General features: G+C 49.6%; 1 protein-coding gene across 1 annotated transcript; it reads left to right on the top strand.

Moving 5' to 3' along the window:
- Nucleotides 1–6,638: 6,638 nt before the first annotated feature.
- On the top strand, nucleotides 6,639–24,812 carry CLEC19A (C-type lectin domain containing 19A; the record flags this gene model as incomplete). Its single annotated transcript, XM_081300057.1, has 5 exons — nucleotides 6,639–6,726; nucleotides 16,997–17,162; nucleotides 21,358–21,451; nucleotides 23,861–23,993; nucleotides 24,733–24,812. 5 exons carry the CDS (start codon nucleotides 6,639–6,641, stop codon nucleotides 24,810–24,812), a joined length of 561 nt encoding a protein of 186 aa, XP_081156183.1.
- Between the last annotated feature and the right edge of the window lie 36,136 nt (nucleotides 24,813–60,948).

Here is a 60,948-nt window from a genome sequence, read left to right as displayed (position 1 = left end):
GCCCTGAGGGGGGGACCCAGGCAGCGCACAGAGACGAGAAAAGGCCAGGAGAAGAAAAGCGGCTGCGCTCATCCGCAGGGGGCCGGGCCGGGGCCCAGTCGTGCTGGCCCGTGGATACACTGGTGGGGAAGGTGGAGGACTTACCTGCTGACCCTGTCCCTCAGGCTTGAGGTTCGCCCCTGGAGGGACTCATATTTGGCACTTTGGGCCTGTGGCCTGTGGGCTGAGCAAGGTCCGACGGCAGCAGAGAACTTCCTGGAGACAGAGGTGGGCGCCCTTGATCTTCATGGCCCAGGTCCCTGCAGGCCCCACCCAGGTGAACCAAGGGACACTGGGATAGTGGCAGACGGGCACCTGCTACCCTCTAGCAATCACAAGGGGATTGACGAGGCACCGTGGGAAGTGCCACCTCATTTACCCGCCACCCTGCAGCTTCCAGGGGACCTGGTCATCTGCTTCACCCACGGGGAAGCCGGGGTTTACTGGGGTAAGTCGGGAGCAAGCCATGGTGGGGCTTGAAGACCAGCCAGAGACCTCTCTGACTAGAGCCTGGGGTGGTTTGAACCGCGTCCCCCCAAAAGACGTACTGGAACCCTCACCCCCAGGACTTCAGAACGTGGCCTTGTTACGGACAGGGTCTTACAAAGCTAAGGGAGTGGAAGTGAGGCCGCGGGGGCCATCCCTGACATTGTGGCTGGTGTCCTCATGCAAGGCGGGATTCAGACACAGACACACAGGGGAGATGGTGTAAAGACAGGGAGACAGGCCACGTGCCTGCTGAGGAGAGGAAACCAATTCTCACTGGGCCTCAGAGGAACCCACCCTTGCCCACACCTGGACCTCAGGCTTCCGGCCTCCAGAACGGAGACCGTGAGCCCGCCAGTCTGGGGCACTGTGTCCAGGCAGCCCGTGCAAACTGGGAACCTCTGATTCAACCAACCAGCGATCAAAAAAAAAAAAAATGTTTTAATTGCATCTGTATTACACCCGCACAGACTTTCCATCTGTCCTCAGTCCCTAAACAGTGCACCTAACGGCTATTCACAGAACGTTGACCTCGTACGGAGGATGGCATGTAATCCAGAGATGGCTGCAGGTATGAGGGAGGGTGGGAGCAGATTCTGTGCAGAGACCATGGCCTTCTGTGGAAGGGACTGGAGCACCTGCAGATTTGGGTATCTGCGGGGCAACCTGGAACCAGGTCCCCTCCAACACCTAGGATTCAACGACTCTGCTGGAAAACAGGGCGTCAAGCGCACGGGACTGACGGGCAGGTTTGCGTCACTGGGCACACCTCTGGCTGCGTTTGCTGGTTGGCTGGAAGGAACAGTGTTAGGACAGAGCAGAGCCGTCTCCAGGAATAGAGTTTGTCAGGAGATGGGAGAGTGTCGGCAGGGGATAGGGGACGGAGTTTCTATAGAAACCAGGGCCCGAGGTGCTCTGTTGTGGGCTACCCACCAGTTTTAATTAGCATCCTCCTCCCCCGTCAGGTAGGCGGTGGGAAGAGAGACACGCGGGTCACTCAGACACCCTCTTTGAGGTGTGGGGACCTGAGTTCAAAACAGCAGTGGTGGGCGGGAGCAGCCGTGAAGAGCTAAAGTCACCTTTTGTCCTCTGTCTCCTGGATCAAAAGGCATGGGCCTCCTCCTTCCTCCTAGTAGCAACTCTGAGCTCAGGCCCCAGCCCAGGGCGCCTCAGGAATTCCGTCCCACACCCTGGGACCTGACAGAAGTCCTGCCCAGCCCTGCTCAGAGGGTTATCCCGGAGCACCAGGAACAGCTATATTTGGGCACTGGTGTTTCTCTCCCAGCAAGCCCTCTGTTCGTGTCTGCTTTTCTTCCACTGCTAGTGGGATAGCTCCCCTTTTTCAATGTTCAAAAATACTATTTAGAAATAACGCCAGAATAATTAGAAGGTAAAAACTGACATCTAGAAAGAAGAACAAAGGGCAGGTTGCCCCCCCCCCCGCCCCTTATCGTTTGGGCACTGTGTTAGATTTCCATCATTATAACGAAATGCCTGAGGCAGGATACTTATGAAGAAAAGAGGTTTATCACAGTTTTTGAGGATCAAAGATCAAGATCAGGTAACCCTTTTGGCTTGGCCTCTGCTGAGGGCAGCGGATGGTGTCACATCATGCGAGAGTGTATGTAGGAGTGAGATGTCACATTTCAAACCAGGAAGCAGACAGAGGGGGCAGGAAGGCTTGCTGCCTCGTAACCTTAAGGGGCTGCAGGAGAGCTCTCTTAATCCCTTTTGGGATAGTCAGCTTTTTGTCACTGGAATCAAAATACCCCACCAGAGCAGTTTGGAGGAGGAAAGGTGTGTTTTGGCTCCTGGTTTCAGGGGTTCAGTTCATGAAGGACTGGCTCCATTGTTCTGAGCCCAAGAGGAAGCAGGGTGTCACGGTGGAAGGGAGTGGCCGAGGAGACACGCTCGGCTCATGGTGGCCAGGAAGCAGAGAGAGGGAGAGAGACCCCAGGGAAGATGTGCCTTCCCAGGACACAACCCCACTGACTCCCCTCTCCAGCCACCCCACCTGCCTACAGTCACCCCCAGTCAGTCCATTCAAACGAGGTTCCGGTCTCAAAATTAATCACTTCCCCTCTGAATATTTCTACATTAATGCGGAAGTTTGGGGGGACACCACATATCCAAACCGTACCTCCTTCAAAGGAAAGTCCTCACAAGGACACGAGGACCTCCCCTGGGGCCACGCCTCTTAACGGTGCCACCACCTCCTGATACTGCCACCCTGAGTGCCAAGCTCCCGACATAGGGACCCTCGGGGGCACCCCAACCACATCCAAACCACAGGAGGTAGTTATGTGACTGCCCGGCTCTCCACCTTCCTGTCCAGTATTTTCCTGAGTGACCTAATGTCCCTGACATACGGAGCATTTATCAGGTGCCAAGCGTTTTTCTGAGCACTTGTATGAGGGAAGTATTGCCTTGTTCCCATTTTGCAGATGAGAAGACAGAGGCTGAGAGGGATTAAATAATCAGTGCTTAGTCACACAGCAGCAGGTCTAGAGTCCAAGCATGGGCACATCTGAGTTGAAAGCCACGAGATGAGTCGGTGTCCATCACACCTTGTATAGTGGCGGTGAAGGGACGGGGCTGTAGATGAACAACAGTTCTTAGACATTTTTTTAAAGGCTAAGAAATTAAGATAGATACAGAGATGGATGGTGTAGATGGACATGATTGATAAAGAGATGAGAGTGGTTAAAACAGATGATAAATGATGCAAATGATTGATAATTACAGAGGTATACAGATGATAGAAAGAGGTGAGAGATGACAGAGATGATTGATAGATGTAGAGCTATATAGGTGATACTGATGATCAATCGATTGTTTGATAGATCTTCACGGAATTCCTCAGGCTGCCACAAACACAATGTGTGTGTGTGTGTGTGTGTGTGTGTGTGTGTGTATGTGTGGAGGGACATAGTACCTCTCATTAATTACAATTTTAAGAAGCCAGAGAATATAGATTGTATACAAAAGACTCTTCCCATCCCCAAATGACAGTAAAGATCATCTGGATAAAGGAAGAAATTGTCTATTTTCTGGCCAGCAAGATTGAGGCCTAGAGGAAGGCAAACCATGGCCCATGGACTGAGTCCGGCCCCCTGTCTGTTTTTGTAAATAAAGTTTTATTGGAACACAGCCAGGCCCATTCCTGTGCTTCTGGCAGAGTTAAAGTCGTGAGAGAGACTACATGGCCCCCCAAGCCTAAAATATTTACTGTCTGGCTATTAAAAAGTTTCCCTACCCCTGTCTAGAGCAATGTTTCAGAAACTATTATGCACACAACCCCCTGGGGACAAATCAAAATGCAGATTCTGACTCCCCGAGTCTGGGCGGGGCTGGATTTTCTACTGCTCAAGAGCTCTAGGACCACACTTGGGTTTGAGCAAGGAATAAATGTTTTGTGGGTTTCTATCCAGAGAGGAGACGTGAACTTGCCGAAGTCCTGCTGCAGCAAAATAACCGGGGGTTGACGAGCAACTTGTGTACATTGATACAGCAGGAGTGGGAGCCGTTTATTGTAGGACAGGAGGGGTATTTATACATCCCACACAGCTTATCTAATTGACATAAACTAGATACAGCAGTCAACCAATCAGGAATCTCCACACTTCATGGCTCGCTGGCGTGACTTCATAAACCACTCCCTCTGGCAAAATGCCAGGCGCCATCCTGACTTGTTTACAGACCCTAACATGAACTGACTCACCCAAACCTCCAGACATCACATTAGTTTTCAAATCAAAGGTTCTCCCTGTGCGGAAGGCTTTCCAGCAGCCTGTGTGGACCCCGCTCCTCCATACCCGGAATGTTCATGTGCACGGGCACATTGCTCTCATTTGAATGTCTGTACCCTCTCAACTCACACCGAAATGTGGTTGTCACTGTGATGGTATTGGGAAGGTGCTCGTCCCTCTACTCTCTCCGGCTCCTCCTGTGCCGGTGCAGCAGGCAGCTGTGAGACCTTGACATTGAACTTTCCGACCTGAGAACTGTGAGCCAGTAGCTTCTGCTTATTATAAATCAGCCAGTCTCAGGGGCTGGGGCTGGGACTCAGCGGCAGAGCACCGGCCTCGCATGGGGGAGGCACTGGCTTTGAATCTCAGCACGACATAAAAATAAATGAATAAAATTTTAAAAAGATCCATCAACATCTTAAAAAAAAATTAAAAAATAAAAAAAAAATTAGCCAGTCTCAAATATTCTGTTAGAACAGCACAAAATGTACTCAGCCAGCTGTGTGTGATTGACAGGCAGCCCCAGGAACGTGACAGCAGGGACCTGCGAACCAGCTCACAGGCTGAGAGTCCATGAGGATAAAATAGCCCAACTTTCTCCTGTCGGGTATTTATATTGTGTACCAACCTTTAATAAGTCAGCTTGGGGGTTGTGTTTATAACAGGCACAATATATTAGTATGGTCAGCAATGCTTAGATAATAGGTGTGTCCTACCTAGGAATAAACACACACACACACACACACACACACACACACACACACCACTTGGGGGTGTGCATTTGTACAACTGATTGGAGGCAACTGGTCTACCCAGGGCACACCGAGGACTGGTGTGGGGCTGAATTGAGCCATATCCTGAGTCAGACCAAGGCAGACTTTCAGCTCCGGTGCCGGCTGTGTGGGCACAAGTTAAGTTATTCCTCACAGGCACAGCAGTGGGTGTTTCAGAGAGAAAAATGAGTGACTTGGAAACCAAATTGACATATTCCAGTCCTCTCCGTGGATGCCAGCTACCTGACTGAGCATTTTTGAAGGAAAAAAAAACAGTGACTGTGGCCAGGAAAAGTCTTGCACCAGATCAAGAAAAATGATCACAAAATATGCCCTCGTTTAGGAGCACCTACTTCTCACCAGCATCTGTGCCAAATAGTATAAATAAATTATTTCATTTAATCTTTATGAGGTCTGCACTTTTTTACCCCCTATTTTATAGAGGAAGAAACTGAGGTTCAGAGAGGCCAGATGACTTGTCTAAGGATGCACAGTATAGGAGAGAGATTCTGATTTTTATTTATTTTATTTATTATTTTTGTTGGTGTTGCTGTTATTTGGTGCTAGCATTGAACCCAGAGGGACTTTACCACTGAGCTACATCCCCAGCCCTTTTTATTTTTTATTTTTTTCTGAGACGGGGTCTCACTAAATTGTTTAGGGCCTTGCTAAGCTGCTGAAGCTGGCCTTGAACTTGCAGTCCTTCCTCCTCAGCCTCCCAAGTCACTGGGATTCCAGGCGTGCACCGGAAAATCAAGCCTGGCAAGATTCTGATTTTGAGGCAATATTAATTCTCCGTAACTGCAGTGAGATCCCAGTGGATTTCAAACATTTGAGTATGAATAAATCACACAGCGGAGCTGGGTACCAAGGCCGGCATTGGCTCTTTGTTGAGCGCGCACCCCGTGTAACCCTATTGAACCTTCTACAGGTGCCTCCTTGAACCTGGAGGCCCCTGGACAGATAGATCCAAGTGCCTTCGGGGTAGACCAGTGGGTGTGACCTCAGTGTCCCCAAGCTCACGGACCCTGCCCGATGTGGCACGTTTCTCAGCCCTGTGCCATTGATTGTTCTCCCTGGGAAATGATGACTGAGTCTTTTCCAATATTCAGATTTTTAACAGGAGGCAGAAATATGCCATTCTACTGAAAATCTCCTACTTTTATGTCCTGACTTTTTTTTTTAATTTTTATTTTAAAACAGTGTATGAAGCAAACAAATCCCACCCATGACTCAGGAGACCTCCACACTCGACATTCCCCTATATTTCTACCTTCTGACACTTCTTCTCTCCAAGGGCCAGAGATGCCTTCTGTCCTGGGAGAGGCTGGATGGAGACTCCTTACCGCCCTTCCCCAGGAGGAAACTGAGAACATAGGCCCCAGGCCACACGGTGCACGGTTCTGAGGGAGGCTGGCCCTGGGCTGCGGGCTCTCTGCTGTCACTCAGAGTTCCCTCCAGCGGTGCAGAAAGGAGGGAGGAGGGAGGAGGAGGGGACTGGGGTCCACCCTGCCCGCCTGGGACAGCCAGCCGTCCTGGCTGAGGAGCTCTGCTGCTCCACTCCAGCGGAAGCCTCTTGCTGGGGCTCAGGATGCAGAGGTGGGGGCTGTGGGCCGCCGCCTCCCTGAGCCTCGTCTGTGTCCAGGCCTTTCCACAGACAGACATCAACATCAGCCCAGGTGAGCCCAGGGGCAAGGGAGGGAGCAGGGGCCGAGGGGGACACTCAGAGGGATTTCAAGGTCCACCGTGGAGGCCTGGCTGCAGGCCTGTCTGGCCAGAGGAATGGCTGGGTGGGGTGGGGGGGTGGGCCGAGCCTCGGGAGAGCTCCCCTCCCCCACCAGGGCCATTCTGCCAGCCCAGACCTCTGCATTCCTCGGTTTAAATCCACTTTTGCAGTTTACAGAGCCTGCCACCCGGGCGGGTTTCTCAATCTCTCCGGGCCTCAGTTTATTCTAGAAAATGGGGATGGCAAGGGGACATCCTAGACTGGGATCTGAGACAACAGACACTATTTCTCCTGGTCTGGAGACGGAAGGTCCAAGATCAGGGCATTTTTGTCGGGGTCCCCCACCCCCATCATGTTTGTGACAGCCATTCCCAGGGAGCTCTCAGACCTGCTGCTTTGCCACCCCCGAGGTTGGACAGGCAGATGGGACATGGTTGTCCCTCTGGTGGTCCTCTGGCAGCCTGGCCCCTTAGCACCCAGCACTATAGGTTTTGTGGGATGTCCCCGGGTATTCGGCCCACCAGCCTCAAGTATGTGGCCTCCCAGTGTCCCACGAAGGGCCTCAGTGAGCGGGATTTCTCCCACTTTACAAAAGCGAGGCCCAAGAGCCGACTCTGGGGACCCCCGTCTGCAGAAAAAGGGTCCCGTCTTCTGCAGTCTCCCCCGGCTGGGCCTTTCTTTGTCTGACACCCCTCCAGCTTCTCTCCCAACATTATTTAAAAGATATACTAATATCAGTAACAGCGATGAAGATTCACACAGCCCTTTCTCTGTGCCAGAGACAGTTCTGAGCACTTTTTACATACGAATTTGTTGTATTTATTTATTTATTTAACCCACACCCTATGGCAGAGATACCTTTCAACCTTTATTAAAGTGCATCTCGTAATGCAATCCCTACGTGGAGATCCTCAACAGGCCAATTATTGGGCTGTTTGAATATGGGTGCTAGGGTTGTTAGACAAAGCACCAGGAAATAAATACCAGTAGGTTTCTTTTTTTATTAGTTATAAGTATATCCTAAATATTGCACGGGACACACTTGTAAGAAAAATCCTTGGTTGTTGATCTGAAACCCACATCTAAGTAAGTCCCCCTTTTTTTCTGTTTTGCTTTTGTTTCAAATCTGGTGACCCTCCTGGTAAGAACGAGGGGTCCTCGTGGTTTTGCAGGCAAACCTCGGGGGGCTTCAGTTCTGCCCAAACCTGCTGGGTGTATTAGTGGGCTCCAGGTGGGCCAGGAAGACATCCTAGACTGGGATCTGAGACAACAGACACTATTTCTCCTGGTCTGGAGACGGAAGGTCCAAGATCAAGGTCCTGGTGGATTTGGCTCTTATAATGCCATCACGGAGTGCCCCACTCTTGTGACTTCAACTACCCGAACCACATCCCAAAGACCCCACCTCCCAGTGCCACCACATCATCACGCAGAGGTCAGGGAGTCCACATGAATGCGGCTGGGCACAAATATTCTGTCCACAGCAGTGTTTTTTCCAACCCTGACCGTGGGTCTCGAGGGCTCACCCGTGTGATGGGTAAGGAGGGCAGACGCTGGACAGGATATCCTGGAGGGCCCTGGTCTATCCCAGAGGGCCTGGGTTTCTTCCTCCTTGGTACACCGCCCAAGATTCAGTGCAGAACAGGTGTCCGTCACTCATCCCCGGCTTGGCTCCCCACCCTGAACATGCGCACTGATGCCCCAACGCAGCCCGGCTCCCAGGTTTTCTTTGGGGAAGAGCCTCAGGAGCCTCTTGGGCCAGACCACATGCTTCCCCCAAGCCTTTCCTCCCAACTTGCTTGGGATGACACTGTTGAAGTGGGTTAATGAATGTGAAGTGCTTTTAGGAGGGCCTGACATCCAGGGAGAGCCACACAAATATCTACTATTATGATTCTTCAAACCAGAAAAAAAAAAAAAATGTCCTTTCCCTGGCCCCTGGGCCCAAGAACTCTCCATGACACAGGAAATGAGAGCAAAGCGTTTGGGAACTCACTCGGGACCTGCTCTTGCAGGGTTTCTGGGGCGCAGACGGGAATTAGTCATGTTGGGTAGCCTCTTCCTCTCCCAGGAACCTGGCATCGCACCTGGGCTCTGGGGAGGTTCAGGGGCCCGAGCTGCTTCTGCTGTAACAATACCTAGTGTTCACTAGAATACCCACTAGGAGCCAGACACTGTTAGGGTATGGATGTGAGCTGTCCCCAAAAGCCCACATCTGAGACTATACAAGAAGGTGGAGAGGAGAAATGATGGGTCCCAGCCTTCACCTGACAGTGGATTAGTCCCTGGTGGGGCTGAGTGGTGACTGGAGGCAGGGGGCTGTGGCTGGAGGAGGTGGGCATTGGGGGCGTGGCCTTGGGGGTCTATATTCGTACCTGGTGAGTGGAATCTCTCTCTGCTCCCGGATCCCCATGTGAGCTGCTTCCCTCTGGCACACTCTTCCGCCATGATGTCCAGCCTCACCTTGAGCCCTGAGGAATGGAGTCCGCTGTCCATGGATTGAGACCTCTGAAAATGTGAGCCCCCAAAGAAAGTATTCCTTCTCTACAATTGTTCCGGCCAGGCCTTAAAGTCATCGCAGCGAAGAAGCTGACTAAAACAGACACTCTCTCCCCTGGGACGTAGGCATTACCGCCATGCCCATTTCACAGATGAAGAAATTGAGGGGCGAAAAGCCAAGTTTTCAATGAGCCTCATCTAACTCCAGAGTCTCAGCTCTTAAGGTGGAGCACAGAGTCCCAGAAGCTGGATGTACCTCTCTCCTAGAGTAGACCGGATCCTGGAGTGTACCTTGGACACTCTGGCCCATTCCACTCCTCCTCTATGGTCCCAGGTACTCTACATATTTGTAGAATACTTAGTATATGATGATTTTTTTTGCCCTGTATGTTCCTCCCTGTGAGCAACTCAGAGGCACACATTTCAAGTCATATGGGCACCCAGGAAATGTGGATTTATTTGCTTAATTAAATAACTGTTAAATTTGGTGTTTGATTCATGGTCATCTCTCAGCCACTGTAGAAAATGGATTCCAGGACCCCCATGGGTCCCCAAATCCTTGCATGCTTGGTTCCCTTACATAAAATGGCATAGTATTTTGCATTTAACCTAAGCACAGTCTTCTCTTCATTTTCAATTATCTCTAGATTATTTATAATGCCCAGTCCTGAGTAAATGCTCAGTAAAAGGTGATATTGTATCGTTTATAGAATAGCAAGAAAAATGTCTGTGCATGCAGAACCAACACAAGGTTTCTTCCCCAGATACTTTTTATCCACAATTGATTAAATCCATGCATGCAGAACCTACAAATGTGGACGGTCCGCTGTATTGATTTTCTAAATGAGAACACCGAGGCCAAGAAAAAGAACCTTCTAGAAGTGTCTGAATCTATCAGACCGAGTCTCAACCCTGGGTGTCTCACCACTTGCCAGCCCAGGGAGCAAGTGACAACCTCTCTGAGCCTCAGTATCCTCAACTGTAAAATGGGAATGACAGGGTCCCCTCCTAGGGTTGGTGTCAAGGAGCGAGCACCCTGACAATAGTTAGAGCGATGTAGGGGACTGTGCAGTCCTCGATCCCCTGTGCCTGGTCCTCCAGAGCAGCCCAGAGAGGGGAGGCGGAGCACAGGCTGGGGAGGGGTCTGCAGGGCAGCCAGCCAGCAGCAGGACAGCACAGGACTCTGGGCCCTCCGGCACCGCCTTCCTGGAGTCTGGGGGCCTCTAAGTGGATGGGGTAGGCAAATGTGGCCCCCAGAACCTCCCTGCCTCCTTTCCTGGCTGGGCCCCCAAGCCTATCTGGGCAGGAGGCAGCAGAGTGGTGTGTCTGTGGGCAGTTGGACGGGGGCCAGGGGAGCCGTCAGCCAGATTGAGTAGGAAAGTGACAATTTATTCTTTTAAAGAGAGGGGGGTGGGGGGAAGAGCCCCGGATTGCACTGGTGTGTTTTCTTTCCATCACAAGCTCAGAGTCCCCAAAGGCTTTGACGCCCACCCCAAAGGGGAGACCTTGGGGCCTCTGGTGCTCCTAATGGAAGTAAAAGACCATGCCATTCCGCCTCTTGGTTTCCAAAGCAACAAGCCTCTTGGGGCATCCCTCGCTGCCTCCTACCCCCGCACTCGCCCCCATCCTCCCCAGCCTCCTCTCTGACCTCCTTGCCTCTCATGTTCCCAGCCAGAATAAACCACTTCAATTCTCCAAGCACCCATCGCCCCCGCACCTGCAGCCCCTGGAGCATGGCATTCTCTCCTCCTGGAACATTCTTTCTCTGACTCTTACCCTCTTTCAAATCTTAGTGGAGACAACACCTCCTCCAGGAAGCCTCCCACATGGCCCAAATCCAATCTATGTGCCACCTTTAGGTGCTCCGGTGACAGTCCCCTGGATTTCCCCCACCCAGCAAGGTGGTGCTCTGTCCCTAATCACCTGTAGGCTGTTTGACAATAAGGACAAGGCAGCCACCCGTTCTGACCAGGAAAGGGACTGCTCCCTCAAGGTTTTGCCCATGTGACACACATCTGCCAGTTACTTTTGAATGACATCTTTATTTCTACATTCATTTTTCTTGATCTTGATCTCCATAGACTGTGGGACCTATGAGGTCAGAAGCCACACCAGCTTGTAGCCAGCTGCCTGAGACCAAGTAGATGCTCAAAAGCACTCGATGAATGAATGAAGGAATGAATGAAGGCCCAGATCAAAGGGAAGCAAAAGGAAATGGATTGAAATGCAGCAGACAGCCTGACTTTAAAATAGCAGCTCTGCCAATTAGAAGCTGTGTGACCGTGGGCAAGTTAGTCAGCCTCTCTGTGCTTTGGTTTCTTGGAGTGATCGTGGCACCGACCTGGTAGGATGTGTGACGATGAAATGACCTGATAGACATAAAAGCACAGTGCCTGGCACGCGGTAAATGCTCAGCAAGGGTTGGCCCTGGTCATTGTATTTCCATCACAGCCTGGAAGTCGAGAGATAAAGCTAAGGACATCCCTTCCCAAGGCAGATAGCAGAGGCTGATCTGGAAACAGGTTCAAGAAAGACCTGTCGCGGTTTCTAAATTGCCAGAAGTCAAGGGGAACAGGGACACCAGGCAGACAACGGTTAATTTTTATTCCAGCACAGCCCCGGGCTCCTTTTTGCCTCCCAATTAAAGGCCTTTGCCTGCCCAGGTGGAAAGGGGAGGATCTGAGCAGTGACCTGTCGCAGCCCCATTTTCTGGTAGGTTTCACCCCAGGAATCCAGGACACTCATTTGCTCGGTGGAGAAAAATGAAAAGGAACAGAAACGGGGAGGCGGGGCGTCGACAGCCGGGTCAAGGGTGCTCCACGCTGGGGGCGGGGCTTCCTTTTGATGCAGCATCCCCATCCCCCATTCCCCCCATCCCCCCCATTCCCATCCCCCATCCCCCATCCCCCATTGCCTCCATCCTCCTATCCCCCATCCCCCCATCCCCCTATACCCCAGGCTCTCAGACCCAGGACCCTTCCCTCTCCCTCTTCCCAACCAGCCCCCTGCCTTCCATCAGTCATTCATTCCCCTTTGCCGAGCCCTGTTCAGCGAGTGAGTGAGGGGAGGAAGGAAGGGCCAGGTGAGCAGGTCACCTGGAGCATCTTGCTCACCTGAGACCTCTGCGACCCGCGCCTGAGAGCCCGCGCTGCCAGTGAGCTCCGGGTGGTGCGGGTGGTGCTGAGGCTGCCGTGTGCCAGGAACAGGGCGTGCGCAGGTCTGGCCAAGCAAGAGGGTCGCAAGGGGCCCTTCCCACAGGTGGAGGGACGCCTGGAGGGTTTAGTTGAGGGTGAAGCTGTCCCCAGGGCTGGATCTAGAAGCTGAGCCAGGAGGGGGGAACCAGGAGGTGGTGGAGCAGGTCTTGGTGAAAGACACAGGGACAGGAGGAACGTGGAAGGAGAGAAGAAAACCGGCAGGTTAGAGGGGCGTTGGGATGGGATGCAGCAGACCCCAAGGCCAACTGGACGCCAGGGAGTAAAGAGGGGTTAAGGGTGACCCCAGCAAATACCCTGCAATGCTAGGACACTGACCCGTTCCAACCGAGTCTTGCTGTTTTTGTCTGTTCCCATTCAATCCTCGCTGTGGTGTTTAATGCCCAGTGAAACTCATAGGTAGGGTGAATGAATGAGGTGTCCTGGCTTGGATCTGGGAACAGAAAATAAACTAGTGAAATCTGAATAAAGTCTGTGGTTTAGATAATGATATGGCACCATGTTAATTTCTTAGTCTTGACAACCGTCATGTGAGAGTTTAACACGCGGACACTGTTGAAGGGCATTTGGGAATGCCCCACACCATCTTTGCAATTTTTCTGTCAATCTGTTTATTCCAAAATTTTAAAAGCTTATTTTTTAAAAAGTGAAGGAGGAAAAAAAATAAAGAGGACAAAAATGATGGAGTCTTCCAGCTCAGACAAGAGAGTGAATTGGAGAACGCTAAAGAATTCTGTGGCCTCGCAGAAATGTCCTGTGAACTTTCACAAACATCCTTTTCAAGGTAGGCTGGGCCAGGTGTAGAGGTGCACACCTGGAATCCCAGCAACTGGGGAGGCTGAGGCAGGAGGATCACAAGTTGACCCAGTCTCAATATAAAAAAATAAAAAGGGCTGGGTAGAGCACCCTGTGTTCCAAATCTGTACTGCAGAAATAAAAATAAATATAAAGACAATAAAGTTAGGTTTATTGTCTGAGTGGCACCGTCTCCATAATTCAGGGGCTCCACACACATGGGGAGGGGTCAAGACCTAAAGAAGAAACAGAGATACTCCAAAGAGAATCTCTTGGAAGTTTGGAAATGGTGCTGCCTTGGGACTATTCATTCCAGAGTCACCCAAGTATCCGAGGGGTTGAAGCAAAGAGGTCCAAAGGAATCCTGCCGAGGATTACATAAATTACTTTGAAACAAAAGTCCTTGGCTATGAGGATTAGCAACAAGGGTGGCCTAGGATTGGACAGGCAGGTGCTGGGCAGGTATTTTTACCGCAAGGTTGTGGGAACCTTGGTGCAGAGCTGTGGTCCGGCACCATCTTTAGTGATACATGCCTAAGCTACCCTCCTTGGTCACCTCCTGGCAGCTTCTCAATCTCAGTTCTATGGACCATTGGGGTCAGATTATCCCAATGTGGGGAGCTGTTCACTGTAGGTGTTTAGTAGCACCCCTGGCCTCTACCCCTTAGGGGCCAGTAGGGCCACCTCCCCCCAGCTGTGACAACCAACCATGTTTCCGGGCATTGTCTTCTGGGCGTTGAAATATCCCCTAGTTGAGAATCACTGCACAAGGGTGACCAACCTTTCCAGTTTGCTGGGGCTTGCAGGGGTACCTGGTATCAGTGACTTTTGGCTTTAAAATTGGGACAGTCCTGGGCATAGTGGAATGGATGGACCACCCTATTTCCAACTCTATTATAGAATGACACCAACTTTTTGTTGTGGTCCTGGAAATTGAACCCAGGGCCTCAGGCATGGTAGGTAAGTGCTCTGCCAGTGAGCTTCACCCCAAGCCTGATAATCTGGGTATTTAAGATTCCCAGGTACCTTCAGATGGGTGGCACTGTGGACCCGTGGTTTGATATTGTACTTAGCATTGGTCATTCCAACCAATCTGGACAAACCTGGCCAAGTTCTCACCAGTGAATGTCCTTGCCTATAAGTGACAGGTGGAAGGAGAATGGGAATGATCTTCAGCTTCTCGTCCATGCTATGGGGGAAGCCACTCCCTAAGTAGACCCCAGGGAGTGAGTCTGTTGAGTCTGTGTGGTAGGCAGTGCCCCGAAGTCCCCACAGGGAGCTCAGCCACACCCAGCATTACTAGAGTCCTTAACCCTCTCAGCATACGCCACTAGGAGGTAAAGTCCTCCTAGTCCAATGCTATCCATTGAGAGAAGAGGAGACAGAGACCCAGAGACAGGGAGGGACAGGCTGAAGACTCTGGCCATGCCAAACAGAGCTCCGGCCCCCTTAACCCTGCAGAAAAAGGACTAAGAGCAAATTCTAAAATCACCTGGCTCCATTTTTGATCCTGACACGTGCAGAAAGACTGTTGGCCAAGATTGACCAAGAGGGTGAGGTTCACCAGGATCAAGGGGCACAGCTGCTGGAGTGCAGGATGGGCCAGTTTGGGTCCCTGAGAAAGCCCAGCGGCTCTGACCAGTCCTGGGAAGGAAGGATGGCCTGGAACCCGCCTGCTTAGCTAGCTCTCTTGATTAAAGTGGCTGTCCCTTTCTGTCCCCAGAGAAAGCACCCAGAGGCACCTACTCGCCTAGACACACATGCTTTTGGTTTTGCATTTGATCTCAGCAATTTCCAAGAGCCTTGCAGCTAATCACTAACAATCATGCTATCAAGGAGCAATCTGTATATGCCAGCCAGCACCTCCACGAATTTATTTAGCCCAATAAATAGCCTCAATAAAATGAACCATTCTGGGCCCTGTTGATTTCCCACAGTGAAGCGTGATGCACACTTTTCAAACAAAGGCTTTGGAGTGGAAAGGGCAGAGTTCAAGTCCCTGCTCTGCCACTTAGTTACAGGATGACTCCACTATCGAGGCCCCCATTCCCTGTGTGATGCTCAGTGAATGTCACCCACTGCTTTAGGACTCCATCAGGTTGGTTCGTCACTGTAGTGGCTTTCAAGCAGATTCCACATGGCTGGATAGGAGGGACCCCAGGGGTCATCTAGTTAGACAGCCGAGAAGAAAAGGAATGTTCTAGAGTCTCACGGCAACTCAGGCACAGAGCTGGGGCTAGGACTCTGGTTGGGCAGCCCAGGCTAACAAATCCCCCCACTTGTCTGGGCTCCCTGCACACCCTTGAAAATGAGCCATCCATCCCAGTGAGGGGAAGATTCTCGGCCTGTCTGCCTCTCCCAGTCTGTCCCCTTGAGTGGTGATTTCCAGGAAAAAATAAAAAAAACTCTCCTAAAAGCTTCCCGAGGGGCTGAGACTTGAGAGAGCATTATTATCTCCAACATGCGTCCCTTATGTGTTGCTCTGCCATGTTACCAGCAAATTCTGAAACCCCAGTCACTTAATGGGCAGAAGATATAAATAGCCCTTAGCTGTAGCTGTCGATAAACACAGGGAGATGTGCACCCTCACCAGGGAACCCAGAACTGCAGATCGAAACAAGATACCATCTTTTTGCTTATAAAATTTGCAAAGATTGCCATGAAAATAATGACACTGGGCTCTGGTCGGGACAGAGGGAGACGAGTCCTCGCAGACGTGGCCTGTGGTAGTATGAATTGCTTTCAGGAGGCAATTTAGCAAATTGTATCAAAGCCTTCCAAATCTCTCAGAAAATCATCAGAAAGGCCGAAAAAGCTTTATGCACAAGGCTGCTCACCGTGGTGATGTTGTAATCATTTTTTTTTAAGGAAGAAATCTAATTATCCCCATATGAGAGAATCATTAAATAAACTCTAGAAGGGCCACTCGGGAGAGCATCTAAGAGCTATTTAATGTTTACAAAAAGGTATCCTGATGGGGGAAATGCTGATACTCCTTAATTTTTAGAAAACAGAATCCTGTCCTATATCCATATGATCACAATTGCATTAGAAACTATCACTGTATATGAACACAGCAGAATGGAAATGTGCCCAAGAATCCACTTTTTCCAAGTTTGAGAGTGATAAGTTACTTTAAAATTTTTTTTTGTTTTAGTTGTAGATGGACACAGTACCTTTGTTGTATTTATTTATTTTTATGTGCTGCTGAGGATTGAACTCAATGCCTCACACGTGCTAAGCAAGAGCTCTACCACTGAGCCCCAGCCCCAGCCCCATAAGTTACTCTTATTATTTTGAAAAATTTAGGCATGCATGGAAAGCCACTCAGCTCGTAGCAGCCAGGAAGCAGCAAAAGAGCAGTAAGTTCTCCAACCCCAAAGGGACACTCCCAATGACACACTTCCTCCAGCCATGCCCCACCTGCTTACAGGTACCACCCAGGAATCCCTTCCAATTAATAATCCATCAAGTGGATTAATCCACTGATGAGGTTACAGATCTCATGGTCCAGTCATTTCCCCTCTGAGCATTCCTGCATTGCCTGACACATGAACTTCTGGGGGTACCTCATATCCAAACCATCACAGGCAGACACCCACATCTATCGTGACGGGACACCTGTTATTTCCATTCTTGAAAAAATACGTAATAAATCATGGAAGCAACTTGAGCACCACCAACCTTTCTTCTGGTCCATTTTCTCTCTGTCCCCAGCCCTGCCAGAGCTGCCCCAGCCGTCCCTGTGTCCCCTGTTCTGGATGGAGTTCAAAGGTCACTGCTATCGATTCTTTCCTCTCAATAAGACCTGGGCCGAGGCTGACCTCCACTGTTCCGAGTTCTCCATCGGCAGGAAATCCGCCAAACTGGCCTCCATCCACAGGTGAGTGGACCCCCCCCCCCGCCCCCGCGGCTCGGTCCAACCAAGGTCCCCGTGGGAAAGAGAGTGGAAGATAGTGTCTCCCACCAATATTTCTCTTTGATCATTAAAGCTACTCTTTATCCAGCCCAATTTCTCATTGAATTCATCCTTGGCTGTAGAGGGCAAAGCATTTAGCTGCAGTAGCCAAGAGCACATTGGAAGACCTCTCTTTATAAATGCTCATCTTGTCCACCCTGCTCTGCTGTGGATCACGGGCCAGAGACACCCCTGACATAATACACATATAAAGAACACGATGCACGGACCACAGGGAATCAGAGCTGGCTTTCATTGGATATGGGTAGATGTACCTCATCACGTAGTGACTCCTCATTTTAAGTAGATATTCTCATCTTACAGAAAAGGAACCCAGAAAGGTAACTGACTCATGCAAAGTTGCAAAGCTGTGAAGTGTGGAACTGGGTTATGTTTTGTTTTTAGGGGGTTTGAGCGGGGGTGGGGGCGCGCTGTTGTCATTTCATTTGGTTTGGGATTTTATGGTGCTGGGGATGGAACCCAGGGCCTGGTGCATGCTAAGCCCCCATTCTACCATTGAGCCACAGCCCTGACCCCAGGGGCTGGATTTGGACCTCAGCTGCGTTGCATCCCTCACCCACCAAGTCCTCCCTCCCAGACACACTGGCCACCTGGTCCTCCAGCCTGGTCCAGCCCTCCCAGTTCTCCTCCCCTTCGAACATTCTGTTCTTCTGCTGGGTAGCCCTTCCCTCCCTACCTCCTCCTGCAGGTCAAACACCCCCTCACCCCCCCCCCGGGGTATCTCTAGCAACACCCCTTCACTAGAGCCACCTCTGACTCCCCGGCCCCTAGTCCCATTCATTACCCACCCTCCCGCCAGAGCACTTCTCTCTGCACAGTTCAACAACAGCTTTCGGAGCTGACCTCCAGCAGGTCTGTGAGTTTTTCGGAGCAGTTGCAACAGGTCCCCTTGGCTCTCAAACTACAAACTCTCCACTGGCCTCTGTTCTTCATGGATCTCAGAGACTTGAAGTTAGACAGAACGTTGGCGGGTTCCACTTAGACACTGTTGGTGGGACTGTAAATTAGTACAACCACTACGGAGAATGGAGGTTCCTCCAGAGACCGGGCCTGGGACCACCATGGGACCCGGCCACACCACTCCTTGCTCTCTATCCAAAAGGAGTCAAGTCATCATGCAATAGAGACGCACGCATGCCCGAGGTGACAGCAGCGCAATTCACAAAGCCAAGTTATGCCACCAGACGAGGCACCCACCAGCAGATCAATGGATAAAGGAAACCTAGACTGTAGACAAAAGGGAGTTTTAGGGCTGGAGATGTGGCTCAAGCGATATCGCACTTGACTGGCATGCATGCGGCCCGGGTTCGATCCTCAGCACCACATACAAACAAAGATGTTGTGTCCGCCGAAAACTGAAATATAAATATTGAAATTTTTTTTAAAAAGAGGGAGTTTTACTCGACCATAAAGAAGAATGGAACTATGTGGTTTTCAGTTCAATGAATGAAACTGGAAAACATCAGGTTAAGGGAAATAAATCAGACACATAAAGTCCAGGGTCACATATTTTCTCTCATATGTGGAAGCTAGAGAGGAAAAGGGGAAAAGGGGCCTCATGAAAATAGAAGGGAGACACAATAGAGGAAGAGGACCCAGTGGGGGGGCAGGCAGGAGGGGTGGGAAGGGGAGATGCTGAGCAATGAATCTGACTGAATTATGAGCATGTATGAATATATCACAATGAATTCCACTATTTTGTATAATAATAATGTACCAAGAAAGGGTACTGTTTCCTTATGTCTTAGGGTCACTGTGTTTTGTTAATGGAGAAGCCATCCTTAGTTTCCAAATGACTCTTGAACCACTGTCTTAGTTCATGTTGTGCTGCTATAACAAAATACCTGAGCCTGGGTCATTTATAATGAACTGTTCTCACAATTCTGGAGGCTGGGAAGTCCGAGAGCAAGGCACCAGTGTCTGGTAAATGCTCTTGTGCTAGGTTATCCCTGGGCGGATGTCAGAAGGGGAGGGAGTACAGAAGACACAAGAGATTAGGCCCATCAGCTTGGCTCGTCACTGTAGTGGCTTGCAGGCAGATTCCACACTGACCTTTAAAAGTCGTGGGTCTCTATAAAGTTGATACTCCATCTAAAGTTCTCACGCAGGGCTTGCCCAACTCACAGGCTCCATACAGGAAACTGCTGTCATTTTCGTTTATAATCGTTCTAGGACCTCAGAGAGATTTTATTTCCTTAGCATTCCCATGTCAGGCCATCTTTCCAAAGGATGCAAGTGAGTCTTACCTCCCTCTCCTCTCCAGTTCCAATAGTATCCTCTAAGCAACTCTCGTACATGTGACTTCCTGGAGGGCCGTGTTCAGGATTCTGAGAGCTGCTAACCTAGAACGGATTAGCAATGTCTTCCACAAACACAGAACTAAAAAGAGGACACATGTGCACTTTTAGGTGTCACCAACACCTCAAGCAAAAGGAAATATTTTCATGGTGGACGTTCTAGTCAAGATGGCCACCTTTAGAGAGCTGTCACTTGGAAGAAGCTAACCAGAGCCCATAGACCTTGTTGCAACAGGGGGTCCCTCAACATGATTCTGTTTCAAGTGACTTATTGGTTAGGTGTTAGCTCTAGGGATGATGATTGTTATTTTATAATGACTTATTGGATGATAATGGGAATCATTTATTCAGTCGGATCTGCCTGTCTGGGTCTATAAACACTTTGAGTGACGTGTACCGATACTCACCCACTTCTGCTCACATCCTTTACTCACCCTTATAACTTGTGCAAATGACCATTAATGGGCTCGCTGATATCCGGGGAACTGGGTGAGTTCCCAAGTTTCATGTCCACACCTGGCTTCAACCCAATGAGGAAGGGTGGAAAACCAGGCCTCTCCCATACCTCCCTCCTTTCATTGGGGTAGAAAATGTTTCCAAGATTCCCTCTACGAACTTTCCCTTCTAAGTGGCCAAACTTGGTCCTGTGGCCATTGCTGGCTGCAAAGGAGGCTGGGAAAATGAAATGTGACTTCCTAAAGGGATTAGGAGTGGCTGTGGGGTGGACAGCCAGGGATGTCTGCCCCAGTTCCTGCCTTGTGTAGGGATGTGTATAAAACCAAGAGAGACCTGGCATGAATCAGTGCTCGAGTCTCTATGTGCCTGTTAGCTGTCTGTCCTTTCTATCTGTCCAGCCATCCATCCATCCTTCCATCCTTCTACCTATCCACCCACCCATGCAGGCTTCTGCCCACCCACCCATCTCTATTTATATGTTCTTCTTGGCATCAATTTCTTTTTTTGGGGGGTCAACTATTTGGTAAGCTCTTTGAAACAGGGGCTGAGAAGGCCCCAAGGAGACACGGATGCCTTTTAAGGAAGCTGGGCTGTTTTGCTGAGTGGGCTCTGTGCAAATTCTAGCCTAGAGATGAACTGTCCAGGTAAACAGAAAAGAATCTGGAGATGATATGTGGGGGGAAAATTTTTTTTCTGAGCCTGGGTCTCCCTATGTTGCCCAGGCTGGCCTCAAACGCTGGCCTCAAGTGATCCATCCTCCTGCCTTAGCTTCTAGAATAAAAGCCCATCTTGCTGCCCCTGGTTCGTGTGGGAATAGAGTAGAAGAGAGAGGGCGCTATACACACTGCAGTGTAAGGACCGCCTTTGAGAGGGGACAAAAGTGTACAGGGGAGATTTCAATAAGGTACTTTATGTGCACATGCAACCCCCCGGGATTGAACCCAGGGGCGCTCAACCACGGAGCCCCATCCCCAGCCCTTTTTTTTATATTTTATTTAGAGACAGGGTCTCGCTGAGTTGCTGAGGGCCTCACTAAGTTGCCGAGGCTGGCTTTGAACTTGTGACCCTCCCACCTCAGCCTCCTGATTGCTGGGATGACAGGCATGCTCTACGCACCCCCCACCTTCAATGTTGCTTTTAAACCCCCCCCCCCCGCCCCCGCTGTCTGCTAGCGTTTCTCAAATGGATTTAAATTTTTAGAAGAAAAGCAGGCCACATACGGGCCACCTGATTAAGAAAGCAGGCTTCTTTGGTGCAGAGAATCTAGCGAGCGCCGCCTTCGCTTTTCACCTCCACCCCCAGAGCCCAGGTAGGACTCACGCGCCCCGCGTTTCTCACACTCACAGCTGGGAGGAGAACATCTTTGTGTATGACCTGGCCAACAGCTGTGTGCCCGGCATCCCGACGGACATCTGGACAGGCCTCCATGATCATCGACAGGTGAGAGGGGACCAGCGGGCAAACCCTCCTCCATGGGCCAGGCTCCTGCTGTGTGACCTGGTGTAGAGGGAAACCAGACACCGCGAGGCCACAGGTAGCCGAGGATCCCTGTCACAGAAGGGGATATGGCCGCACAGTCTGGTCAGAGAAGGCCTCTTGTTTGGACTTGCGTTCTTGGCACCAAGACACGAGAGGGTCCAGAGACTGTGGAGGGAAGATGGGTGAGATATAAAGCAGGTGGCATAGGGGACAACACTGTGGGCCTGAGACCCATGGATGCAGAGTGGAGGGGGAGGAGCTGCCACCACAGCCCAGTTCTGAGGTCTTGGCTAGTCCGGTGAGGAGTCCCCAGCTGGGCCAGCGTTGTCCCCCGGGCCTGCCGAGTCACTGTCTAGGAACAGCCTGGAGGAGCGTAGCCTTGGTGTGACTACAGGCCTGGGTCCCAAGGGGCAGCAGCGCACCCTCAGCTCCAGCAAGATGGTGACCACCCAGGGGCCCGGAGGCTGCAGCTGTCAATCATCTGCCTCCTGCAGCTGGGCTTTCTGCTGTGCACAGCCCAGGGCCACAGCAGCCTCTGGGCAAGAAACAATTCAGCCTGTGTTTAACAGAGCAGTCGGAGCCAGCCAGAGGCAGAGAATTCCAGGTAGAGGGGACAGCATGGGCCAAGGTCCTGAAGCAGGAGAGCTGACCACACCTTCAAGGTTGTTAAAGAAGATGAGTGTGGCTGGAGGGCGGGGTGGGGCAGGGTGGGCAGAGTGAAGGAGGGAAATAAGGCTGATGAGGTGACTCGACTGCATCCCCTTCCTGGGATGGTCACAGCAGACCCCGCCTGAGATCCATCCCAGGCTTTCCCTGGGGGTGGCAGGGGGCTGTTCTTACGCTCTTGCCCTGCCTTGGAGCTCAATAGGGAACCGGGTTCCGGGTTCAGCTCCTGACTTTTATTGTGGTGGGTAGATCTTCACCCACCTGAGCTGGAACTTACTGGTTGGTAGGAGACGCTGGATTTTTTAAAAACTTCTCTTAGCCTCAGTTTTTCTTTCTGTGAAACGGAGATAATAGTGCCTTGTTTTATAAAGTAAAGGAGTTAATGTATGTGAAAGGCTTAGCATGGTATTTGGCACAGCACAGGAGCCCATGAAGGATGGGGGGAATTGCTTCAAAATAGCCAAAGAAGCAGTGGGGCTGGAATTAGTATAAATATATATTTTGGGGGTGGGGGTGGTACTGGGGATTGAACTCAGGGGCACTCGACCACTGAGCCCCATCCCCGGCCCTATTCTGTATTTTATTTAGAGACAGGGTCTCACTGAGCTGCTTAGCACCTTGCTTTTGCTGAGGCTGGCTTTGAACTTGAGATCCTCCTGCCTCAGCCTCCAGAGCTGCTGGTAATACAGGCATGGGCCACCACATCCAACAGAATTAATCTGAATTAATCAGAATTAATCTGTCAGGAACCTATATAGAAGTTCTAACTTTAAAAAAAAACCCTAAAATTTCTATTTATAATAGCAACATTAAAGTTAGGTGATAATTACATTAAATTGGAGTTTAAGGAACTTGTATTGTAAGTCCTGATAATCATAACAAACAATACAGCATAAAGGATTGTGGGTTTTTTTTTTCTCTTTTCTTTTCATGGCTGGGTTGAGCTCTGTGTTAAGCTCTTCACATCCCTGAGTCCATTCAACCCTCACAACCACTCTCTGGAGGTAGTAGCTCCATTATAGAGGTGCGGAAATGGAGACTCAGAGAGGTTGATTAACTTGTCCAGGTCACAGAGCTAGAAAGTGGATAGAGGAAACGCCAACTGCACCTCGAGCCTCAACCCCTCTCTCTCCCCCCACCACATCCCAGGAATAACACACAATTTCCATGACCTAGAACGAGCTCCACGATCATCGGTGTTGGTGGGGGTGAGTTTTCTAAAAAGCTGAATGGATGGAGAAAGGGCTCCTGTTCCTCCACACGGCAGAGAAGTCTTTGTTTCCACGGTTTCGTTTGCACATTTATTGTAGCATCAATCAAATTCCCAACAGGACTTTTCCTACAATTGGACAGAGTAGTTCCACACCCGGAAAAAAATAATGATGCAGACTATCTGGACCCACAGAGACGCGGAGGGCCTGCCACCCGCGAGTCCGTTGGGGTCCTGGGCCCTGGAGCCGCGTGGGCAGAGCTGGGACTGAACCCCAGGGCTGCTGCCTCGTTCCCTGTGGGCAGCAGGTGACCCCCAAGTCTCATTGCGCTAGCCACGGTGGCGGCGATGGACTGCAGGAGCACCCGATGAGAAGCGAGGGCTCTTCTGCAGAGGTGGAGGGGAGGAAGGTGCTGGAAGGCTACCCCAGCTGAGCTGGACAGACCCTGACTGCCCTCTCCTTGCCTGGCTCCCACCCTCCCTGGGGGCCCCAGGAAGGGCAGTTTGAGTGGACGGACAACTCCTCTTACGACTACAGCTACTGGGACGGCAGCCAGCCAGATGATGGGGTCCACGCGCGGCCGGAGGAGGAGGACTGTGTGCAGATGTGGTACCGGCCGGCCAGCGGTGGGTGTCCCCCAGACTCACAGAGGCGCTGGGGAGGGGCCCGCAGCGGGAGGTGGGTTGGGGGGGAGCTGGCAAATTTTCAGCACCTTGGAGAGCGATCAGAGGTCCCCGGGTGCCAGGGCCAGGGCCACTCTGGGACTAATGATACTTCACCAGGTTGACATGAAGGAACAGGAAGATGCTCTATGGAAGTGGCTGTTGGGGTTGGTGTGCACTGTTAGAAATTACCATCACCATCAACAGCATTGTCACTCTCCACACCAATCTTCAGAAATGAAAACTGTTAATGTTCCCACTTTGCAGATGAGGAAACTGAGGGCCAGAGAAGGTGAGCAACTTCTTTGAGGTCACACAATAAGCAAGTCATGGAGCTAGATTTCAAGCCACGATCTCCAGATCTCCAGACCCAAGCCTTTAACTTCTCTCTCTTCTTTTCCTGACCAGAGGAGAGTAGGATGGAATAGCAACTTATTATCCTGAGAGCCACTGGGAGCCCAGTAACAGAGCTGGCCAAGGCTCTGAATGAAGTGTGTGCTGCCCGTCCATGGTGGCAAACCAAGACCAACCTTATGAGGGAATAAGATCAGACCGCAGCCTTCCTGAGCATCAGCAAGGAAGGGCCACCAGTGTAGAGGCGAGGCCTACCAGAGAGGAGGGCTCTTACTCCAGTGGGGTGGTGAGGTGACTTTTATTGTGGTGGGTAGATCTTCACCCAGATGCTCTGCTTCCTCCATCACAGCTCTGAGGTCATGGAATGATAACGCCTGCAGCCGGAAGTTCCCTTTTGTGTGCAAGATCCCACCTCTGAGCGTTAACTGATGCACCCTTGGCCCCAGCATCACCGAGTGGCTGTACCTACTATAAAGCTGAAGCTGAGTAGATGCAAAATGCCACCAGAGGTAAATCTTATAGATGAGATTTCTAACAAACAAGACTTAATTATTCAGGGTGGCCACTTGGCCAAGTGACAGAGACCCAAATGGAGCTAGCTCAAGAAACAAAAAGCGGTGATGGATGTACTGGTGCAAGCCCAGGGATTGTTCTGGATTCAGGCTTGAATCTCATTGGCTGAGTGCAGCCTCCTGCCCGCCCTGAAGCCTCACTTTGGCAAAGCTGATTGGCTGGGCCCTGCTGAGACGCACAGAACAGGGCCGAGGGGGCAGAGTTGACCGCATCCTAGGGGTTGAGTGGGGGGATAAGCAGATGCTGGGCGCAGGGCACAAGCTTTCAGTAATGAGATGGACAAGTTCTGGAAATCTAGTGGATGACACAGTGACTGCACCTCGTAATATCACATTGTCTCTTGAAATTTGCTAAGGGCAGAGATATTAAGGATTCTCTCCAAAAAACAAAAGGTCAATGTGTGCGATGATTGACAGGTTAATTAGCTTGACTGGGGCATCGTTCACAGTGTATATTTATATCAAAGCATTGAATTACACATTTCTATGGAGGGTTGGTCCCGGGATCCGGTGCAGATACCACAATCTGATGCTCCCCAATTCCCTGCGATGGAAGGGTGTGACATTTGCATAGAACCTTTGCACAGTTGCCCATGTACTTTAAATCATCTCAAGATTACTTATAGTAACTAATACAATGGAAATGTCACGTAGGTAGTTGTTCTCTGTATTATTTAGGGAATAATGACAAGAAAAATAAGTCTGCATGGTTGGTACAAACCATTTTTTTTCCTTTCATATTTACAATCTGCTGTGGGTTAAATCCACAGATGTGGCACCTACAGAGAGGGAGGGATGATTGTAAATACAAGGCTTGCCAATTTTACCTCAATAAAATAGATTAATTAACTCTGTGTGTGTGTGTGTGTGTGTGTGTGTGTGTGTGCGCGCGCGCGCGCGCGCATCTACATTTTTTTTTTTTTTTCTGAACCAGATAGATCCAAAGAGGAGATTCGTTCTGTGAAGGAAAACAAAAATATCACCAGACTCATATATTGCTGGTGAGAATGGAAAATGGTGAAGCTTCTGTGGAAACCACTTGGCGTTCCCTTAAAAACTTAAAACATAGAACTACCACCTGACCCAGCAAGTCCGCTCCTAAGTCCATACCCAGGAGAATTTAAACAGGTATTCAAACATGAGTGACCATAGGGCTGGGGCGGTAGCTCAGTGGTAGAGTGCTTGCCTAGCAAGTGTGAGGTACTGAGTTCAATCCTCAGCACCACATATTTAAAACTTAAATCAATCAATTAATTAATTAAAGGCATTTTGAAAAAAAAATTTTAAAAAAACATGAATCGCCATAGCAACATCATGTATAACAGCAAAAGAAAAATAGAAACAACCCCAATGTCCATCAACAGATGAATGAGTAAACAAAATGTGGTATGTCCATATAATGGAATATTACTTAGGCATGAAAAGGAATGGAGTACTGAGCCATACTACGATAACCAGAATGAACTTTGAAAGCATTGTGTTGCCAGTTACAAAAGATCATAAGGTGTATGATTCCATAACAGTCATGTATCACATAATGAAGTTCTAGTCAAGATGGGTGGCATGCATGAGGCAGCCCCATAAAGGTATATTGTCACCAGGCACAGTGGCATACACTGGTAATCCCAGCTACTCAGGAGGCTGAGGCAGGAGGATCACAAGTTCCAGGCCAGAGTCAGCAACTTAGGGAAACCTGTCTCAAAAGGAAACTTAGAAAGGGGCTGGGAGTGTGGCTCAGTAGCAAAAGGTCTCAGATTCAATTCCCGGCACCACACATAACACAAAAACCGTCTATTGCTTAGTGACTCGGTGGCCTCCTGGTTTGTGTAAGGACACTCTACAATGTTTGCACATTGATGAAATCACCCAGTGACACATTTCCCAGAATGTGTCGTTCAGCTCCACGCAGCTCTGTGTGAAATGTCGGGAAGCCGCCTGTCTGTGTAGGGCAGGATGAGAAGTGACTGTTGACAGACGCGGGGCTTCTTCTTGAGGTGACAGAAATGTTCTGCAAACAGCATCCTGGTGCTGGCTGTGCGACTGTGCGTGTGTCAGAAGGGACTGAATTCTCCATTTTTAAGTGCTTACAATGATGGATTTTACATGATAGAAATCTTAGTTCAGTTTTTAAAAATTTGACCAGAAGGAAGGAATCCATGCCAGGTGGAAAAACAAGAAATATTCATTAATAGGAAGAACATTAGACAGGGAAGCAGGAGGTCTGGATTCTATTTTAGATCCCCTGAGCCTTGTTTAGGCTTTAGGGTAGACCAAGGAAACTAAAAATTGGAGACCTTGGGTACCAGGGAGAACAAAGCATGCAAAAACACATCAATGAATATTTAGTAAATAGTGCTGCTTTGCAGCTTTTGCAAGAGGAGGCTTCTAAAAAAAGATATTAAGATGGGACTTTCTTATTGCTTCACAATTGACCCTGGGAATCTACCATTGAAAACAACAGGTACTGTATGAGTGGACTTTGAATCACTATAATGAAATGCCTGAGGCAGTCAACTTATAAATAAAAAAGGTTTACTTTGGCTCACGGTTCTGAAGTTACAGGCTGAAATGGATCAGCCTCTGGTGGGGGCACAGAGAGTCCGAGGTGAAAGGGACTCTATCTCTCTACCTCCAACCTCAAGTCAACAGAGCTCTGAGAAATTGCTGCAGATTAGGAGGCAAAAAAGAGAAGCTGGCCTCTTGTGCTGGATTCTGGCTCTACAGAAAACTGCTGCCCACCTCTGCTTCTCCACTAAAAAAAAAAAAAAAATGGGTCAAGGACTTCTGCCTTCATCCTTGGGAGTTTGGGGATACCGGAGAGGAAGACCCTTTCTACTATCTTCTATATTCTTTGGTGGGGACCTATGAATTAAAAGACAGATCAAAAGGAAAAAAGGCACAAGAAGTTTTATGTGAAGACAGAGTCTTGCTAAGTTGCCCAGGCTGCAGTTTTCCTGCCTGAGCCCCCCAGGTGCCTGGGATTATGGATATGTGCCCAGCTAGGCAGAAAGATGTGATTGATGCTGTGAGACTGGGGGGGCTTATATACCATCAAAACAGAGGGCGATAAATTCCGGAGAAGTGACCAGACAGAGGAGAAGGGAGTGGGTGGTTTCTAGGGCCAGTAACGTGTGGGAAGGTGAAACATAAGGTGGGTGGGGGTTGTTTGGTAAGATTGGCTGCTTCCTGGCTCAGGAGAGGGACGGACTTTCACAAATTCAGTCCTGGACTCCACCACAGCCCACTTACATGGCCTCAGGCAAATCACTGCACTTCTGAGAACCTTGGTCTCCTTCTCTGTACAGTGAGCAGGACACGACTGTGTGGTGAGATTAAATGAGATGTTACCCAGAAAGGAGCCCGGCGTGGGGGGTCATTACTACCACTAATGGACGTCACAATGGGCTCCTCTGTGGGGTTCCCCGGCTTCTCTTAGCCAGCAGCCGAGGATGTGGAGAAGCCATTTCCCATCCCAGGGCTCAGCCGCCTTCTCCCACGGGGGGCAGTCAGTCTGTGACTCAGCTTCTTGCACTACATGGTCTCGGTGGCTGCTGCTGAACTCGGCCATGGCCAGGGGGAAATGTGGCCATGTGTCCGAAGAACACTGGGTGGGACACTAGAATCTGCGTTTCACAGTCAGGTCACATGTTACAACCTGTGGAACTGATTCTTAACTCCCAGGCCTTATGAGACCAGGTGGGGGGCCAAGTGTGGTTGCAGTTTGCCCTCTGACCTCTAGGGTGCACGTTTCAGAGAGGGACACAGGACAAACTTCCCGGGCATCGTCCCACACCTAACTCGACGTGGGACCTCAGGAGCCGGGAAGCCCCCCTGCCTCTCCGTTGATCCATCTGCCCTCGAGATGGGTGTGGGAGCCAGGAGAACCCGTAGGCGGGCCGGTGCTCACTGTAGGCCCCATGAGGACGGAGTGATGGCTGGCATTTGTCAGGCGCTTCCCGGGTGCCAATGTGATGCTTGGCGTCGGACACAAGCCACCTCCTTGGGTAGGAGTAAGGACTGTCACTGAGCCCATTTTACAGGTGAGAAAACCGAGAGTCAGGAGGGCTGAGCAGGGTCCCAACAGCTAGTTGAGCAGCCAAGCCAAGAGGTGGGACTGAAACCCAAGGTCGTCTGACCCCCAAAGCCCAGGCGTGAGGTTTCTAGTCGGTCTGGGTTGGGGGACAGAGGGGATGCTCCAAAGAGCTGTGGAAACCGTTGGATTAAAGAGTGTTTTCCAAGTAGCGAGCAGAGTTACGGCAGCTGATGGAGGTTAATGAAGATTTCCGGAACCAAAAAGGCAGAAAGATTGCCCCCCCCTTGGCTGGATGGTGCAAGGGAAGAGAGTTGCCACCAAGAGCAGGGTCCCCAGGGCAGCCATGGTCCACCCGCGGCCCAGAGCGGGAGCTGGGAGGCAGACACCCATCTGTCCTCCTTCCTCTCTTCCAATCCCCTCTCCGAGGCTTCTACTGGGTGGACCCAACTGGAAGTCACCTGTAAGGGAGCTCGGGGACCAGGTCTGCAGCCTCAGAAGCTTCAGAGGGGCCTGGGGGGGTGGCATCTTTGGGGACACCACCCTGATGGCCCCATCCCGTGCGTCAGGGTCCTAACCTTGGCATAATAAGCCTCTGCTTTGGCTGGAAGCTTGACTACCTCCTGGGCACCCTGTTCTCTCTCTGGGCAGCACCAGGGCCTTTTAGCCATGGCTGTCCCATCCGGTCACCCGGATGCCACCCTTCTCTCTGTTCATCTCAGCTGCTGATACACTGCTCCCCTGGACCTCTCCCCCTGCCGGGTAGCCCTCCAGGTCACCCAGGGGAGGTCTCACCTCTGGGCCCCCACCTTGTGCCCGGGGAGGGGGGGCTGTGTCTATCCCACACATCACCAGGGCTGAGAGTCTCACTGTCAGTGGGACAGCCGGGGACCCCCCCCCCCTTGCACCTTCTCACTGGTGACTTCATGTGCTCCTGGGATCAGGGGTTACGGAGCCGGAAGCAGCTACTGAGACTGAGTTTTGAGGACAAGACGTTTATTAGGGACCAGTATCTGCGGAAGGAAGGCAGAGGAAGGTGTGGAAACGAGAAGCTGTCTGACAAACTCTCAGCCAACCTGGCAGGTTCTGGGCCATCAGAGTGGATGACATGGAGTTGAGATGTTCAGGCCTTTACACCTGAGTGTCACTGAGTCACCCCATCGGGCTTACCCAGAAAGGACTCTCCTGCAGTTAAGGTAGCTCTGTGCGGCTGAGGCTGATCCTGAAGGAGCTGACGGCTGGAGACCCTCTGCCCCTCTTACCACATTATCACAAAGGAATGGGTTCAAATCCCACCACTGCCACTTACTGTGTGACTTCTCGGGAGTGACTGAACTTCTCTGTTTCAGTTTTCTCAGTAAAACGAAGACAGAGCCACGTCCAACTCTGAGTTATCAAGTAACAGCGGGGAATGAGGAGTTCTGGATAGGTGACGTTTACCAAAAAACCAAGATATATTTCTCCAGGGCCACAACTCTCTCTATTTTCCCACTTGAGATGGAAATCTTTCTGAACCCCCTTACACATCTCCCCGCTGCCTCAAGCAGAACTCGAGACTCCGCCCTTTCTTCACGACTCCAGGTCACAGGGGCTGCAGCTACTTCAGGGTGTTGTTTCCCCCGTCTCCTGTCATATCTGAGTGCCGCAGTGCCAGCCTCTGACAGCCCACAGATTGCCCGACCTTTCCCGGGTTGTTACTGCAGAGATGCTGTAGGCGGGAAAGGCGGTCAGACGGTCCTGCCTGAGAATAATCAGAGAGAGCGGGGGAGGGAGAGAGGCAGGGAGGGAGAGGCGGTGACGTGATCAATGGTGAGCAACAGACAACGGACAGATGGATAGGAGAGAAAGATACTGTTATGTATAGAGAGACGACAGGCCATGACTACCATCTACACAGGTCTATGTATTTGGGTATTAACTACAGGTAGACGACAGACAGGTAAGCAGGTGGATATCCCGGTCACCCCCACTTAGGGAAGACAGGTGGACAGACAGCTGATGCTCAGGAACACAGGGTCCCGCTGTATTTAACCAATCTTGAACCATTAGGCATTTCCGTCGCATCCAGTTTTTCCCTGCTAAAGAGAGCACAGTGTCAAGGTTCTCTGTCATTCCCCTGGGGCGGTAGTCCTAACATTGCTGGTTCAAAGGGTACATAGGATTATTTTTTTTTTTTCGTTATAGAAACCATGCACAAAGAGAGTTCTCTTGGAGATGGTGGATATATTTATTGCCTTGATTGTGTTGATGGAGTCACTAGCAAGTGTATGTCCACAATCACCAAATTCTATACATTAAACGGGAGGGTCTCTTATACAATTTTATCTCAATAAAGCTAACTTTTTTCTTTCTTTCTTTTTTTGGATTGAACCCAGGGGTGTTTAATCACGGAGTCACATCCCTTTTTATTTTTTTATTTAGAGACAGGGTCTTGCTGAGTTGCTCCAGGGCTTGCTAAGTTGCTGAGGCTGGCTTTGAACTCGTGATCCTCCTGCCTCAGCCTCCTGAACCACTGGGATGACATGTGTGGGTCACTGTGCCCAGCTCAATAAAGCTGACTTTTAAAAATACAGGTGAACTACAAAAGTAGACGAAAAGTGTATCTGTGTGTGTGTGTGTGTGTGTGTGTGTGTGTGTGTCCACCACCCTACCAGCCAGGGTGAACCCCTACGGACTTTTCATAGCAGCCTGTTTCCTGAGCTTGCATATAACCAAGGCCACGAGAATGCACTTGTTTTCCTTCTTTCGGGCGTTTTCTCAAATCAAATTCCTGCATGTTTGATTCTGTCTGAGCACCTGCTTCTTCAAGGACCCAGGTGAACACTCGGTGACTCCCTGGAGCAGTCAGATGTCCCTGCCTGCGGTCTGTATTGACCCTCGTCACCTGCCCTTCTACCAACACATTATTTTCCACTCTCCAACAGTCCCTGAGCTTCCGGGAGCCCTGGGGGGCTTTCTGCACGCAGATGCCTCCTTGAGACTGCTCTGATTGCTGGAGACAGAAACCAGATGCACCGTCTGCTGAGCCCTGGCATTGACCAGCTGTCCGCCACCCAGGACAGCGCCCTCTGGGCACCGTTTTCCGTAACGTAAGAGGCCCTGAACCCTTTGCCTATGCGGATCTGCTCTGAGGATTCTCCTGGCAGACTCCAGGGGCCTGGATTCAGCTCCGAATTTTGAACAGGCACAAATGCCAGGTGGTTGGACTTGGGCTCCCCAGTGTGGGCCGCCCCCGCGGGCCTGGAACACACCTCTCCTCTTTCTCAATTTGCACACCTCAAAAGCTGAAGGTCCTCCCATTTCCATTCCTAAGTCTCCCTCTCATCCACTTCCAAAAGCCAGGCTGGGCTGGGCCACTAGGAAACCTTTCTTTTTTCCTTCTATACAGAGGGTGATCTACTTATAAGTACACTTCCAAGTTCAATGTGGACCTCTTCCATCATCTAAAGCATAAGGAGTGAGGGAATAAAATTCTTAAAAAATTTTTTTTTAAATTTTTTTAAAAGCTGGAGAACTATTGCCCTTAAAATAAACTGCCAATCAAGGAAAATACAACACATTCATTGATTAGCACTCCATGTGGCTATTAGATACAGAGCAAAACATACCGAGGGTGCAAGGTGGAACCATAGCAGCAGTTGCAAAAACATAGATAAGAGTGAGATTTTTTTTAGCTTCTTGGCCATTTTCCTGAGTTGGTAGGGGGATGTCGTGCTGGGTTTTCCATGTGCTCCTCAGCTGGGAAATGCCCACCTCCCGCAATCTGGGGACCAGTTAATTAACACCTGCCCCCCTGAAACAAGCCACAGCTGGGCATTCAGTGAACCTCCCTCTGCAGGAACCTATACTTTGCCTGACACCCACTGGAGTCCTGGCTCTTTGCTTTACAATAGAAATAATCCCCCAGGAAGTGGGGCCTGTCAAAGCCAGGTTTTCTGGGGAGCACTGATCTGCATTAATGATACCACAGGTCCCTAGGGGTGAGTCCCCAGCTGCCAGGAAAAGATGGGAGAAGCCCTGCAGGAGCCCTTGGAGAATGCACCTGCCCTGCTCTCTTCTGGGGAAGGCGTGGCAGCTTGAAGTCCATCATACCTCCTTGATACACTCTGCTGTGTGTTACTACTACCTTCAGCCCACACAGGCCAGCCTGGGGACAGCCCCACTCCTGGCCAAAGCTCTCCTTCCTGCCAGCTGTCTCTTGGAGGAGGGTGCTGTCCCAGGGACTCCCAGGGATAATAGCACCATGGGAGGAAAAGGTAGGCATAGGGGCAGGCCAACTTTTATTTAGAAAAACCCCGTAATAAAACATTGGAGGGTGAGGGAGGGGAACGGAGGTAACAAGAGGCCACCAAACTACTCCACTCTCAGTACGAATTGAAATCAAAATGCACTGGAGGGACGTGAAAGAAGAAAGTAGCCCCTGAGAGTTTCTGTGACATGTGTCCATGCATAATTCTCAGAAGGTCAAAACCGTAACCGTCGTACAAATGCACAGTGAGTGCATGTCCAGGAATTTACTTAACTCGTCAATGAAGGAAAGAGCAGGATGCTAAACTGGTTCAAAGGAGGTGGGAAGAACTAACACACACACACACACACACACACACACACACACCCCGTGCACATGCAGTTGGCAGGAAACAGAAAGCCAGGATTAACTTCTAAATTAAACACAAAACTTCAAGGACTTACAGTGTTACCCAGGTTCCCGGCAGAGGCTGCCCGGGTCCCACCTAACTGAATTCAGTCACCCACCTGCATCAGAAATAAGAGAAAATGATATTAAAAAAAGGAAAATTAATTTAATCACAGTTTGTCTAAAACAGGAATATGGCTAATCTTCCATTGCTCATCCTACAGAAATGTTATAATTTACAGGGAAAAAAAAGGCCAGAAATATACATATATAGATCCAGCCAGCCTGAGAGGTATTAAAATTCTGGTTCTTGGCTTTGCTTTCTATTTCCATGGGTGCTGGGGCCAGGGTTTTGGGGGCCAGACCTTTGGAGGCCAGGGCTTTGGGGACACTTTCAGTTCCCATTCTATCGTGAGATGATGGCTTATCGGAAATTGTGGTAGAGAAAAATAGCTTGACAGGCTAGTAGGGAAAGGAAAAAGAGAAAAAATCTATTTGGGGCTTCTAATTTTAAATGATCCCTTTGCAAAAAGACAATGAAATCTTTAGGCCGGGCAACGGCAAACTGGTGGTCAAATCGGACTCACCATCTGCTTGGCGATGGCCCACCAGCTAAGAATATTTTTACATTCAAATGAGTCGAAAACAGAAAGAACAATATTTGGGGCCACATGGAAATAATATAAAATTCACATTTCAGTAACCATAAATAGAGAGCTTATTGGGACACAGTCATGATCGTTTAGGTACGTATCATGTGTGGTCGTTTTTATGCCACAGTGACAGTGAAATATGTGTCCTCTGGCCCTGTACATCAAAGGTTCTGGAATAATTATTGCACAATGAAAAATTCAATAATGTTGGAGGTTTTCTTCTCTACTCAACAGAAATCGGTTGCATGTCCACAGGACAAGAATCGTTAGCAACTTCTCAATTTTCTACAAGTTGACATCTAATTTTATAGAACCTGGGCCTTAATCAATGACAGAGTCTAAGTTATGTCCACTAGAGAATCAGATACCATTTAAGCAGATGGTTTTCTCACTTGATTTTGAAAAGTTATACTGCAATCTTTTAACTTTATTCCAAACTCTTGGGTAATCGTTCTTAACACAATTAAAATCACAGGGTGGGGCTGGGGCTGGGGGCTCAGTGGTAGAGCATTTGCCTCGCACATGGGAAGCACTGGGTTCCATCCTCAGCACCACATAAAAATCAATCAATCAATAAAAAAAGGTATTGTGTTCATCTACAACCAAAAATTCTTCAAAAAGCTTTAAGTTATTTAAAAAAAATCACAGAGTCTATTACTTAATGATCTTTTGAATTCACGTGAATTTCTACAATTTTCTAGGAATTTCTGTAGTTCCTGATCTAGAAGTTTGCTTCCTCCTAGCGAGTGATCTCAATTGAAGATCTGAAAACCCTTGAGGAAATTTAAACAATGGTGATAAAATTGGCTAAGCCCTAGACACAGCCAGACAAAAATTCTCAAATAACAAAGTTGTTCTTCTGGAAAAGTCTTCATATAATAGAGATTTAGAGAATGTTTTTTGCTAAAAATCTTCACTTGGGCCCATAGATATCCTAAAGGCAGGATAAAAGTTTGACATGTCTGCCTTCATTTTGTATCTGCCCCTCTTATTTATTTATTTATTTATTTATCTATTTATTTATTTATTTTTGGTACCAGGGATTGAACTCAGGGGCACTTAACCACTGAGCCACATCCCCAGCCCTTTTTATTTATTTATTTTTTTTATTTTGAGACAGGGTCTTACTAGGTTGCTTCGGGCATTGCTAAATTGCTGAGGCTGATCTTGAGCTTGCAATCCTCTTGCCTCAGCCTCCTGAGGATTGGGATTACAGGTGTGTGCCATGCCCAGCTATATCTGTCTCCTTTCTACCTTAAACCTTGGGGCAGATTCCTGCTCAGCTCTCCATGTAGACATGCCTATCATGTAAGGAGTGTCTGTCTAAAAACTGGTAATGTGAGATCAATTTGTCCTAAGTTTACCTAAGCTCTCCCATCCCCCTTCAAGGCTAAAGGTGCCAAGTCTCGCCCATGCCCATGCCCCGTGCAGGCAACACAAACTGGGTGTAAAAGAGCTGGCTGCAACATTAATCTAAGACAGCAGCAAAAAAAAATCACGTGACACAGACATAAGTTTTTCAAATAGAGGGCGGGACAGCTCTGCCACCTTAAGGGTCAGCTTCCACGCTGGAAAGAGAGGGCATGAGCCTTGCGTTTCCTTTACTTTATGATGGGGACATCAGAGAGGGATAAGGTTTCAAGGGTGGAGTCTTGCTCCATGATGTCTCGTGATCAGCAGATTGACTGACATCTTGGCATGCCACACCCATCCCGGGTGCTGTGTGGGATCTTAGGCAGAGCTAGAGGGGGAGGCGGCGCACCTGCACCTTGTGATCACTCCCTGACAGGGAGCCCGCAGTGCCAGGACTCTCCCCTCATTTGGCAACTATGCACAATAAATAGTTCCCACACAGCCCAGGGACGGCTCGTGACCGCCAAGAATAATTAAGGTAGTTTCAAAACTTGCAGGGACATATAATCAACGGGTTGACAACTGTTCACTTTTACAGGATCCTATTCCAGACTCCCAGATTGTCCTAAACCCCAAAGAACCAACTCCGCATCTTTCCTTTCTGCCTGTCATGGTCTGCTGCTGTCACCTGGCACTCCAGGAACATCAAGCCTTGTGGGCAGATCACCCCATGATGAGACTGTCCCCCTAAGCAGGAGCAGTTACCCCTGAGGGAAATGAGGCAGCCACACTGAGCAGGAACAATCATCTCAAGATGGAAACTGACTTGCCCCCTCAGGGGATGACCACTTCCCCAGGACCTTGCAGAACCAGCCCTGAGATACTGATCCACCAGACCAAGGCTGCCTAACCCTGCACACCTTTGGCCCTGCCCCAGTTCTTCCCAATTTAAACCTAAGGCTCCCATCAGGATCCCAAACACATGGCTGAAGACACTGCTCACCTCCCCACATCTTCCAGTATGGCTACACGGAATAAAATTCCTTTCCTGCTCCACCAATTACTTTCATTTTTTTCCATTTGATTTTTGGAGCCAGTGGCTGAACCTAGTTTGTTGAATCTCCCAGAAGGCAGCCCCCTCCCCTTAGGGCTAGGACTCCAGCAAAACTCATATCTTCTGATAATGATGCTTCTCCTTTGGAACCAGCTTTTCAAGAATGGACATGATCAGAAGATGCCCGATTTCAGATAAATGACACCACAGCTCCAAATTCTCTGCACAGAACGTAACTCCCTCCAGGAAAAAACATGTGACCTGCAGAGGGGCAGACCACCCAACTTCTTCCTGTCCCTTCCTACCTACTCCTTCGACCAGCTGATCAAGGAGATACATTGGAACTCTAGCTCCTGGCCTTCTTGCTACACAATAAAGATTTTTCTTTTTGCAGAAACTCAGTGTCACAGTATTGGCTACACAGGTCAGGCAATGAGCCCCTGCTTGATAAAAAAAAATTTCTATAACCGTGGGAGCCAACTCTCTAAAATACAAATTTTAAGCTATGTACGTATTACTGACTAACACAACACACATCCTGTTGGTTCTGTTTTTCTGGAGAACCCTAATATCTTTGAATGAATAGTGCTTCTGCCCACCAGTAATTACGGCCTCATCAACATCTTACTACCTGGCCAAAGTAGCATCTCATCTTTGAGAAGCAGAAACAGGGAAAATGAGTATGCAAGAAAGGTCGGTCAGAGGAGCTCAGATGAGCACCCCTCTTACAGGAGAGGGCTTCAGGGGGTCAAGGTGGCTGGCCAAGCCCTTCAGACTGTGCTTTGGATTTCTTCACCAACCAGCAGGGTTCAAGGGCATTGCAGAACAGTGGGCCTTTCTGCGTTTTGTTCTCTCAATCTGACAGTCATAGAGCCATTGCCAAGTAGGACACAGATCTGCAGGAAGCAGGTGGATGGGTTTCCTTAGCCTCTTTGGTGCTGTTGACCTGTCTAGGTGAGAGAAAGTCCAGAACTTAGCAGCAGGGGGCAGAATTAGACATCAGAAAGCCCCTGTTCTTACTGGTGTCTTACCACTTACTAGTTCTATAAGTTGAGCTCATGGCTCAAGTCTCTGTACGTTCTTCAGTAAAATGGGTACAACATCTCTCCTGCCGACATCTGGACAAGAGTATAAACACTAAATGAGCTGACACCCTGAAGGTGTGGCTCAGTGGCAGAGCGCTTACCTAGCAATGTGCAAGGACCTGGGTTGGATCCCCAGTGCACCACACAAAAAATGAGCTAACAGACATCTAAAACTCCACCTATCAGTGAGGACTTCATTTATAAATTTTCATTTTCATCCCATTGGAGAAATACAATCATCAGGGGTCACAAAGCCTAAGGATTTCTTGTTTGGGCGGGGAAGAAGGGTACCGGGAATTGAACCCAGGGGTGCTTTACCACTGAGCTATATCTCCAACCCTTTTTATATCTCATTTTGAGACAAGGTCTTGCTAAATTGCCCAGAGCCATGCCAAGTTGCTGAGGCTGGTTACTAACTCGCCGTCCTCCTGCCTCAGTCTCAGGAGTTGCTGGGATGACAGGCGCCACTGAGCCCAGTGCATAAAGGGTTTTCATAGCAACTGATCCTACCCGGTGGTGGGAGCTGTGCGCACAGCCTACGTGGGGCCGAGGTTTCTGTGTCTTGTGCTGGGTCCCCAGGGAAGACAGGCAGGAAAAGATGATGGACGTGAAGCGGAAGAGAGCAATGACCATTGAGCACCTGCCAGGCACCTGGACCCACCAGGACAGGCCAGAACCCATGTGAGTCTCACTGCCTCCAGGCCTCCAGCGCCAGAGACGGAAGCATCCAGCAGGAGTCACGCGTGCGGTTCATCCTGCAGCTTAACACGCTTCTGAGCCAGGAGCAGGGAGAGCTGAAGGAAGATCTAGGCGGTGCCAGACTTGGCTGCTGCCCCAGACAGCCAGGTGAGCCAGCAGATAAGAGCCAACGGGAGTGAGCGCCAAAACAGAGACAGGGAGACGCAGCTCCATCTCCACCGCCCAAGATGAGTGCGCAGTGCGCAGTGCGTCTGTGGCGCAGCCGCCCAGGAGCTCTGCGCCAGGGAGTTCTGGAAGCCTCGTTTCACTTTAGCCAAGTTGATAGCAAACAAATCCACCGCAATTTGTCAGCTATAAATTACCAGCCCAATTAAGGGGGGAGCACCCCCACCCCCACCCAAAAAAAAGTCCCTCTCCAGCCAAGTTGACTTAACTGGAAGCCCCAGCAGGCCATGGAGCACGTGGGTTAGACAGTTCCTTGGGGCTGGGGGTGTAACTGGGGTAGAGCGCTTGCCCAGCCCCTGAGACCCTGGGAAGAGCGCTCTTTGTATGGTGGAGGTGATGCGGCCATCGTGAAAATGACACACAGGTGACTTTTCTGTCTCCCTTCCAGTTGCTGAAGTACTCTGGAAAATCACAGGGCCTGCCTCCCCCCTCCGTTGCCTCTATTAAAAATAACTGAGACTACCACCCAACCGTGGAAAACGTTGCGCTGCAGCACAGACGACCCTGGAAAACGTTACACGAAGTGAAATAAAATAGACGCAAAGGGACAAAGGCAGTGTGGCTCCGCTGTAAAGAAGAGGAGAAGGTGTGGGGGTTGGCGTGATCATTTCACCGGTGCAGTTTCTTTTCGGATGGATAAAGAATTCTTGGTCACACACGCCTGTCATCCCAGCGGCTCCGGAGGCTGAGGCAGGAGGATCTTGAATTCAAAGTCAGTCTCAGCAACAGCCAGGTGCTAAGCAACTCCGTGAGACCCTGTCTCTAAATAAAATACAGACTAGGGCTGGGGACGGGGCTCAGGAGTCCAGTACCCCTGAATTCAATCCCCACCCCCCTCAAAAAAGAATTCTTGGAATGGGTAGTAGTGACAGTTACATATTGTGAGTGTACTCATCATCATGGTCTGAGCCACGCGCTTAAAAGATGGCTAAAATATTAAATTCTGTTATGTCTTTTTACATAGTTTTTATTTTTTATTTAAAAAAAATTTTTTTTGGTACCAGAGATTGAACCCAAGGGCACTGAACCCACTGAGCCCCATCCCCAGCGTTTTTTATTTTTTATTTTGATATGGGGTCTCCCTACATTGCTGAGGCTGGGATTACAGGCATATGCCACCACACCTGACCATACTCTTATTTTTAATTGACACATAATAATTGCACATATTTATGGGGCTCCATGTGACATCTCCATGCATGTGTAATGATTAGAACAGGGCAATTGTCACTTCAGACATTTATCTTTCGTGTGTGTGTGTGTGTGTGTGTGTGTGTGTGTGTGTGTAACATTTTAATGTTACCAACTGGCTATGGTTCCTGCTGGCTATTTGGAAATACATAACTAATTGTTGTGAAGCCTGGTTGTCCTAATGTGCTGTGGAACACTAGATGCATTTCTCCTGTCCCAATGTGCCCCTGTCCCCACTAACCATCTCCTCTCCATTCCCCCACCCCAACCCTTCCCGGGTGAAGGTCACCACCCTTCTGTTAGGTACATTTTATTACCTTTTATTGGACCTATTATGTAGCTGGGTGTTAGGGTTTGGATGTGAGGTGTCCCCCAAAAGCTCACGTGTGAGACAGTGCAAGAGGGTTCAGAGGGGACATGATTGGGTTATGAGACCCTTAGCCTAATCAGTAAACTAATCCCTGATGGGATTAACTGAGTGGTGACTGGAGGAGGTGGGCATTGGCCGCCTGGCTACAGGGTATTTATTTTGTATCTGGTGAGAGCTCTCTTGATATCTCTCTCTCTCTAGATATCTATCTCTCTCTCTCTCTCCATATCTCTCTCTCTCTCTCTCTCTCTCTCTCTCTCTCTCTCTCTCTCTCGATATCTATCTCCATCTCTCTTCCTCTCTCTCTCTAGATCTCTCTCTCTCTCTCTCTCTCTCTCTCTCTCTCTCTCTCTCTCCCTCCCTCCCTCCCTCCTTCCCGATCACCAGGTGAGCTCTTCCCTCTGCCCGACTCGTCCTTCATGATGTTCTGCCTCCCCTCCAGCCCTGGGGAATGGAGCTTGCTGTCTCTGCACTGACACCTCTGAAACTGTGAGACCCCCAATAATATTTTCCTCCTCTGTGATGGTTCTCGTGGGATCTTGTGGACACAGTAGCAAGGAAGCTGACTAAGTCACTGGGAGAACTTCACATCCTTCCCACAGCTGGATTTAGAACTTCCAGTGACCAAATCCGGAGAGTCTGTAGAGAGGGAAAGGTGCAGGTTGTGGGGAGTCCCAGCTGTAGTTCCCAACCCTGCCTCCTCCACACGTTACCAATGGCCCAGCTGGGCAGATGGAAGGCCATTTTTACCCTGGTCCCCAAAGAATGTTCTCACCCAATAAAAATAGCCTTGTCCAGAGAGCTTCCTCTCAACTGGGCAGGTTTATTCTCAGGCCAAGAGGGAGGGATCCCCTAACTGTGCTACCCTGCATTTCCTGAAGCCAGAAATAGGGTGGCCCTCTGAGCCCCATGCTGAGGCTCTGGGCTGGATTCCGGAAAGGCTGCCCAATCGCAGCCACCCACTGCCTCTTATCTCTCTGCCAGGGCTATCCGGAGTCTCATCTCTTCCCCCTGCCACACCTGGAGTCCTCAAAGGGCTGGAGGTCATTTGTACTGTTTCCTGCAGCCTGAACATGACTCCTGTTTGGTCATATTGTTTCTTGATCCCCCATCTAGACCGAAACCCTAATTCTACTTCTAATGATAGCAATGCCATTCATGGGACACTTCCAATGTGCCGGCGGGAGCCACCTAACTGACACAAACTCCTTCATTTACTCACGAAAACAATCTTACAAGAGGAGCCCTAGACTTATCTTCATTGACGGATATAGAAACTTTGGCCCCAGAGAGGTTGAGTAACTCGACCAAGGGCATACAGTCAATAGATAGAAGAACCAGGCTTTGAATCCCACTCTGACTACACAACATGTGTGCAAAACCACTAAGCCTTGGCTTTCAGGAGAGCCTGTGACCCTTAGGGGGGTATGCATTTTACATAAGTGATCTAGTGTATACCCACCTGCACACACAAAGCAAAATTTCACAAAACAATAGATCCTTACTTTGTGCAATTGCGTTTTGATATTTTAGAATGTTTCTTCTATTTTACTCATTTATTTGCTGCGGTGCTAGGGATGAGATCTAATACCAAGCTGTACCCCAGTCCTGTTATTTTTTAATACCACATATTTTAAATGCTTTTTGTCATTGATGGACCTTTATTTTATTCATAAAATTGAGTGCTGAGAATCGAACCCAGTGCCTCACACATGCTGGGCAAGTGCTCTGCCACTGAGCCACCACCCCAGCCCCAATGCCACATTTTTAATGCGGTCAAATCTACGTGGCCAGCAATCTGCCACCTTCACCCTTCTTCAGTACGCGGTGGTTTCGGGGGCCTGAAGGACATTCGCAGTGTGTCGCCGTGACTACCACCCACATCAGTCGTCTTTTCATCTTGCAAAGCTGAAGCTCTGGTGCCTGTTCAACAGCAGCTCTCATCCCCTGGCCCCAGCTTCTGGCAACCACCGTCCATCTCTGTGGACTTCCCCACTCCAGGTCCTCACAGGGCACTATCCTGTCCTAATTGGCCTTTTGTGACGGGTCCCTTCATGGCCACCCTGCTGTCTTCCAGGTGCTGTTTTCATGGAATATCTTTTCCCACCCTTCCACTTTCAATCTATTCCTGTCTCCAGATCTAAAATATCTTGTAAAATAGCAGCAAATTGGATCACTTTTTCAAGTTTGTTCTGCCAATCTCTGCCTTTTGATTGGAGCATTTAATCCATTTATAGTTATAGCTTTTTTGTCTCTTCTAGCCTGCGTTACTCTTTTCTTTTGTGTTTAGTTGATTTTTTTTTACATTTTAATTCCCTTATTTCCTTCTCTCTGTGTGTGTACGTATTTTGTTGCTATATCTGTATGAATATATATATGTATTTTTTTCTTTGTGGTTACCATGGGGATTACATTTAACACCCTAATGTGACAGCACTCCACTTTGAATGTATCCCAGCTCAACTTTCATAATATACAAAGCAGCTCCTATATAGCACCAGCCTCCACCCCGTCAGTGATTTTTTTTTTAATTTTTATTTGTTCTTTTTGGATATACATGACAGTCAAGTAGATTTTGACACATTATACACATATTGGAGTAAAACTTATTCTAATTAAGATTCTGTTCTTCGGTAGTTCTCAACCTGGGCTGACCATTAACATCACCCCAAGGAGTTATAAAAATAGACATTCCAGGGTCCCTGCCCTGAGATTATGATTGGATTGATCTCCAGAGAGCTCTGATTTTTAGGAATTCTCTGGGTAATTCTCACAAGCCTCCAAGGTTGAGGTCCCCTGCCTTAGATGACAGTCAAGAAACTGAATGATTGGGAAAAAATGGTTGTTTTACAAAGCTGTGGTGAAAATCTCTTATTTATAAGACAGTGTAACTCATGAAGCTTCATATTAATTTGATATAATCCTTTATATAGAGGGGAAATAAAATAAACTTACTGCTTTATGTAAGTTATTTAAAAAAAAAAAGATCCTATTGTTTTGGTTGTACATGGAGTGGAGTTACACTGGTCATTTATTCATATATGAACATAGGAAAGTTATGTCCCATTTATTCTACTGTCTTTTCCATTCCCATCTCTCCTCCCTTCCCTTCATTCCTTTTGTCTAATACAATGAACCTCTTTCTATTTTTCCCTCCTCCGCCCCCTGCTTATTGTGAGTCAGCATCCACATATCAAAGAGAACATTTAGTCTTTGGCTTTTGGGGACTGGCTTATTTCACTTAACATGATAGTCTCTAGCTCCATCCATTTACCAGCAAATGTCATAATTTCATTCTTCTTTAAGGCTGAGTAATATTCCATTTGTATATGTACCACATTTTCTTTATCTATTCATCTGTTGAAGGACACCTAGGTTGGTTCCATAGCTTAGCTACTGTGAATTAAGCTGCTATAAAATTGATGTGGCAGTGTCCCTGTAGTATGCTGATTTTAAGTCCTTTGGGTATAAACCAAGGAGTGGGATAACTGGGTCAAATGGTGATTCCATTCCAAGTTTTCTGAGGAATCTCCAGACTGCTTTCCAGAGTGGTTGCACCAATTTGCAGTCCCTCCAGAAATGTGTGAGTGTGCCTTTTCCCCACATCTCACCACCTGTCAGTTACTGATGTTATACAGTTACCTCTGTATTTATGTGTCCAAAATCATAGACTAAGAATTTCTTATGTGTTAATTTCCTTAACAACACAGAAAGCAAGTGTGAAGTTACAAACCACGTTGATAATAACAGTGGCTTTTCTTGGTGTCTCGTGTTGGCCTCTGCTGAGGTCTTCATTTCTCCCTACAGCCTAAGTTACTGCCTGCCTAGTGCTCCTCACTGTATCCTGCAGGACTCCTGTTAGCCCTTCTCACAGGACACCTCTAGTGGTAACGAACTTGGCTTTTATTTATCTGGGAATGTCTTAATTTCTCTTTCAATTTTGAAGAACTTTTTTTTTTGCCAAAAATTGGATTCTTGTTTGACGGTTTTTTCCTTTTAGCATTTTGAGAATATCAGTTCACGGTCTTCAAAGTTTCTGATGACAAATCTCTTGATAAACTTAGGTATGAGTCACGTTTCTCTGGCTGTTTTTGAGAGTCTGTCTTTATTTATTTATTTATTTTGGTACTTTGATCATAATCAAAATGATAATTTTTGGTGTGAGTCTCTGTAATCATCCTTGTTGTGGTTGGAAACTTACATGTCCCCCAGATGTCCATATGCCAAGGGCTTGGTCATCATCCTTTAAGAGGAAACTTTTAAGAGGCGGGGCCCAGTGGGAAGCAGTTAGGTCATTGGGGGTGTGCCCAGGAAGGAAGATCACTTTTTATTGGAACCCTGGCCCCTTCCTCTCCTTTGCTTCCTGGTGGCCCCAATGGAAGTGACTTCCCTCTACCACGCACTCCCCACTTTGACATTCGACCTTGCCACAAGCACAAAACAACGGGCCCAAGCAGTCATGGATTGGAACTTCAGAAACTATGAACCAAAGTAATTTTTTTTCTCCTTACAAGTTGATTATCACAGGTATTTTGTCACGGCAATGGAAAGCTGACTAACACAATCCGATTGGAGGTTTTTGAGTGTCTTGAATGTTTTATTCACGTGTTTCATCAAACTTGGGACATTTGGGATCATTATTTCTCTAAAATCCAAACCTTTCCCTTCTCCTCTTACATCCCGTGGGACTTCCACATTGCTGTATGCGATGGTGTCCTGCAGGTCCCTTGGGCTCTGTTCACTTCCCATCTTTTTATTTCCATTCCTCAGATTCGATCATTTTAGTCATCTTATGTTCAAGTTTGCTGATTCTTTCTCCTATTTGCTCAAATATGCCTTTCAATTCCTCTCACAAAATTTTCATTTCAGGGAGTGTACATTTCACCTCCAGAATGTCTTTGTGGTTCATTTTTGGGTTTCCTGTCCCTTTGTTTATAGTCTGTTTGACTCACATGTTGTTTCTGTGACTTTCAAGATCAGAAGCAGCAATTGCCAACCAGCACACAGATCCCAAATTGTTTGAGGACAAGTCCCTTTTTCTTCAAGGGGGGGCTGCTGCAATCTGCCTGCAAGGTGCTACGGAACATGCTCCTGGGGTTGGGGGTGGGTAGCTGCTTCCTTGCTATGATTTGAAATCAAGCACCACTTTCCTTCCAAGCCTTTCTCTGAAGCTGCAACCCTTCAAACAACCCAGTAGTTACATCAGCTAGAGTCGGCCAAGGCCATTGTTGTCTAGGTGGGGAGAGAGATTCCTGGTGCATCCTAAACTGCCCTCCTCCTACAACCTTCCTCACATTATTTTTTTCCAGTGTTGACAATCCAGTAAATTTATTTTCCAACCCACAAATAGATCGCAGCCTGCAGTTGGAGAAATCTCTGCCCTGAGCCATGCTAAGTTTTCGGCACTTGAAATTTCACTGAGCAGCTACTATGAGCCCGTGCTAAACCAAACTGGAGATCTCAAAAGAAATGAGATCCCACCCTGGCTTCAGGGATCTGACACTAGGATGGAGTGTGGCAGGGACGGAGGAGATGGCGCATAGTCTTTGAGTGTCTATGATATGCCACGCTCTTTGCCAGGCATGAATGCACTCGATGTCACTGATTTTTCAGAACAATTTTGTGAATCTGGCCGTTGTTCCTCAAAATGCAATGTGCACGAGAGTCACCTGGGGAACATCTGAAGGAGGCAGACCCTGGTCCCTTGGGTCTGGGGTAGGTCCTGAGATTCAGCATTTCTCACAAGCCCCCAGCTACGCCTGTGGCTGCTGGTCCAAGGCCCACCGTTGAACAGCGAGGAGTCGTTTATTCTAAAAATGATCTATTGCCTCGTCCCTGCTGTGTACCAGGCACGGTACTCAGCCCTCGGGATGCGATTATGAAGTCGCTGCCTGAATGCAGAGCGGATTTTAAAATTCAACCTCACATCCAGGGAAGTGGGAGCGATTGTTCTCAAGAACCAGAAAATGGTAATGATGGGGGCTGGAGAGAGGACAGGGCCAGGGGAGGGCCAGTCTCCGGGACCAGCCTGCAGAGCTTAGGAGTGATGTGAAGGCCCCTGGTGCCTGCCGCCAGGGAGAGGGCGGTTTGGTGCAGCCTGGCGGGGGTCAGGGCGGGCTCGGGCCGGCTCCACTGGGCTCCTGCTGCCCAGAGGCCTGTGACTCACACCCGACCCTTTGTCCCCCGCGATAGCAGACCACAGCCTCCTTGACCGTTCACCCCGTAGCTTCCAAATGAGTCTTTGGGGACAGACTTACCAAATAGCACAGCGGGCCCAACCCGCCAAAGGCGCCCACAGCCTGTGACCTGTCAATCTCTGAGACTTGCCCCTCAGCCAGACGCTTGGCTGAACAGTCACAGCCGCGGTGGCTTTGAAAGGCTCAGATGTTTATTCCAGTCACTCTCTGCAATTTGTTTTGTATGATTTCTCAAACTGGAGGGTTTCCAGCCACGGGGAATGACTTGGCAAGATCACTGCTGACTGCAAAGGGCTCCGGTGCCCTTCAGCTGACCCACAGGGACACCAGCGTGGCCCGTCTCCGGAGGTGGGCATCAGGAGCACAGAGATCGGGAAACGTGAGACAGGGCCAGGGTGTCATCCCACTGCCCCAAAGGGTCTCAGAGGAAACCCAAATGCCCAGTAGCCCATGAAATGATGCTCCGTCTCCATCATGAAGCAAAGTGCTATGTTTGACCCGGCAGAGAGGGAGAAAGTCAAAAGACAGAAAACACCTGGTGTGGGACGGACACCCTCCTGCACGGTTACCAGGAAGGCTGATTCGGGAAGCTTCCTGCGGGGCCATCGGATGGTTTCTGTCGAGTTTGGATGGGTTCCGTGGCCTGCAACCTGACCATTTTACAACCCAGAGTCTAGCAACCACTAAAGAAAGAGGTAAGTACATGACTCGACGTACGACCTGAGAGGTCTGCGTTCTGAGCACACGTGTCTTGGTACCTGTGAAAGAATCAGTGACCTAGAGGTGGCTCTCTGCAGGGGAATGGGACAGATGGGAAGAAACACGGCTTAGTGTCTGCTGTGTGGCCTTACTTATGGGCTAGCAAGACCGGATTAGGGCTGAGGACATAGCACCGCGGCAGAGCTACACTTGCCTGGCCTGTGCCAGGCCCCGGGTTCAATCCCCAGCCCACAGAAGAACAGAGCCCTGGATGATATCCAGCCTCCAGCCACAAGGGCTGGCATTGGGGTGTGGAGCGAGAAATGTGTTTACACGCCTCGAGGTTTGCCTTTGGGATGTCTCCAAAAGCTCAAGGGTTGGAAGCCTGGTCCCTCATGCAACAAAGTCCGGAGGCGGGGCTTTGGGGAGATGATTAGATTAGGAGGACTTGGGCTCCCCCAGTGATAACAGTGGACGGCTGGAGGTGGGACCTGTCAGAGGAAGCAGGTCACTGGGGTGTGCCCTGCAAGGGTTTCTCTTCTCCCCGGCCCCTCCCTCCCTCCCTCTGCTCTCCCTCCTTCCCTCCTACCAGGAGCTCAGCAGCTTCCGTCCACCACACTCAGAACCAAGGAGCCAGCTGACCATGAGCTGAGACCTTTGAAACCGTGACCCCAGAATAAACCTTTCCTACTCTTAGTTGTTCTTATCAGATGTTTTGGACCCAGTGACAAAAAGCAGATGAACGCCACATACAAGTAACAGACTGGAAATTGACCGTGTCAAAGGCTGCCCCGGAGGTAGAGTGCCAGGATCCTGTCTTCTCAAAGGCCGTGGTGTGCCCAGTGCTGCATCCACACCATCTCAGGCAGGCCCTTCGGCAATTCAGAGGGCTAAGTATTGTCATCCCCATCTACAGATGTGAAACAGCTGTGGAGAGCTTGAGGCTGCATTTTTCCAACACCTCCCAAGAGCACCAAACACTGGAGATCAAGACCTTCAACCCAAGACCCACTTCCAAACCACAGCCGCGGTTTAGCTACAAAAACGGGAAAAGGTAGTAACATTCTGTATCAGTCAACCCAGGCTGCTGTAACAAAATACCATGGACTGGATAGTTTACACACAGACATTTATTTCCTACAGTTCTGGAGGCTGGGAAGTCCACCATCAAAGGCCTTCTCCCTGGCTTGCAGTGGTCTTCACATGAGAGAGAGAGAGAGAGAGAGAGAGAGAGAGAGAGAGAACACAATGCTCTGATCTCTAAAGACCCCAATACCATCATGGACCCCCACCCTCGTTACCTCTTTTAATCCCAACCACCCCCTGAAGGCCCCACCTCCCAATACCATCACAATGGAGGTCAGAGCTTCCACACATGAGTGGGGAGGGGGCAGGGTCAACAGACGTCCAGTCCACAGCCAGCACCTTCCTTGGGAAGCTCGTAGGAGGCTGAGGTGGACTTCAGAGCCCCCCGAAGAGTGCCTGGCGCTCACTCAGCACCATGGGCGCCTCGGCTGTGTGTGTTGGAGTTGGCGGCTCCAGTTTCCACAGGGCGAGTACTTGATGAGTGAATGGGCGCGGGTGAGGGTGGGGATGGGGGGAGATGGGAACGTGGTCATTTTGGGCCACGGGATGGTAGACAAGTCAATGGATGAAATGTAGGAAGACACGAAGGGGTAGAGAGGAATGTTCTCTGGAATTCCCACCCCAGACTCACCAACTGCCCTTCCTCTGAAGGCGTAGGAGGCCACTGGGGTCCCTCAGGGACACCTCTGCAGAGGGCTCCGAGACCGCTCCGGCCACCATGGAGTCCACTGTCTCTGGACCTGCTCCCGTGCTGCCCTGATGTGGACCAAAGCCGTCGGCTGGTCACAGATTCCTCCAAGCTTCCAGAACATGGCCTCCAAGACGGTGCCCTGTGGCTGTGCACCCACAAACCCGAGGACTCCCCCAGAAGCCCCTAAGTCCCCCATCAAGCGTCCTGAGACTTCCAAGGTCAAAATGCTCCCGGGTCCTCTACCCAAGCACCGGGACTCGCTCAGGGGTCTGGTCAAGCAGTCCACGGGGAACCAGGGGCCCGGCCCCTTCCAGCCTAAAACCTGCTACTTCCTGAACCTCTGTCCCCTCCCAGCTGGGCAGCTCCTGGCCCCAGAGTCCCCGATCCCCTCAGCCATCCCTGAGGCCACAGGCGTCTGCCTCCCCGAGGATGGCATGATCATGCTCCAACTGATGGACCAGGTACGTGCATTCAGGAAGAACCTGAGCCTAGCCAGGTTCCCTCCCGCGAAGCCACCCTATGAGGTGGCCAGGAAGCCAAAGGGCAGGACCCAGCACCGGAGCAAGAAGAAACGTGACAAACCAGTGCTTGGCTTCAGCATCAACCTGGTCCTCTCCGACTCGGAGCTGTCGGCTCCAGACATCCCAGAACACCTCCCCATTCCAGAGGCCACAGCAGTCACAATTCCTGCCGTTCAATAAACTCCTGGCTGCAGTTTCTTCCCCTCGAATCAAGGCTAGGGCGCGCAGTCGGGCAGGCTGTGCACTGTACCAGATCCACCCGTGATCTAAAACAGCACAATTCACATTGCAGCCATTGTCAATGGGAACCTTTTTCTAATTTAAATAAAGAGCTAGAGGTGACCCTGCCAAATGCCTTCATGGGTAGGTAGTTGAGGCCCCGAGGTGGATCTTTGACCAAATAATGTAGTTAAGAGCTCATGTTCTTGAGCCAGACAAGGGTTGCCTCCTGGCTCTGCCATCTAGATTGGTACCTGACTCTGACAAGTTAATTCTAAGTTCTCTGAGACTCCGTTTGCTCATACACACACACAAAAAGGGGAGATAATAATCCCTCATGGGGCTGTGGGGTGGCTCAGTGGTAAAGAAATACAAGTCCCTGGGTTCCATCCCAGCACCACAAAGCTATCAGCACAAGGATTCCTCATGGGATTGTTGAGGGTGAAACTGGAACCCAGAGTGCCGTATACAGCAGGTGCTCAAGGAGCCCCTCAGACAACCTCTGGAGGGAGAGGACAGTAGGCAGTTACTTGATCTCCACCAATCCACAGGCATCCCTGCTTCCTCCAGAAAATGCCACAGGGCCCCACTGTAACCTCAGGGTGTGCCTGAGAGTCCTTCAGGTGTATCGCGTCTCCTCATTGGTTGGCCTGGGGTGTCACCTGACCCAAGCTCAGCCAACCACAGGATTCCTCTGGACTTTCCAATTTAGAGCCAGGGGGGAGCAAGGCTGGGTGCTGAGCAGGGGGTGAGGCTGGGAGATGTGGGTTAAGGGGAGAATACAGAAGGTGCCCCTCTAGCCCAAGGAGGGAGGTGATCTGGAAAGACACACGGGAGACAAGCAGCAAAGAGGAAAGGGGAGACAGAGAGGTGGGAGGGAGTTGCCTGCTGGCATCTGGGTTCCTGAATCCAAGTGTCCCCGGGACTCAGAGAGCCCCTTGTCCTCACCCACTTATGGAACCACGTGGACCCATCTCCAGAGCGCAGATCCAACTGACCACTTTTCCCGGTTCTGCGAAGGCTTCAGCAGCTCCATGCAGAACCCACGGCAAAAACACAAACTTTTCAGGCTGGAAATCAAAGACCTCTGGAATCTGGCTTTATCTCCTTCTCTTACTTGTCCAACTGGTCAATTAGATGTTGTCACTCACTCTCCAGATTGTGTGCCTTTATTCCTGCCCTTCGCCCTGTGAAAGAGCCCTCTTCCCATTGCACATCCTAGGGGACAGGGATGGCGCTCGCCCAGTGACCGCTCACTGGCCATTCATCTCTTTCAGCGTCCTGACTCCCTTTGGGGATGATGCCCTCTCCCACTCACTTGATCCAATTGGATGCTGGCCCCTGGGACTTGGGATCTTGGGTAGTAGAGGGTACACCTACACCACCATCAAAATGGTTGGAAAGGCTCTTGATGGGTTCCATCTAAGGATCTACCTGGATTTCTCCCCACCACCGATTTTTTAGAAAATTTAATTCTTCAGGCTTCCTTTTACCCTTCTAACAAATTCCTTCTTTTCTAGAGTTAGCTACGATCAAAGGACTCTGCCTGACGTGGTGCTTGTCAAAATCCTGCCCAGACTCCAAGACCCAGATCAAACACTTCCTCTGAGTGATTTTTCCCTTCAGAATCAAACTCAGCAACGATTTTGTCTTCTCTCTGTTCTTTCTCTCCTCCTCTCTCTCTTTCTCTTGCTCATTCCTCCTGCCCGTCTCCCTCCTTAGAAAGTGAGGCGGAAACTTTCAATTGCCCATGCGATGGCTCCCCTCTCCCTCCCCTGAGAACTCTGTGTTGGAAGAGGGGATGTACCCGGCTTCAAAACTGAATTTCTCAGATCTTCTCTAGTTAATTCTGGCCAATAAGATGGCAGTCGAAGTTGTTGGCCAGACTCTGGTGGCGGTCCCCAAAAGGGATCGACTCAGATAAGAGGCACATCTTCCTTCCCTCCTGATACTTCTTCCCTGTGGATGGGAGAACTGGAGTGGCTTGTGACCTTGCCATAACCTTGAAGTTGAAGGGCACCTGTAATGAAGGGGCAGAAGGCCAGTGGAACCAGGATCCCGGGTGACATCACTGAGCTTCCGTACCCCCTTGGACACCTGCCTCCGGATTTTTCTTATCTGAGAGACAGCTCATTTTTTTAAGCCACCACGAACTGGATTCGTTTTTCTTTTTTATGTCATAAAACTAATTCTAACTAGTACAAAAGGCCATTACGACAACAGGTAGGAGGAATATCACCCCCAGGACTACTGTTTGGGCCACCATTACTCTGAGTCATGATGCAACAGTAAAGAAAAACACTAGCATGGAATTCAGGGATATGATTCTAGTCCCAGTTCCATCTTTGATATAAAAAAGCTGCTGAGCACGGTGGTGCATGTCTGTAATCCCAGCGGCTTGGGAGGCTGAGGCAGGAGGATCACGAGTTCAAAGCCAGCCTCAGCAACTTAGTGAGATGGTAAGCAACTCAGCGAGACTGTGTCTCTAAATAAAAATAAAGGGCTGGGGTATAACTCAGTGGTTTAATGCCCCTGGGTTCAATTCCTAGTACCATAATAATAATAATAATAATAATAATAATAATAATCATCATCGCCAGATTCCACCATCACCCAAACAAAACCAGCCTCCATGTTAGTTCTTATTATTTTCAAGTGCGTATTCCGTGCGAGGCATTGTGCTGAACATATTTCTACTTATCGCTTCATTTTAATGCGCCTAGCAACCCAACCAGTTTTTCTGCATGAGAAAATCAAGGCTTCGCATCGCCAAGGTAGAATTTAGATTCAGGTCCTAGCTTTCTCCTGTGTGTGAGGGAGAAGAAACAAAACTGTACCTGACAGAGAAAGCAAATTGTGTCCCCCACCCCCCACCCTTCTTCCTTGGCAGGGACAACTTTGATTTCAACTTTGCCAAAAGACATTTGGCAATGTCTGCAGGTGTTTCCGTTATCACAACCTGGAGAAGGGACGCGACTGGCATCTACGAGGTCAGGGCTGGGGATGCTGCTGACCATCCCACTACCAGCAGGGCAGTCCCCCGCCCCCCGACACACACTCACACACAACAAAGAATCATCTGGACCAAGATAGCAATAGATTAAGAAACCCTGCTGAATGGGGTTTTTCAGCTGGGCACAGGGACTGCCTAGAATAAAGGCCAGGTAGGGCCAGGTGTCTAAACTCTAGCCAACAAGATGTGAGAGATTTTTGTACCATGCCCTTAAAAAAGAAAAAATAAAAAAAAGGTATGCCGTCCCTTCCTCTTTCCTCCTTTCCAGTAGGGCGCCATTTTGGAGTTCATAAATAGGAGCAGCATCTTGGAACTGGCAGAGCAGCAAGCCGGAAGAGTCCACACTGTGGATTACTCCACACTTTCGGCTTTTGTGAGAGAGAAGCAAACTCTCATCCCACAAAAGCCATTATTGCTTTGAGTCTGGCTTTCAGCAGTCAAATCCTCATGCTAAGATGACATGATAACGCCTCCCTCTTTCTCCTGCAATCTCCCGAAAATACCCTCTGGAAAGGCTTTGTTTGGGCAGCAGACCCTCAAGGACAGGAGAGCAGTTTCTCACGGCAGTCAATACCATGGCATTGACTCCGGTAGTATCTACCCACAAAGTCATTTCCATCCAAGTACGTCGGCTCATCAAATTTCCAGACTTTGACTCAGCCCCATTAGACTTTGCTTCCCGGGCCTCAAGTGGCCTCTTTATGCACAAAAGAAAACAATCTTCTGAATACAGAACAGGTGCACATTTCTGGAATTTTGATCTGCTTCCTGGGGAGAATGGAATGAAGCGCTAGGTACCCCGCCTGGGCAGAAGGGCTTGCAGCTCTAGCTGATCATGACACAGTTCCTCTGCTCTCCCATCAGGCAGCGCGGGGAAGGGGTCATTATGGCCTCCACCGAGTCATCCACACGGCTTCCTTCACTCCAAGGGACTCGTGGCACGTGTCTGGGACACAGTTGAGCACTTTCAGAGGAGCAATGGAGGAAGTGCCGCCCGGATATGAAGATTCCTGGTTTCCTGCTCCCTAACCGACCTTTCATTAGCTCTGTGATAACTTTTTGTTCACAAGTGACCACATTTAAACTGGCTTCCACAAAGGAGTGGGGACTTATGGGCTCAAGGTCAAAGAATGGCAGGATCCAGGGACTGGATTAGCCACATTCCTAGCTTCTGTGTGCCTGAGGCTTTAACATCCCACCCCCACACTCCTTGCTCTGGACAACCCGATCACAGCTCGAAAGGCCCAAGTCACCTTGCCTTGACAATCTACACTCCTGGTCATTTCCCTTCTCAGGAGTCCTCCTCCTTCCAGAACATGATTTTCAAATACGAATCAACCAACCTAGAGTCCAACGCTAACCACCTCCCCTGCTGGGCTCCCACATTCCATGATACACCTACCCCAGTCGCTGCAGGGCCAGGTGCCAGACAGCCAGGGACAGCCCCTGTCCACCAGGGTTCACAGAAATAGTACAGACCAGCCAGTTCTAAGCCTGCTCCTCTGGCTTACCCACTCCCTCCTGCAGAAACCACGATGAGGCCTCCTTCCCAGCCTCCCCTTTCCCTGGCCTCCCGATAGGTCCTAGTGCTTCTCAGTGTGGCCCTGCTCTGATGCGCCATGTCCTCCCGCTCTTGGGATCTGCAAGAATAACAAACCATCTTTGTCGATGATGGACATCTCCGGGCCTATTGGCCTTGCCATTCCTAAATCATCATAAAACAGTGGCGTCGAGGGGCTGAGGGGCTGCCTCTGTCCATCCCTGAGCCTCCGTTCCTCGGTGCCGGCTTCGTCCTGAGTCAGGCCTGTCCCAGGTGTGGCAGGGGTCTGCGGTAGCCTCTGCACATCTCCATGGACTTCTCTAACCCCTGTGGGAGGGTGGCTTCTTCTCCCACGCAATGGTCTTCAACTTGATTTCTGTTGGCTCTCCTTGAGTGCCAGCCCAGCCTAGGGTCAGAAAATGCAGGTCCTCGGACTGCGTGGTACAGGGGACTTACCCCGCCCTGGGGTCTGGGAGGAGAATCTCTCCCACCCAAGCCACGTGGGCTGAGAGTGTGGGCAGGTGACCTCCATGAAGGAAACAAAGGCGTTGCACAGAAGAAAACCTTAAATGGACCCTCAGATGAGGAGTCGGTGCAAATAGTTAATTCGAGAGGTAATCCCAGGGAGTATCAAAGGGACAGGAAGTGACATTGGGGAGGGAAGGAGCCAATACAGGGAGCATTCATGAGCAGGGCACCGCTGGGGACCACTGGAAACTGATCCGCTGGGGACTTCTGGGAGGCTGTAGACTTTGTCTGAGGCGCAGGGGGTGTTGAGTATTCATCCACCAGCTCCCACCCATCTCTGCCTGAGGCTACCTTCCAGGACAGGAATCTCAAATGTTTGCCTTGAATGCTGTTTGGCCCAGCTCCTGGGCCAGAGAACACCCCAGACAGGAAATCACAGTCAGGAACTAAGGATCTGTCCTATATTTGAGGGTCCAGGGGACGGGGGGCGTAACAGAAGCCTCCCACCTTCTCCTTGGTGAAATCAGACTGGGGCATAGGCGCTCTCGTCTACCCCTCTTACAGGATTCTAAGAGTTCCTCTCTGCGCTCAAGCAATATCAGGCGGTGGCTGTGTCGGGCTCTGGGGTGAATCACCTGGCTCTAACTGGACTCCTCCCCTGGCCTCCAGAGGAAAACTCACCCTGATGGCATCGTGATCTCAGCCCCGAGAGACCCCCACCAGGGAATCCAGCCAAACTGCTCAGAGTCCTCTGACCTGCAGGAGATAATCAATAGGCATTTCTTACAGGTTTTATTTTATTTTATTTTTTCAGTTTGTGGATCGCTATTCTGTGTTATTTTTGATGCAGTTCTTAATTTTATATTATTTCATGTTTATTACAGTTTCTCGAAACACAATTTGGGAAAAAAAAAAGTAGTAATTTTGATAATTTAGTTGAACAAATAAGGTCCCCTAATATTCCTCTTTTAAAAATAGCAGCTGGGTGTGGTGGCACATATCTGTAGTCCCAGCTGCTAGGGAGGCTGAGGCACGAGGATCACTTGAACCCAGGAGGAAAGGCACTGAACAACTCAGTGAGACCCTGTCTCTAAATATAATACAAAGATAGGGCTGGGGATGGGGCTCAGTGGTTGAGTGAGTTCAATCCCCAGTACCAAAAAAAAAAGAAAAAAGAAAAAAGAAGAAGAAGAAAGAATTATACAAGTCAAATGATTCACATTCAAACTTAAAAGAATGAAATAAATGACCAGGAAAGTAAAAATATTATAGATAATGTATATAATACTTCATTTGAGACTTCTAGACACCCTGGAGCTTGAAAATAAAAAATCTAGGATCTCTGAAATTTCAAAAATATCCCCCCTCCCTACTTCTTGGAGAAAGTAGTTGCACAAACCAATATCTCCTCGTGCATTTGCATATACCAATATTGAATTTCAGACATCTGACATTTGGGCTAGACAATTGCATTTTTTAAAATTGTGGCAAAAACACATAATATCTACCATATAACCGTCTTCAAATGTGCAGTGAGGTGGTGCTGAGTACACCCACAAGTTTTTCATCTTGCAAGACTGAAATTCTGTACCCACAAAGCATTTTGTAAACCCATTTCCCACTGTCCCTGGCCCCTGTTAATCACTCTTCCACTCTTCATTTCTGTGAATTTCCCTACCTTCAATGCCTTACATCAATGAAGTCTTGTCTTTTTTGTGGCTGGCTTTTGGCAGGATATTTTTTTAAGCTGCAAAATTTGTCACAGTTCATGGCACAGCAATGATCTCAGTCCGTTCAGGCTGCTATAACAAAACACCCGAGGCTGGGTAACGTGTGAACCATAGAAAGTTATCTCTTACCATGCTAGGGGACTGGGAAGTGCAGCACCAAGTCATCAGCAGATTTGATGTCTGGAGAGGGATTGCTGTTTGGTTCATAGATGGCACCTGCTCATTCTGTCCTTATATGGTGGAAGGGGCTCTCCAGTTCTCTCTCACGAGGGACTCTCCTGAGGGGACCAACCCTACTCTGGAGGACACCGCCGTCATGACTTAGTCCACTCCCAGAGACCCACCTTCTCCTACTACCACCCTGGAGATTAGTTTAGGTTTCAAGGTATGAATTTGGGGGTGTCAAAGTCTGGACTCTTTTCCATCCTTGCTGCATTTCCTCAAAGATTCAGATTCCTGGGACAGAGGAATCCAGTTTCCCGCTTAGGAATACGAGCCCATTCCTTGGCCGTGGTAGCAGGAGCCAGTCTCACCAGGAACATAAGCAACAGAATCTGGGTGGCTGTCTAAGCCAATGGAAGTGCTCGTATCAGAACAGGGGAGGATGTGTGTCAGGCACACAAAACAAAACCAACAAAACCGCCGAAGTCCATGGGTGGGTGTGATTCCAGTCGTGAGTCAGGTACCTGCTCTGTGCAGGCAAACAGTCCTACATGCAAATCAAGCCTTGCCACATCCGGTCGGTGTAATCTTGGGAACGTTCCTTGATCTCTGAGTCTCGGCTTCTTCAAGTCTAATGGGGGACAATAACATCATTTGCAGGTCTCCTAGGATTGTGGAGAAGATTAAATAAGATAAGGCATAAAAAAAAAAATGACCCAGCAGGATCCAGGCAAGAGTTAGCGCAAAATAAATGAAAGTTCCTCATTTTTGTCGGCTTGTTTGATTGTTTTTAATTGTTAAATAATCTTAGAATTCAGAAGAGCTCCAAAAATAGTACAATGGATTCCCATACACCTGCACCCAGCTTACCTGGATGTCAGCATCTTGCATAAGCACAGTACAATTAACTCAACTATAAAATTAACCCTGGGGCAAAGTTGTTAACAAAAACATCAGACTTTATTTGGATTTCCACCAACGTTTCCATTAATGTCTTTTTCCTGTTCTAAAATTCCATCTGGGTCTCCCAGGTTATATTTAATCATTATTTCTCCTTCCATCTCCCCTGGTCTGTGAAAGTTTCTCTCTCTTTGTTTTTGCATGACGGTGACCGTTTTGAGAAGTACCAGTTGTATTAAAAAAAAATTATATCTTTTAAATTTGCTATCTTGCTGATGCTTTGGTATCTGGGTTACCCTTGCTCACCCGGGGTCACCTCTGCTCTGCCTAGTGCGCCCCAATTCCTATGGAGACTAAACAGCATGGAGCATGCCCTGTGTATGCAAACTCACCGACCCAGAGCCCACACCTCCCGCCATCTTTATTGGAGATGGTTGCACATACGTGGCCACCATCCCCTCTCTTAGTCACACCTGAGCCGGGGACCAGACAACTAGGCACAACCACCACGCCCCAGCACCTGCTGAGGTTATGCCAACTGGGTCACCCTGAAGCTGCTGCCCCGCCTTGTCTTTCCCATGGAAGCCACAACAACGTCCCTTGTCCACATTGTCCCCTCACTCCTTCCTCACTCCTTCCTGCCCTGCAGGGTGCGCCTCCCCCTGGGAACTGTGAATAATAAACCACCATGTCCATCGCAATCCTTTTCCGGATCGACGGGCCTCCTCCTACCAGAATAATAAAACCTGATGATGATTTTCTAGAATGTTCCACAATCTGAGCTGGACTGAAGATTTTTTTTTTAATGATTCAACTCAGGTTATGCCTTTTGGAGAAGAATCCCATAGAGGAGAAGCGTCCTTCTAAGGGATCAGGGTGGATACGGATGCTTTTCAAAACAAGTGGCAGAGGGTTTATTTTGATGCACATCCAGCTCTGCTTTAGGATGATACTTGCCGGTGCTCAGGTGTTAATTTTCCGTGCTGTGTGAGACATGGTCACAGACTCAAGCGACTCAGCTCAAACACTGATTGATCGTCTCACGGTCCCTCTGGGTCAGAAGTCCAGGCTCAGCTGAGCTGTCAGGATCTCTGATACGAAGGGGCAGCAGGGGCCGTGGTCTCATCCGTGCTGGGTTGTTGACAGAGCTGTAAGACCAGGCCCTCCGCTTTGGATGGCCACCCACTGTTCCTGCCACGGCCCCCGACACACACACAGGTGGAAGCTGGCTTCTTCAGTGCCGTCTGGAGCGCATCAGTGACGCTTTCTTGACCCTCTGACCCAGAGTTCAAGATTTCATGGAATTGATTCAGGTCCACCCAGGATAACCTTCTTTTTGCTTAAATTAAAATTGGCTAATTAGGAGCCTTAATCATGTTTGCAGACCCTTTCACCTTTGCCTTCTAACAAATGTGGGGGCAGAGGGGCGCTGGCTCAGGCGCCATCCCCCGCAAGGTCTGGGCAGTACAGGGTGTGTTACCAGGGGGCGCTGGTCTCGGGGCCTGAGCATCTGCTGTGGGTCACTCATTAACTGCCTAGAGGCGCTGGTTTCCCGCGAGGGAAGGGAGGGCCTGCGGCTGTCCAGGTGGCGTGGATTAGTAAGCAGAGGCACCACAGGATCAAAAACTGTGGCCACACAGCGAAGGGTGGCAGTGCCGGGTTCAGGTCTCCCTGCTCTGTTTCTCTCCCCCTCTGTATGGGCTCCCTGCTGGGTCTTTGTGTCTCTCTGTCCATGTCAGCCATCTGGGTCTTGAGTTCCGTACCCAGGGATTCAGCCACCCGTGGATCAGGCACTGTGTGGCTGGGCTGTGAGGTGCCTCATGCTGAGCCTGGACAGGTGGCTCCCGCCCTTCCCTAAGAAACACGTGCAACAACTGTTACATTGTCTTCGTTCCTGGAAGTCCTCGGGAGAGGTGAGGAAGTAGGGGAGGGTGTGTGGAGGTTAATATGCAAATACTACGGCATTTTGTATAAGGGACTTGAACATCGGAGGGTCTTGGTACCAGTGGGGGGGGGGGGGGGTCCTGGAACCAAGTCCCAGTGGGTCCTGAGAGACGACTCTGTGTGTCAGTGTGTCTCTGTCCTCCCATCTCTGTGTCTCTGTCTCTCTGACACATATGCACGTTCATGATCCCCCCCACACACAGTGCCTGCCAATCCTTTCCTCCTCTGAACACTTGATGAGTGCTTTTTACACAGTACTTTTGAGGAGTTTGAGAGACGAGGATGTCTTAGGAAAAGAGAAGAGGTGGTGGGGGGTAAGCGTACCGCCCAATCTCATTCATCGCTCCTGTTTACAGAGAGCCCATGACGTTAAGCTGAGTATGTTACATGCACCATCTCACTCTTCCTCGTAGCAAACTCAGTTGTTGATATTATCCCCACTTGAATGATGAGGAAATGGGGACTCAGAGAAGTTAAGCTACTTACCGAAGGTCACACAGTAAATAACCAGGACAGGATACCCATCCACATTATCCAGCCAACCCCTGACTTTCCTCTGCACCCTGCTGACCCTCTTGAGAGCCCTCTCTAATCTGCCACTGTGGTAAGCACTGAGGACCTTGCTGGCCTAGGACAGCTAGAAGCAAACAGAAGGTCCTCCTCTGCCCTGCCTCCCAGTCCCCCAGCTCTCACCTCCTGCTTTGCATGCAAGACAACATCAACCTGGACCAAACCCCAGAGCCCAGGAGTCCTGCTGGGCTGGCTGCCTCTGAGTCACCTCACACGGGCAGACAGTGCTGAACTGATTTCCCAGCATCGTTGGGAAGGATTCGGTTTCTGTCTCCCCAGCTAAGAGCCCTGCAGACAGTGGCACAAGCCAGCAAGGGACCAGGACCCCCTGCCTGGCCCAGGACAGCCCAGTCGGAGACACGATAGGATCCTGGTAAGATCCCGATGCGGCTTGGAGGCCCCCCCCCAGCTGGACAGAGGCGTGGAGCAATGGGTGCCAATCCCGGGGAGGCCCCTAAGCATCCCTGGAAACGGAGCCAAGAGGAGAACCCAGTTGTCCTCCTGCATAAAGACGCAGGCTGGGCGCAGAGCACCTGCCCGGCACAGGCCAGGCCCTGCGCTCCTGCAACAAGTGAGGCTTCCCGGCTCCCACCACGCACAGGGACCACGTGGTCTCCACTGCCACCAGGGAGGTAGCTGCTGTCCATTCTGTCCACTTTACAGATGAGGAAACAGGAACTCAGAGCTGCAGCACTTGCTCAAGGTCACAACCGGGAAGGTTTTTCACCCTGACCACCAGAATCAACAGGTACCAACCACATCAGTGCCTGTCCAGGTGCCCACGTATCATGGTCCAGCCTTGAGCTGTCAGAACTGGCCAAGAAGGAAGTGTGTGTGTGTGTGTATGTGTGTGTCCTGTCTTGGGTCAAAGCTATTCAGTCTTTGAGATTTGTCAATTAACTTTATAGCCTTCATCTCTAAAATAAGAGATACTAATAATACCCATATTCAAGTTAG

This window comes from Spermophilus citellus (genome assembly GCF_964194105.1).
Source record: "Spermophilus citellus genome assembly, chromosome: 6".
Classification (NCBI taxonomy): domain Eukaryota; kingdom Metazoa; phylum Chordata; class Mammalia; order Rodentia; family Sciuridae; genus Spermophilus; species Spermophilus citellus.
The sequence above is the reverse complement of the archived record's forward strand: the minus strand, read 5'-3'. Positions and strand labels throughout refer to the sequence as shown.